At 35.8% G+C, this 72,089-nt stretch overlaps 1 protein-coding gene and 1 pseudogene across 1 annotated transcript; both read left to right on the top strand.

Moving 5' to 3' along the window:
* Positions 1-19,947: 19,947 nt before the first annotated feature.
* LOC114316561 (callose synthase 3-like) lies at positions 19,948-29,222 on the top strand (annotated as a pseudogene).
* Positions 29,223-50,991: 21,769 nt separating this feature from the next.
* LOC114306345 (tyrosine decarboxylase) lies at positions 50,992-59,739 on the top strand. The gene is made up of 3 exons (XM_082887310.1): positions 50,992-51,750; position 53,824; positions 58,536-59,739. The coding sequence occupies exons 1-3, from the start codon at positions 51,101-51,103 to the stop codon at positions 59,460-59,462; spliced, it is 1,578 nt and encodes a 525-aa protein (XP_082743436.1). The 5' UTR covers positions 50,992-51,100; the 3' UTR covers positions 59,463-59,739.
* The last annotated feature ends 12,350 nt before the right edge of the window (positions 59,740-72,089 follow it).

The raw sequence follows: 72,089 nt of genomic DNA, 5'->3' as shown, positions 1-72,089 counted from the left end.
AAGTAGAACCTGTTCATGTTGAATTTTAATCAGCTAACAAACCTGTTCGGTAGGAAGAAAATCTGGATAGGTGTGATCGACCCCATTGCCAACGTTTCAATATGTTGAGGTCAATTCGGAATAAAATTTGAATTTCAAATCAAAATTCAAATTCCAAATGGTAAAAATTTAATTTTAGAAAAAATAAAATTCAAATATTTTTGGCCCAAAAAGATAGGCATTAGGCTGGACAAGTCCAATCCAACCTCACACCACGCACCCACGCCCAGCCTACTCGACTGACAGGACGGATAGCAACGGTGGCGTGCACGCGCGTGTGTTTGTTTTGGATCCAATGAGTCTAGGCACTTTGCCCATAGCCTCACCCTTCCACAAAACTTGGGTACCCCTTGGAGCCCTCCCTAAGTTGTAAACCCGAGGCTTATAAACCCATATCAAGTTTGCCCATCAACGCAATTTGGGACAAACCTTAACTTCAACCTTTATGGAATTTCCACCAAAAAGCACCACTTTTATGGAGCTAATTATGGCATCGATTTCCCATTCACCCGGTAATGGTTTTGATCAACCAAACATACGACGTGAATCGTTACACGGCAAAGAACGTGTTGCCACATAGACCCGCCAACTTTGGCGCATGGTTCCCACCTAAAAAAATTAGACCAAAGTTTTAAAAAAACTGTTTTTTTTTTTTTTTTTTTTTCAAACCATTTCTTACACAAGCCATAGACAATATTGGATCCTTACCCTGAACCTATTTTGGCCAAAATGAGTTTTTAGACCCTTTAAAACTATTTTCAAATTGATTTCAGAGATGTTGATTCCAAACTTTCCACAATGTTCAAGCTCCTAGCTTTATCAAAATCTTGTATGTTTTAGACAATGAGCAAGAACAACGTAGAAATGAGTGGAAATGAACAGAATTTTCTGGAAACATATTGAGTTGGATCTTTTTGTTGAGCCACACCTTTTCTTTGCCACGGCCGTAGCTTTTTGCCGTTGTCATAGCTTAATGCTACGGTTGTAGGAAAGTTGGCTGGCAGCGGGAAAGTTGTCTGGTCGTACAATTTGTGTGACACACAAAGTAGTTTCTAGAGCATGGTTCTCCAAGCATGTTGGAAGATGCCTTCTCTGCAATTCTCAGTGAATTCCTTGCTAAGGCACCTTCTTCAACCCTTCGGGCTATAAATACCCCCCTTGGTTCAAGGAAGTGAGCTATTGATTGAAAATCTCTCAAGAGCTCTCTCTCTCCCTTATAGATAAATTTGTGTCTGTATACCTCAGAAGTGAAATATATGCACTGATGTTGTTATTGTATTTATTCTTATCCCAATTATCTCTCAAATATTCAATTTTTTTAGCATATCCTTTTTAATTTTTTCTATCTTAATTTTTTCTATTTTTCCATAACTTTGTACTTGAACTATCTTCATGAGAATGAAACAAAAATATTGAGGATAATTTTTGAATTTTTTGGGTATATTTACTACAAACGCTTATGAGACTATACTCATCCATATGCTAAATGCAATTGAGAGTTCCACAAAAGTGAATTATATATATATATATATATATATATATATATTCTTTACTTGGACTAGACACGTTTTACGACACATAAGGTTATGACAATAAGGACCAAACACATTCTACAACACATAAGGTTGCGACAATAAGGACTAGACACGTTCTATGAAACATAAATCATGCATGGGCAAAATATGAGAACTATCGATTTAATTTACCCTAAAATATTTAGCAACTAAGATCAAAATTATATAAATCCAATCGCTAAGAGTTGAGTTGCATATTGTGTATGATATGCCTTTAAGGGGGTGCATTGTTGTTGGACTTGAGACCTATAAATACACATTGACTTCTATTATGTAAAGTATAAACAAGGAAAATTTGTGATTTGCACTTTTAAAAAGGCACATAATATGAAAATTATGATTTTTATAGTAAATTTTTTGAATATTTGTGTTGTGTTATGAATATTTGTGGTGATTCAAGACCACGCACATGCCATACTTGCTACTTACTTAAATTCCCCACCTAGTTTTCTTCCTTAATGCTTCCGAAAAATGTTATGGCGCCAGACTAAACCATCCAGATTTTTTCTAGGTAGTGCTTATGTGTTGTAGATTGAATTGATAAAATGTGGGTTTGAGTGTGAAATAAATTTGAATCACAGATTAATATTTATGGGTAAAATTCAGGGTAATATTTCTAAGATAGTTGTATTACTATGTTACCCTACTTCTAAGATGTTTAGCCAATAACAACTGTTTGTTTGAGTGATTGAATTATTAGTATAGCGTGATTGAATGAGAATATTGTAAGTGTGATGTTATTAAATTAAAATTTTAATATAAATTATATTTGTTTGTGCACAGTATAATGATATTAGTTGACTGTGATTAAATCTATAAAATTATGCAAAAGTCCTTGTTATATAGAAGATGATTTTGCTGTTTTTGTAAAACGAGAGGCAACATAATATTTTTACCTCCAATTTCAAGCGATTAGATCTCAATACATCCTCTTCCATCTGATTGCTAGTCTCCTCCCTTGATGGATTTTAGAGTCCCACGAGACTCTTAATCGTATGACAAATTTTTTTTTTTAAATAAACATAATTTTGATGGGCTCACCTCACTATTAATTGAATCCCCTCTACCATCTATGGAAAAAAAAACATTGCCTAAAAACACAAAAAACAAGCTACCATGTTTTATTTCGAGGTCATGCTATGATATACACTCCCGTATGGAAATTATGAGATTTGTGGTGTGGCTTATCACAAATATCATAAGAAAATTCCCTTTAGTATAGCTAAAATAAAAAATAAAAATGAACCATAACCAAACATATCATGAGGTATAACCAAAGACTTTTTTGAATCATAACTAAAAAAATATCATAACCAACATGACAATCAAGTATAACTAACACTACAATGTATATAATCAAGCTATAACTAACATTATGATAGATCATAACAAAAAATCATAAAAGTAGTAACTATGTCATGTGATATACATAGAATTTCCCTTTATTTCTTGGTTGTTTATATTTTACTAGTGTAATACCTATGTTATGCACGGTTTTAAATAAATAATTAATAATTAATTTTAAAATTGAAATTAATAAAATTTTAATTATTTTTATGACAACTTCGCTTGTGGTTTTTTTTCCCCCTAACATTAATGCTATGTTTTAATTTCCAAATAACAATAGCATGAATCATAATGTCACTAGTAATAATTAAACAAAAATTATGATAAATTATAAAATCGCAAATTTTAATTTTAATTTTAATTTTAATTTTTAAGAACAATAACTACACCTATGATAATATATAAATATATTATTGTTTTTTAAGGATTTCATAATTTTCATTTGTCATATATTAAATGATATCGTAAACTATGTGAAACTCATTAATTATTATTATTTTTTATACTAATTACACTTTTTTATAGCCTTCCATATAATACTAATAATAATAATAATTTTTTTTTTCTTCTTTTTCTTTATTGGAACTCACTCTTGCAAAATTTGTTTAAATCAAAAAATTAAATAATAAGATGAAAATGACAAACAATGAATTACCAGTGACCTTTATCCTCTTATCTTTCCAGAAATCATCATTTACCTACCAAATACAATTTTTAGATCTTCTCACAATCGTTAGTTTTGGCATCTCACATTGGACCATTTTCTTATTATTCTCTCTCGCTCACATTTTCTTAATGGATCTTTATAGCGCGTGTAATTTTTTAAAATTATTTTATAAACCATAATATTCGTGCTATGCACGGGTTTAAAAAAACAATTAAAAATTAATTCTGAAATTAAATAATAATATAAAATTTATTTATAAGAAATAAATAAACTATGGTAGAATGTATTTTTAAAAAAAGTGCAATAAAATTACAAAAACTATTTTTACAGTGAAATATAAATGTATTTTGTCTTATATGTTTTGCAATTTAGTTTATTTTATGTCAGATATAGCCCAATCATATAATGAATTATAAGGTAAATTATAAATGCACCCCTGAGATTTATTTAAATTACGAATTGCCCTTGTGGTTTTGGAAATTATATTCCACTCCCTGATATTTTTAATTTCATAACAAATTGTCCCTTTTGTTAATAAATCATCAAGTCAATTAACAATTTTTAATGATGTTAGAAATATGTTTCATTTCATAATTTAGGTATTTCTATTATTGCATAGGAGAACAATTATGAATTTGATTTTTTTAGTTAATTCTAAATAAAAAATTCTAATAAGAGGTATATATAATTTTTCAAACCACTATACTTTAAGCAAATCTCAGGGGTATATTTGTAATTTATCCTAAATTATATTTGTCAATTTATTAACTACCCATTGCCTCTTTTATAAAAGTTCAAAAATATGTCTACTGAGGAATGATATTATAGTTTCGTTTAGGGCACTAAATGTACCAAACTGTTCATAAACAAACTCGGCTCGGTACGTTTAGTAAACAAGCCGAGTTCGAGCTCAAATAGTAGGCTCATTTAGTAAACGAGCTGAGTTCAAGCTTGCATAAACTCGACTAGTTTATCTTTATTTAAATTAGTTAATAAATATATTATTTATATATTAAATAACATATAAATAAATAAAAATAATAGTATAAATACATTATTTATATATTATCTAATATTTTTTATTTAAATATTTTTATTTAAAAAATATTAATAATATTGAAAAAATTTATTGAACCGAGCCGAGCTCGAGTTTCATTAATATTAATTAGCCGAGCCGAGCTGAGATCGAGCCCAATTCCTTATCACGTCAAGCTCAAGCTCAATAAATGTGCTCGTTAAGTTAACGAGCCAAGTTCGAGCTCAGCAAAGCTCGGCTTGGCTCGTTTCGTTTGTAACCCTAGGTTCATCTATGCCATAATTTACAAATATAAAATAATAAGAGTTAGCTTGAGGATTTATAATTGCGCTAAACACTAAAAGTGACAAAATCTAATTCACTCAACATTTATCTCAACATGGTCTAGCCTAATCGTTAGAGTATTGTCTTAATCTATACTTAAACATGACCCACTTAACTCATTTATTTATTAAATTGGTGAATAAATATATGTTAGTATTTTTTATAACAAAAATAATAAATATGTACATGTTTATGCATAGTTATTAAAAAAACTTAGAACTTTGATAAAAATTTATATTTATATTTAAAATTATTAAGGATTTATTATTGTGTTAGACACTAAAAATGACATAATCTAATTGACTCAACGTTTATCTCAACTTGGCCATGACCTAATTATTGGAGAATTGTCTTACTTTAGGTCTAAGTATGAATCAGTTAACTCATTTGTTTATTAAATTGGTTAACAAATATATGTTAGTATTTTTTATAATAAAATATATAAGAGTTGGCTTGAGTATTTGCAGTTGTACTAGACACTAAAAATGACATAATCTAATTGATTCAACATTTATGTTTTAACTTAGCCATAACCTAATCATGAGTGGTTCATCACTAATTTGGATTGTTGTTGCCTTTGGGTTAAGGACCCAAATGCACTAATCAAAGCTCTGTCGACAAATGCTGAGTGTTTAAGGAACAAGGCTACTGAATCAGAGCAAGCGGTGGACTATAAAGACTGTCAAATAGCTCTAAGCCGACGATTTCGAGCGATGACACTGTGGCGTGTGCAGTGAAGTTTTGTGTAGCTAACCTTAGGGACTTGATAAGAGGCTATGAAGCTCAGGTACGGATATGAGTACTGTTATTAATGCGATACGGGTATGTTAATATAATAAAATTTATATAAAAAAATAAGGCACGGATACGGCTTGATACGCTTGTAAAAAAATACTTATCTTTAATTTAGAGTAATGTAAAAATTAATTAAACGGTTTAATTTGTGAAGGTCCAACCTACAATTAACATTTAATGCCAAAAGTTTAAAAAAATAAAAATCAAAATTAAATGTCAATATACTAAATTAATGAAATTATTAGTATAGCGTGATTGAATGAGAATATTACTAGTGTGATGGTATTAAATTAAAATTTTAATAGAAATTATATTTATTCGAGCACTATATAATGATATTAGTTGACTGTGATTAAATTTATAAAATTATGCAAAAGTCCTTATCATATCGAAGGTGATTTTGTTGTTTTTGTAAAACAAGACACAAAATAATCTTTTTACCTCCAATCTCATGGGATTAGATTTCAATACAGCATCTTCGATCAGATCGCTAGTTCCCTCGTTTGAGAGATTTCATAGTCCCATAGGATTCTTAATCCTAGATCAATTTTTTAAATAAACGTAACTTTGATGGATCCACCTCACTACTAATCAAATCCCCTCGACCATCTCTGAAAAACAAACATTGCCCAAAAACACAAAAAATAAGTTACCGTGTTTTATTTCGAGGTCATGTTATGATACACATTCTCATATGGAAATTATGAGATTTGTGGTGTTGCTTATCACAAATATCATAAGTAAATCAAAAGTTTTTTGAATCATAACTAAAAAATGTCATAACCAACATGACAATAAATTATAACTAACACTACAATGTCTAACCAAGTCATAACTAACACTATAATAGATCATAACAAAAAAAATCATAAAAGTCGTAATTGTGACATGTGATATACATAGAATTTCCCTTTATTTCTTGGCCATATTTTGTTTACATTTACTTGCGTAATACCTGTGCTATGCATGGTTTTAAATAAATAATTAATAATGAATTTTAAAATTAAAATTAAAATGAAGCCGTAAAAAAATTAATAAAATAAATTCTAACTATTTTTATCACAATTTTGCTTATAGTTTGTTTTTTTTTCCCCTGCTATTAATGCTATGTTTTAAGTTCTAGATAACAATAATATGAATCATAATGTCATTAGTAAAAATTAAACAAAAATTACGGTAAATTATAAAATTGCACATTTTTATTTTTATTTTTAAGAACAAAAACTACACCTATGATAAAATATAAATATATTGTTATTTTCTAAGGATTTTATAAATTTAATTTGTCGTATATTAGAAGATATCGTAAACTATGTGAAACTCAATAATTATTATTATTACTTTTGCTAATTACATATTTTTAAGTATGCCATATAATAATAATAATAATAATAATAATAATAATAATAATAATAATAATAATAATAATAATAATAATATTTTTTTTTTTTTGTGAAACTCTGTAACACCCCCCAAATAATTACAATAATCCAACTCCAAACACTAGTACGAAGTGATATAGATAAAATAAGAAGTTTTCATTAATTAGAGTTAATATACAAAAGATGACACATGCAATATACATTCATAAATCGTTCATCCGGAATCTACAGTATGTATTACAAGACGGAATAAAAAATGAAAGCTAAACAGATATTTATATGTCCTAAAGGCTTACATCTTTCCAAGACTGTGCTTGGTTACAACAAAATGAGTTATAAGCTCAGTAGAAATAAAGCCTTAAGTTTATACAAAGGTAAATACAAAATAAACAAATGTGAGCCTTCGGCTCCACAATCCTCCCAAGCTAAGTCCTTGGCGGAGACTACAAGAAATCGCACTTTTGGCGACTACTTTTGGCGATGACATCAATTTTTCATCGCCAAAAGTATATTTTTGGTGACACAATGATCAATTTCGTTGGTAAAAGTATACCTTTACCGACGCAATTTGCTACCGCCGCTAAAAATGCATAACATTCATTTGGCGCCAAAATTTTTGGTTGGTGCCAAAATTTCAAAACTTTTAGCTACGAGGCTTATGTTTTAGCAACACAATGAGCGTTGCTATTAGTGTGCTTACTTTTGGCAACAACAAGTTGGCATGGGCAAAGAGTTAATCATTTAGCGACGATAACACTATTTGTCGGTAAAAGTTTTGCTAGTGAAATGATGTGATTTAGTGATTTGTGTTTTTATTATAACTTTTTAAAAAGTTTTAAATATTCTAGTTAATGAATTGTAAAATTAAAATGATCATTGAATTATATCACAAAATGAACCCATTAAGCCCAAACACACTCTTAAGTTGAGATGACTAATTTGAGATAATTTAAACTTTTTCAAAAAATGTGGTTAGATTATCAATTTCAATATGTTCGGTTTTATTTTCAAAAATTAGTTGCAAAATTTTTTTCCAAAAAAATAAAGAAAATTGGGTTAAAAAAAATACTTATTATTTTTGTATAATTTTATCTTTTAGGTCATAAATACTTTTTTTAAAATTTTAAAAATATAATTTTGATTTTTATTGCTCTCAAATTATTTTTAATTTTAAAAAAAAAAACCTAAAAATTTATTGAATTTTTTTTTTTGGTGATCTGCCTCTACAAACATATGAGGCGGTGAAAATTTCCCTCCCAAAATTCCCTCTTTTTTTTCCAAGATAGGTAAATCCCTCATCAATCTCCCCTCATCAATCTGTACGATTTTCACTCTTGCACAGGTTTGTCTCACAATTCGTAGTTCTCTCCCCCAACCAAATCGCACACACGCATATAGGTTTGTTGATCGTTGGGTTTGTGCCGTTTGCTACTGTGTGCGAGACTATCGGTGCTTCAGTCTGCCCCTATAGGTTTGTTCCCTTTTTTCTTTGTATCTCACTTCCCCTGCTTCTCTCTCTCAATTTCTGTTTCGAAAAATTGATACTTGCCTTCTTCCCCAAATTCTTCGACTTTTGGTTTGCTTTTCAATTATTCTTTTGATTTGGATTTCTTTCACAGATAAGAATGTTCCATGATGGTGAAATTGGATTTTTGAGGCAATAAAAATAACATCCAATAATGCATGCTACAGAGGGAGCATTATTTTTTTTTTTCCCAGAAAGTTACATCAATTATTTCTTTGGGTTTTTTTTTTTTTTAATATACCAATGATTTGGAACAGTTGATATTTGTAATATATTAAGGGATGAATAAGGGCAGTTTCCTATTTTTTATCATTAAAAAAAAAGAACAAGAAAAGAAACCAACAACTATAGTTAATTGATTTTGTTGGAAAAAAACAGGTTGATAATTAGCTGACTTCTATTGTTATAAATTTCAGTGTTTTCTTGGGAGTGATGACAAGATGATCTTCTGCATGTTTTCTTACATTTTACCTGTAAAGATATAAAATGGAATCCACAATTTCCAATATGGTCTGTCATTCTTTGGACCTTCTAAAATCATAAACCTAGACTTTGCTTTTTATTTTTTATTTTTAGGATTTTTCACTATTCCTTGAGTCTAATAGTCTTCTTCATTGCTATATCCAATCTTGGTTTTGAACTTTATAAATTATGTAAATATTCATGAAGTGCTTATGAATTTTAAGTTTCAAGGTGAAAATCCAAAAACTTGGCCAAGTGAGATTACAAGTCCCTCTAGTTAGTAACCTATAAAGCCAGAATTTTACTCAAATTGTGCTGAAGTAAGGTCCAAGGAAGACACAAATCCTGGTTGTGTGAAAGTTATTGTGTTGGGTGGTTTTGATGATGAAACTTGATTTGGGATATAAATTTCAAGGAATGGTGTAGGGCGTTACAAATTGGGAATAAGATTTGGAAACGCGAGAGGTTTGTTTAATCCTTGTCTACTTAGTTAAACAAGGTTTTTAATTAAATAAATCATCCAGAAACTTCCCCCCTTTCTCTTTCTCTATCTTCCCATGTTTAAGTAGGCAAAGCATATAGAGTAATAAAATTGAAACAAAGGTATGGGAATATTGTAACTGTCTTGGAATCTGATTATCAAAAATATTATTTCTGCTATCTCTGCATATGATTTAACTTTGTCCGACATCATCACTTGTTGGGTTAAGGGTTGTTAATGTCTCTAGTTCTCAACCTTTTCTTTTCACTTATATCTACTAGTTATTATTATTTTTTCCTTTGTTACCTATAGTCTTCTACTTTTGCATTTATTAGGGGGAAAAAAAAGAAGGTATTCTTCATTTTTTTTTTCAGCAGCTTGGTTGCAATATATCCCATCCTGGCGAATTATCAGCATTGCTTTTTATTTTTTGACTACTCATATACCTTAAAATTGTTCTGTTTCAACTGGTGTTAAATGAAAGCTATTCGTGGTTCCACCCCAACTTGAGCATCTGCTTGAGTAACTCATTATGGTAAGTACATAAATGACAAATCTTTGCAACTAGGCCTATGAGTCTATGACTAAGAGTGTAAATCTTATGATCAACTTGCATGACTAGAAGTAAATGCCTAGGTTCATTAGTAGAAAACTTAGATACAGTGGCTGGATGTAATTTGTGCTAGGGTTTTTTAGGAGAGCTGAAAACCCCTTTTAGATAAACACAGAAGTTTGATCAAAGAGGGGGTATTGATTGGTGTAGTGGTAAGTGCTTGAGTTCCTGTGTAAGAAAATATGGGTTTGAATTGAAAAATGTAGTCCCTTCCCACAAATAGTATAGAGGTTAGGCCTGCAGCCACTCTTAGTCCTTCCCTATGCCCTTAATTTGTAGGAGCCCATTAGGTAATGTCCTTTAAGGATGATATTGGAATGAATTGGAATAGTACATTGCCGTGCCATCTGCCTTTTACCATTTAACAGACATTAAAAAGATTTTCAATTGTTGGTTTTGTTTAGAGTTTCATTGCCATGGCCAACTGCGCCTTGGTCTCTCTTTTAGTGAGAGAGGATTGCCCTTTCTGCTTGTTTTATTCAATTTTGGGGGGAGTTATATTATAGTTTACAAATTGCAAGAGGTCAATTTGAGTGGCTTACAAAACCAAACTGTTCCTTCCACAGTTGAGGGTAGAGGTTGGAACATAAAAGTACGGTTTTTACTTTGTCATATTGATTTAGGGAGTGGGGGCTAAACGGGGTTTGGTTTGGTTGGGGTTCATAACAAAATTTGGGTTCTACTGAATCTTTTTTTATTTTGTATATAATAGGGCATCAAAACAAACCATTCAAAGCATATAACCCTACCAAACCGTTGTGTTTTGAGATGGTTTGATTGAGGCAGTTGAGTCGTTTGGTCTAAGAACGACAAATACAATTATGTAGATTCATACACAAATTGTAGAGAAATAGGATAACCCAACACCAGCCGACTATAGCCATAGCCACCGAAAATTGATTTTGTTACTAGTTTGAGCTCATCACACCCATCAACTACACACTCCCAACGCACAATTAATTTGGGCAGAACTAGTTATAGAAGATGCTCATGTTGTATCCCATTGTTGTGGTTGTGAGTCCAATGGGCGAAATCCATCTGCAAGAGACTGTAGAAAGTTTACTAAAAGGGAGGTTAATATAATTATGCCAAACTTTTGAGGCTAACTGTATTTTTCTCAAATCTCATGGGAGGTGAGTGTAATTTACCCTAAATTATTAGACCTTTGAACTTTTTCTTTTATACTCATTCTCAAAAGTATGAAAGTAAACTGCTCATATCCCATCAAAATAACACAATAATTTTGGATTGCATGGCTATCATGTATATGACCTTTTGACTTTTTAGATTTGTGTCTATTTTTTTTTTAATTTTTTATTTGTTTGTTCACAGAGAAGAGATAGAGAAACAAAAAGCTCATGAAAGATACATGAGGCTACAAGAACAAGGGAAAACAGAACAGGCAAGAAAAGATTTTGGTATGGCATTATTAATAATTCAATCTGATGTTACCCCTAGTTGCATATTGGATTTTCTACTTAGCTTACGTTTTGGTTTTGCATGTTATCTATTTCATGCAAAGTTTGTACACTGGCAGGAGTATCTTGTTAACCTTTATTTATTTATTTTTAAATTAACTGATTAGTACACTTGTTTGAGATTTTAACATTGATGATTAATTGCTTTTATACATTTTACTTTTAGTATGCAATTAACCCTACATTTTGAGGTAAATTTTGTACATTTGGAGCTGTAGATATCTCATTGAAGTTTTGGTTGTACTTGAACAATTAGTCAGCCATTTTTTAACTGGTAAGTTGATTGACAGCTATCCAGAAATGGGGATAAGACTGCTTATATCTTGCTCTCTCCACACCTTACTTTAGCTGAGGACCTAATATTCTCCAGGACATAAGGATTTGGCAACTACGAGATACTAGTATTTGTGTTAGATTTTAAGAAGTCTAAAATTTCTTTTGGATGCTTGTGAGGTCAAGTTCCAAAAGAGATTGACCACATCTTGTTTAGCATGGCATCTTGTGAGATTGTGAAGCCTAAGATTTATAAGCCTAAGATTTTGTGTTTGTGATGCTGGTGCTGATTGAAAAGGGTAAAAGTTTAAAGGCTGGCTCTACCACTTGTTATATAGGAAAAAGTTCTGTCAATACCGTGGTTAGGAGACAAGGTATTGTGGGCTTGATATTGTGTTAAATGTTAGATGCCTCTCTTGATTGGTAGTTTGGGTGTTGGAAACCTGTTGACAAGTCACCTGCTTCTCTTGATTGGAGACTTGCTAAAAAGTTTTATGTTAGTTGCCCAGGAAATATATGAAAGAATAGGAGCTTGCACATTTGTCCTTGAGATATTTGTAGTACAATTTTATCAAGTTATTTATATTATTGTAGGAAAAATGCATAAGCTATTTGTAGTACAGTTTTATGTAGATATTATTGGAATCATGGAGTTTCATATATCAATAGAGAAACAGCACATATGCCTACTATATACCTTTCTTTTTCTATCCTTCTTGAACTTTTTCTATCCTTCTTTTAGTTGTTTCTTAAACTTTGTTAAGGTTTCATTTTTTTGTCCACAACATAGGCTTAGGCTTGCTATTGCTATTTCACTTCCTTCTGGCACTTATCCAATTCATGACTAAGTTTAGGAATGTAACATGAAAAATAATATTTTTTTTTTGTTTTTTTGTTGATAAATGTAAAAAACACTTAACTTAATACATAATATATGCAGATATAATAGAATTTTAACTAGCGGTCGAGGCATACGCAATGCGTGTGCAAATTTAGAAAAAAATTTATGTAATTGAGTTGATAATAGAAAAAAGATTATGCAACTGGGTTGATAAAAATTGAACTAAGGAAAACTACTTTTCAATTGTTAAAAATTTTAATCCATTCTCATTCAATTTGTTCTTTTTAATTTATATATTCATTTTTTTTAATGCATCCACATTGTTTTTTTGTGTGTGCAATTTTTTTTTTTAAAGTGTAAAATACTATCGAATTTGGAAACAATTTGGAAATTGAAAATCAGTTTGCCTATGTTTTAAAGAAAGATAGAAAGAAAAAAAAATTGAAAACACAATGAATAAAAAAATTGAGAACACAATTAATAAAAATAAACAAAATTTATACCCAAAAACAAAAAGGAAATAAACAAAATCTTAGTCATTACGAATATAAAAATTGAAAACTCTTAGATCACTTACCGTTGAAGAGAAATAAAATATAGTCATCTATTGGTTTGTACTTCCTTTGCCATAATTGAATTTGTTTTAGAGAACCATTGTAGAAAGGGAGGAAGGGAGCAAAAAGTAAATAATAATAATAATAATAATAATAATAATAAATAAATAAATAAATAAATAAAGGTTGTGTCCTATTGGTATTAACTACTATCTTATGATCAGATATGGACATGAGTTGGATGTTAATTTCTGACAGATTTAGTCAGCCATATGTAGATGGGGTGAACTCATTTATTGAATTTGCAAAGGTTCATTTGGGTGAGGCTAGGGAGATTAAGTGCCCATGCATCAATTGTTGTAACTTTTATAAGCAGGAGTATGATATTGTGAAGGCTCATTGGCTTATAAGTATGATAGCATCATACACCACTTGGTTAGAACACGGTGAACTTCCAGAACATAATAACCTCGACGAAAGCAATGGTGAAAATGATGAGGATCAAGATGAATATGATGACCTGATAAAGGACTATCAGAGGGGGAATTTTATGGAGGGTGATACTCTAGAAAGTGAGGATGTACGACATTTTGATAAATTGTTAGTTGCTTCCCAATGTCGCTAGTACCCAGGTTGCAAAGACTCAAATACTCTGTTATCATTCGTTATTCAGATGCTACATGTGAAGATAGAAAATAGGTGGAGCAATAAGTCTTTTGACAAGGTTTTGGAGACACAAAGATGATTCCTACCAGAGGGCCATGTGGTGTCATGGTCAATTTATGAGTGCAAGAAGTTACTACGTGACTTGGGCTTGGGATACGAGCTCATCGATGCATGTAAACATGATTGTGTACTATTCTGGAAGGAGAATGCTCGCTTGGAAAAATCTCCCACATGTCAAGCATCTAGGTACAAAGTAAATGATAGCAAGGATAAGAAGATCCCTCACAAGATATTGTGTTACTTCCCATTGACACCTAGGTTGAGAATATTGTACATGTCTAGGAAGACGGCTAAAGATATGAGATGGCATAGTGATAAGCGTGTTGACGATGGTGTAGGGGGCATCCGGCTGATTGTAAAGAGTGGAAGGAATTTGATTTGCATTATCCAGAGTTTCCCTGGAGACTTGCAATGTTAGGTTGGGCCTAGCCACTGATGGGTTTAACCCTTTTGGGAACATGAGCACTTCCTATAGCATGTGGCCTGTCATACTCATGCCTTATAACCTCCCACCTTGGAGATGTATGAAGGCCCCATTTTTCATGATGTCCTTACTTATTCCTGGACATAATCAACCAGGGACTGATATTGATGTCTACCTAAGGCCATTGATTGATGAGTTGGAGGAGTTGTGGGAGAATGGCATGATGACTTACGATGCCTCCACTAAACAGACCTTCCGGATGCATGCAGCTGTAATGTGGGCCATAAATGACTTCCCTGCATATGGTGACTTATCCGGATGGAGAACTAAAGGTTATTTGTCTTGCCCTCCTTGTAATGATAATCCATTGTCACGCGGGTTGATCAGTAAGATTGGGTGGGTGGGTCATCGAGCTTACTTGCCTGATAACCACCTTTGGAGGAAAGATAAGAAGTTTGATGGTTTAACTAAGCTTAGAAAGAAATCCTTGGATTTACCGGTGGAAAAAGTAATGGCTCAATTGGATCAATTGTGGGAAGTCAAGTTTGGAAAGGATCCTACCAACAAGAAAAGACCACGAGAGTCTGAAGAATTGAATTGGACAAAGAAAAGCATAATGTGGGAGCTACCGTATTGGAAGAAATTAAACCTCCGACACAATCTTGATGTCATGCACATTGAGAAGAATATTTGTGAAAACTTTTACGGGACGATGTTGGCCATAGATGGGAAAAACAAGGACACGCACAAAGCACGTGATGATTTGCAAGAAATGGGCATAAGGCAAGAATTGCATCTACAGAGGAAAGATAACGGATCCGTTGTAAAGCCTTGGGCAGCCTACACATTGGATTCTCGACAAATAGATGGTTTTTGTGAATTCTTGAAGTCTATTAGTTATCCAGATAGCTATGCAGCAAACATCTCAAGATGTGTGACTTCTAAAAATGGAAGATTATCGGGCATGAAAAGCCATGATTGTCATGTCCTGCTTCAGCGACTTCTACCAATTGGCATGCGTGGTTTTGTGAACAAGGAGATCTGTACAACACTATTTGAGTTGGGCAACTTCTTCCAAGAACTGTGCTAAAAAACATTAAGGCAGACTGATTTGGAAAAAATGGAGGAACTGTCACGCCCCACTTTTTATTACTTGGAGTCATTACCAAATTCTTTAACTTAATTCAATTTCAGAGATAACATGCGGAAATAAACTCATACATTCAATCCGTAGAAGTGATTAACAATACTCTCATTCGTATGCAAAGTAAATATTACATGAACCAACTTAATAAATTGCCCTTGGGCTTACATCATTAAAAGTACAAGAAGAAGGGTGTAACCCTTTACAACAATGGCATTCCGCCAACATAACTGAGGCCCCGTGGCCAACAAATAAGAAGATCCAAAACTTGTAGCACACCCTGCTAAACACCTGAAAAAGATTCAACAGCGTGGGATGAACATATAGTCCAGTAGGGAACTCAACATGCTCCTTAACAATAACAACATTACAGATAGCTATGATCATGAACACCCATTCTCATACTAGAATAATAATGTGACAGTTTATACAAAATATATATATGAATATATATATGAACTTTTCTTGAAAACAATTATTTAATTCACCGCTATAAGCGATTTCCCCTTCCTTTTTCCTTTCATTAACCTCTGTTCCCAATCTTTTATAACATTAACAACTAGTTATAAACATAGATTCACTAAGCCCATTACTCTTCCATTTGCCACACATACAATAGATGTGCCTTTTCAAAACATATTTGGCATTTCAATGCAATTTCAATTATATCATAATTATCCATGCACACCTCTATAAAAAGAGAACAACTCAACTACATACATAAAATCAATCAATGAGTCAACTCATCCCTCCAACACTGTAACAAATACAATCCACAATGTTTCCAGATACACTGAAACAATAACAAAACAACACTGTACTACTAGCTATACGCGTAGTAAGCCAAAGATACACTTCTCACCACAATCTACCAGTTTACCAGGTGCTAGCTGGAAGGGTATGGTACCTTAGATTATCAGCGCGTCAGTTCTCCAGGCGCTAGCTGGAAGGGTATGATACCTTTGATTATAAGCGCGTAACACAAAAGTGTGTGGAGTACATCACCTATCTTCTCACACACACTAGAGTACAACCCCTCTCTTCTCCCAAACCAGTATACAAATATAATGTAATTCAGCATTTCATTACATATAATGTTCAATCAACAATGGTGTAATACATACACAACAATTCAACGCAACCGTATCATCCTCCACCAATGACCAAGACAAAACTCTAGATGCATGCATATTGTATATCTATTAACAGACCCAACTAACATGAGATTATAAAACTCAGCAACAACATGATCATGGTAGTTAAAGTTTTACTCCACGCAAGTGTGTTCAACACTCATGATACAACATTCCAATTTTCTTATACTTGTTTCAAAATACCTTTATATTTTCCCAAAGATCAAAACCCCTCAATTAATTTATTAAATCAAATAAAAGAAATTAGGGTTTCCTCTCCTTTCAACAACTACATGCTAATTAACACTCCAATTAGCCCAAACCACAACTAATGATAATAAACCCAAATTCAACAACCAACCCAAGGTTCAGTCCCATGATTTTCACAAATCCAACATGATACAATTTTTATGCAATACAAAAACTATCACATGTCTATCTATAGACGAAGTATTGAAAAGAAACAAGGAGAATCCCTACCTCAAAAGAGAACTCAAAAAGAGATGATGACCCGAAATCCAAGTGCTCCAAATCCACTATTTTTCATATTAGAATGAAGCCCAAGCCGCCCTCTATCTTTCTTACAAAGAACTTAAGATGGATCCACACTAGAAGTAGATGAAAACCTAGAAAGAAGATGAGTTTAGAGAGAGAGAAGTTGGACCTAGGGTTTGGAAACTAGAAGAGGATGAAAAGACTGATCAAAACCCGCTGCTGCCTATTTAAACTGGACAGTCTCGCTCGAGCGAAGACTTGGTCGCTCGAGCGACCAGACACAGGAAAGCCTCGCTCGAGCGAAGAAAAACTCGCTCGAGCCAAAAACTCGATGCTTCAGGTCTGCAACCCAGAAGCTCGCTCGATCGAAGAAACTCTCGCTCGAGCGAAGGAACACTGCTCTCAGGTCTATACTAGACGCAAACACTCGCTCGAGCGAAGAAACCCTGGCTCGAGCCACTAGACACAAAACTCCACGCTCGCTCGAGCGACAGACATCTCGCTCGAGCGAAGGACTAAAAACCTGGGCAGCAACCACCTGCTCCCATACACACCCAACCTGGAATGGACAAGTCCAAAACATTCAATAACTCAAATTTAAAGAATTAAAGGACAGAAACAAGTTCAAAACGACAACCAGAATCCACGGAACTAAGTCCGAATACTACAACCAAAGGAGAAAGAACCGGGATCGCTATAGGAACAAATTGTGCTCATACTTTGCAAGTTGAAAAAAAAAATTCCTCCAGCTTTCTTTGATGTGATGGTCCATTTGGCTGTTTACTTGCCCTGTGAGGCCATGTTTGCTGGACCGGTGCAATATCGATGGATGTACCTGATCGAAAGGTAATCATTATGAACATATGGTTATTTATTAATTTGTTATAACTAAACTATTGTGCAAAAATCCACCCATAAAAGACTATTGGTTAAGAAGTAATTTTCTTGCATCAAGAAGCATAATTTTCATTGTCAATTTTTGTTGAAGGTTTCTCGGGACTTTGAAAGGGTATGTCAGTAATAGAGCACTTCTAGAAGATTCTATCGCTGAGGCTTACATTGTCAAAGAGTGTCTTACTTTTTGTTCAATGTACTTAAAAGGGATTGATAAACCTGAACAAAATGATGATGGTGGTGAACGTGGTCCCGGGATGGAGGTCTTCACCCAAAATGCTCGTCTATTTTCACCTATCACAAGGGCTCTTGACCCTTCGCAAAAATGAATGAGAAATGGCTCACTGGTTTGTGTTGTACAATAGCTCTGAGTGGAGCCATATATTGAGTATGTATTTAAGTTTAATTACGTTTATGCATAATCGTTCCATTTTGTTTCGAACTCTCTAAGTTAATTACGTATATCACATTTCCTTGGGTAGGGAGCAGAAGAATATTTTACATAATCTACAAGGACGTGACATAACTCGGGTATAACGAGAAGAATTTCCAAAATGGTTCAAAAATCGTGTAAGATATACTAAAGAAAATAACTGAATACAATTGTTGAAACTTTCAATTCACATTAACTTAGTACACTTGTTATATGGTGTTTTATGTAGATGAATGATTTGCGAATGAAAGGGTCACCTGAAGCAATTGACTAATTGTGGTCATTAGCAAATGGTTCTGGATCTGTAATTGACTTTTATTCTGTGTGCATCTACAATGGAATTCGATTCCATACTAGAAACCGTGAAAATCGTCGTACTTGCCAAAATAGTGGGTTGGTCGTAAAAGGGGACCATAATAGGAACCAAATTAATTTTTACGGCTACTTGTGCAAAATATGGGAATTGAAATACTTGCATGGGGGTATAGTGGTTTTGTTCCAATGCGAATGGTATGACACCGGTCACAAGAATAGAATATACTCCGATGAACATGTCACAAGTATTGATGTTACAAGGCTTTGGTATAAAGATGACCAATTTGTTCTACCTAGTTAGGTAAGACAAGTATTCTACGTCAATGATACCAACAAAGGCAAAAATTGGAGAGTCGTTGAACGTGTTAAGCACCGGGGAGTGTGGGATATACCAAAGCGGGATGATGTCTCTAATGATGCTTTTCAACAGGATGAAACCACTAATGGTGTTGGGGTGATCCAAGATAATGATGTTCAATACAGCAGGGATGATATGGATCCTGAGATCATGTTCAATGATCAACTAATAGCAGAGAATTTAGTTCACAATGATGACGAGGATGACACAATCATAGAGTATAATGATGATGAAGACGATGAACTGCATAAACAACCTGATGTTGATGCAGATCCTGATATAGATCTTGATATAGATTATGATATGTAGTGTTTGATATAGATCTTGATGTAGATTATGATATGTAGTGTTTGATTTTTAATTATATGGACAAGTGTTATAATTTAATAATAAATTGCTTGGCTTACATTGCATGGCATTGTTTTTCAAATTTCATAGCATTGTTTGTTATTTCATTTCATTTAATTATATGCCATATGTACAGTTACAAAGATGTCCAGAAACGGTAAATCATTTCTAAAGCCCGGCGGCATAGTCTAGAAGATGATGAAATATGAGAAGGATAGGAAACAAAACAATCCAGAAAAATAAAATCAGATTTCATGCTCTAGGGATAAAGTCCCTCAAGAATTCAATGCTTGGTTCTATTGAAAAGGACAATAGTGAAAGTTGTAGGGTGGGAAAGAGAAAGGTGGATGAAACTGATAATGACGAGGACTATCAACCACTTGATGATGATGAAGGACTGAGTTCTTCAAGTGATAATGGCGAGCCTTTTGATTCTCAAGTGATTGAGGTAATAAATGTGTGTTTAAAAGTAATTTCTCTATTTTTTTCACTTGTTATATTACTTGTGGTATGTTTAGTTATTTCAAATTTATTTTTTATTAAGCAACTTTAAATTATTGAAAATGTACTAACAATTCTTTTTTATATTATGTCAGGATATTCATATGGGTCCTAGTAAGAAAACAAATAGGTGTGTAGCTCGCCTAATAGCTTCACAAACACTTAGGGAAAAGAGAAGTACTGTTGATGAAGATACACTTACTTTTCCGAGACGACCTGTAGCTGCACAAGCTAATCATTCAGAGAGGACACCTGAGGTCTCGACCCAACCTATCCATCTTCCTGCCTTACATACTAGGCCCGATCAGCTCCCTACATCCGCCACTCAACCTGACCACCTTTCAAGTCCATGTACTGTGACTAACAGTGGAGGTGAGAAATAAATGACCACTTAAATGAAATGATAATTTCTTATCTCAATATTTATTTAGTGCATTCATGTTTTCTGTCGACTAAATTGAATAAAATTTTGGTCATAATAGCATCAATTCCAGTTTTGGGCAAGAAACGTGTACGAGGATCAACCCGAGGAAAGAATGTGGAGAAGATTAGAAAGGAACGTGGTGATCGAATACCCGTTACACTTAACCGTTTGACCAAAGCAATAGAAGGGGATTACGCCACACCGCTAGCAGCTGCTCTTGGTCAACAAATTTGAGTTCATGCCCCAGTCTGAAATGATGGATGGCTAGAAATTGCCTTTGGGTTAAGAGAGTCCATTGTTACAAGAGTTGGGGTAATTTGAAATATATGTGTTATATATTTAACATGTTATTTATGTTAATCGCAATGATATATAAAATATATTGAATTTTATTATTTCCAATTGCAGCAAACTTTTGACTTTGGGAACTACAATAATGATGTGGATGTGAGATGTATTATTCATCATCAGTGCCAAACTTTGTACAGTGAATGGAAAAGTAGATTACACACACTACAAATCCCTAAAAGAAGACAATGTATCTGACCTCAAAAGTCAAATACTATATCCTTGTACAAAGGATGATTGGGAATGGATGATTGACAATCTGTGGGAAACTGATGATTGGAAGGTATTTATAAAAATATTTACTAAAGTAACATCCTCCTGTATATTAATACCTTTTTTTTTTATTTGTAGGAAAAGTCAGAGAATGCGATGAAAGCGAGAGGTTGTGTGAAGTACAACCATACGAGCGGCTCGAGATCATTTGCATCGCGAGCATCTATCATTGTAAGTGTAGATTTACAAATTTGAACATACTAAATTATAAATACGGAATTATTGATTGACTAGAAAATCTAATGAAATGAAAGGTACAAGGAAGCAAACCGACTATTACGAAACTATTCGAGGACACCCACAAGCATCACCAACATGGGGTAGTGTGGATAAATAACACAACTGAGGAACATCATGTAACCATAACTATTTCAATTTCAATAATAAATGTTTGCATTTTGATATTATGTTTTAAGCTTATTTATGTTTCATTCATAGGCCACTATGGTTTCAAAGATCGCTGAGCAATCTCAACCTAGTGTCACACATCCATTGTCTGATGAGCAAATTTCCAAGGAAGTACTTGGGAAGAGATCGGTCTACTTGAAGGGATACGAGATCCGCAAGGACAGTACTTCATCTTCTATACATTTTGAGGCTCCTAACTCCGAGGTGATTGTTCTTCAACAGCAGTTAGTTGACCAGCGACAACAATTAGCTAACCAAGGAAAGCAGTTACTTGACCAGGTTCAAAACATGAGTACATGCAAACTATCATTCAAATGTTGGCAGCAAAAAATGGGATAGATCTAGCAAACATTCCGAGGTTAGTTCCAAGCAACAATGTCGGGGAGGATGCATCGGGTGTAAGGGAGGATGAAACTTCTCTCGGTTGAAATAGAGGTAAATTTGACACCTCATTAAATTGATTTACTTTATTTAACCAATCCTTACATGTGTCAACAATATAAAATTATATAAACTTTGTATTACAATCCCAGCATTACAACCTTTGTATACAATAACTTGATAAAACAACAGCTTCACAACAGTTTTCTGATTAATTTTAACTATATTTGTATATTATTGTTGAAGTTAATGCATTAATAAAATACTCATGTTTTTATCATTTTGTTCACAGGTTGGTGCTGGATGTTCGTGGTTCAGTAGTGATATATATCGTTTTGCACATTGGCATTCATTTAATTTTTTTTTGTTTCGTTTTATAGGTTTTTCTGTTGAATGTTTATATACTTTTTGGAATTATTATGTTTGGCATTGTTGGATATAGTTAGATGCATTTTAGGATTCTTATGTTTAGTATTGTTGGATATTTGAATAAAATTTGGGATATTGAAATGCATTTGATATTAATTTGGTTACATTACTAATTGTTATGATGTGTGTAGTTTAGTTTTTACTCAAAACGTTTTTTTTTTGTATGTTTTACAGAGAAATACAGGTTACTTAGAAATACACGTTCAGGAAGTGGATCAATTAGGGTTTAGGTGTAGTATGAATTGCTAAGTAATAATAGGTCATGGGAAGCTAAGATTGAATTTGTTTTAGATGGTTAGGCTGACAATATTTTAATCATCAGGAAAAAAGTATACGGTGTCAATGTGTCTTATTTTATCTTGCATTTTTTATATTCATTTGTAGTAACTTGTTTTCAAATTCATTTTTTGTTCCCAAAAGAAAGAAAAAATGGCTTCATCTTTAATAGTATATATGTGGCTCCTTTTGGTTACATAATAGTATATATGTTGAGCAACAATGGACTTGCTTCTTGTGAGTTAGAATATCTGCAAGGAGACATCAGATGGACTAGAATCTCGATTGAAGGGATGTTCATCCATCATTCATTTTGTGCTGGATTCCATTACCTTCAGGAAGGCTTCTAATATGCTTTACTGTGACATTCCTCCTTTCAGCCAATGGAAATTTATGTTGATGACGAGGCGAAATTGACCCTTCATGGTCTTGTACAGGCATTGCTTTGGAAGTTTGGTTTTTGGTCTTTACCTTATTTTTAACCATTGTCTTACCTCTCAATTTTATCCGTTATCATTTGGTCATGAAGAAGTTGACAATGTTATATGGTTCTTTATCCCTTTTCTACTGGAGAGGATACAATATTTAGCTTATGATTTCTACATTTTTTTAAGGTTGGCCTAATGTGCTGTGATATGTATGGCATTGTTGTTTTTACTGGTTGTTCTTATTCATGTTAGGTATTTAGATGTTTGGGACATTTGCTTTGGTCCCAATTTTTTGCAGTTTGTTATTAGCTTGAGTGATATCTCCTATTATGAAAAATAAGTGGAGAAAGGGAAAACAAATAAACAAAGAAACGAAGGGGAAAAAGGGTTTCAGATTACATAATTGTGTCTTTTTTACATCCTGGAGTTCATTCCACTGAAATCCAATGTTGGTCATGTGATTCCTCTACGCGTGAGAAGAATACATGATTCAGTTTAGTTGAACACTTGAATATGGGCACTTTTAGTTACACACCTGAGTAAGGGTACTTAAATTGGTTCCAATCTGTGGGAGAGTCCAATGAGTTATGTTACTTCTGTTAGTGATTTAAAATGAGAATTAACAATATGTCCCCCAATATATATTATAGAAGTATATATATCCAAAATTGCTTCTTTTTTTTTTTTGGTTCCAAATGTGTTAGCTACACTTTAAGAATGAAGGTACAGAGTATAATAGTTTCTCCACTTGCAGGAAGTGTAAAGATGTTTATAGAAGGATGCCCATATTGGTGATGGGCTGGTGTTGTTTTGGGTTATTATGGACAACCTTTGCAATATTTGAATGTGTAAGGATGAAGATAATTGTGCTTTATGCTGAGAAGAACAAGATAATTGGCTATAGCTAATGGCATCAAGAGGCTTTGATGTGTAAATACAATGAGAGATGCATGTTTTTAAAATTAACATGATTTTATTTTCCAAAATCTAAAATTGTAATACAACTGTATATATGCAGGTTTGTGAGTGAAACTGTACATGCCAAACCAAAAAAGAACTAATAAGGATATACACGTGTTTTTATGAATGTGATTTATCACAAGCTCATATCTGCATGTCCACGTGAGGACATTTGGGGCAAAAACATTGTTGAATTTCTTTTAATCATTAGTATGCATAATATTAAACAGCAGTCTATGGATTTGCTTAAGCATGATTTATGGTTTTGTAGTTTGAGTCTCTTTATTGTTCTTTACTTATTTGAAGCTTTATGATGTATGGGGTTTCTTCAATTTTATTTACCATTACTTCAACGCATCTTCATTTTCGTAACCTCTATTGCTTGCAGATTCGAACTTTAGGAATGCTAAGGTCCAGATTTCAATCATTGCCTACTGCTTTTAATGTCTGTTTAATTCCAGAGGAAAAGAGTGAGCCAACAAAAAAGAAAGGGCTACCGAAGTCCACTTTTTCTCGGAACTTTGCTCAGGTTATTTCATTTGCTACTCTGTAGAAAATATGGAAATTTCTTTCCTTCAATTTTATTTATCTAATAAATTTTTTCAGATCCCATCAAGCAATGAAAAAGCAGCAACAAGATTTGCTCAGTTATGGAACACAATAATCAGCAGTTTTAGAGAGGAGGATCTTATAAGTGATAGGTAATCATGGGCGTGAAACTTTGCACAATAATACACACCTATTTTTTTTTATGTTGTTTGACTCCTACGATCTAACCTTTTTTTGTGTCCTAACATGTGTTGAGATATTTTTTTTTCTTTCTGAATCTTATTGTATTCTGCTGTAGTATGTATAACTTTGTATCATTTCCAAGGAAATGGACCTGTTGCTTGTTCCATATTGGGCTGACCGTGAGTTGTACCTCATACAATGGCCTTCATTTTTGCTTGCTAGCAAGGTTTGTCACATGGTTCAAATTTGTTTAAAATGGAAGTGTTGCGAAATTCCCAATTGGAAGTGTTGCAAAAATGGAAGTATTGTAATAGTATATAACATAATATCCAATTTTATTTATTTATTTTTTTTCAATAAATTTGACCTAAGAGCAAATAGATATAAGTTAATATTCAAAGAATCAATTGAGAAAATAATGAAAGCTTGTCAATAAAAAAAATTATTGAAAGTTTGAAAAAAGAAAAAGACAGAGAGAAGCAAGGTCATTTTAACCTTGAGAGCAGCTCAAGTCTTGTAGAACTTCAAAATTGGACATTCAAAACATGTCAATCTAAGACTTTTGCTAAAGTTTTATTTATTTATTTATTTTTGGGGTGCGAATTTAACAGCTAGAAAAAGAAAATAGACAAAAATAGCCTAATACAAAATTTATAATATAAAAAAAAGCGCAACGGTCGTAATGGTGTTGTAACAAGGACTACGGCCTTTACATAACAGTGGTGGTTGTTATGGCTGTGAATTTCTATCACACCGCTATAGCGGCCATAACAGATGGTGGTAACCATTGAAACCATTATGTATGGTTGTAGTTGCGTTTTAAAAACATGTTTGAGAATAATTTTGAACATTCGAAGTAGAGAAATTCTACAGGGACAGGCAAGTGTATCATTGGATTGGCTTCCAAAGATAGGGAATTTTTTTGCAAAAGGTCTCGAGTAGCTGCTTTCTGATTCACTTAATAAACTTATTCTCTAATGATCAGTGGGTGGAAGCAACGTGCAAGTCTCTGGTCATATTAGTAGTTGTGATGGAATCTTTGAGAACTTACTAAACTTTGTCTCAAGGGTAACATGATTTTACATAATTTTTTGATGACTATATATGTCTTTTGGCTAGATCCCAATTGCGTTGGACATGGCTAAGGACAGCAATGGAAAGGATAGAGAGCTGAAAAAGAGGATTAAAGCTGACGACTATATGTCTTGTGCTGTTCGTGAGTGCTATGCTTCATTTCAAAACATTATTAAGATTTTGGTTCAGGGTGGTCGCGAAAAAGAGTAAGCTTTGTTACATTCTTATAATTTTGATTGAGAAATGGATATACATATTACATATTGATGCCTTGTTATATCATAATGCTTTATTTGTGCAAATGGCCTTTCCAGGGTTATATAATATATATTAACTGAGGTTGACAAATATATAGAAGAAGGCAAGCTATTAACTAAATACAATATGGGTGGTCTTCCTAGCCTCTATGACCACTTCGTCAAGCTTATCAAGTACTTGGTATGTATTCGCAATATCATGGCAGTTGTTTTATGTGACTCGTTAATGGGATTTATGAAGAATTCACACTGATTTAGTTTCATTTCTGCAGTTAGAGAATAAGCAGACAGACAGGGAACAGGTTGTGATTCTTTTCCAAGACATGCTGGAGGTTGTGACAAGAGACATAATGATGGAAGATCACATAAACAGGTGAAGCATTTTGATGTGATTGCTCTAGATTTTATACTAGTGACTTGATGCCATCTGATGTTGGATACATTTTTTCTTTAACAGCTTGGTAGATTCTATCCATTGTGGATCAGGACATGAGGGGATGGTCCCCCTTGAATATCAATTATTTGCATCTGCTGAAACAATAAATTTTCTGGTTAAAAAAATAGAAGCTTGGAAAGAGAAGGTGATTGGTGGAGATATCATAATGACAAATTTTAATTTCAAACTATTTACCTATTGATTCGTCCTCCTATCTCCCCCCTTCCCCTCTCAAAAAAATAAAATAAAATAAAAGTAGTCCCTGTTAACTTTGATGCATTTCTGCATATCAAACGGCTCGATCTATTGCTTACAGTGAAGGAGTCTGCAATGGACGTACCATCAAACCTAGAAGCTCGAAGGCGCATTTCATTTTTCTCAAATTCATTGTTTATGGGCATGCCTTCAGCACCTAAAGTCTGCAATATGCTTTCCTTCTCATAAGCTTTTCGAGTTCTTTTGCATGTGACCTTAGTTTTCCTTGTACGTGTGTGTTGTATATGCTTGATTTGTTGGTCTTGTACTTGTTTGTATTTTGTACTCTTATTGTAATTTTCAAAACTAAACACTGAGGGGTCATTTGGGAAGTGACTTTTTGTCTAAAATATGTTTGGGAATGACTTTTTGACTTCTTACCAAAAGATATGCAAGAAGTGGAGTGAATTGAAAGAAATCTTTGACCTTTTTGTATGAGTTGAGATTTTTTTAGCTTTTGGGATTTTCTAGTGGCTTTTTTACTTTTAAGCTAAAATATTAACTACCCAAACGAGGCCTAAATATTTTCTACAATGTGTGGCCTAGCAGTGAAACCTCTGAAGCCCCTGTAAGAATGCATGTTTCTTCCGTACAAAGACTAGGTGCTATATGCTATTATCAGCTATTATGAATCTTTTTCTCGTATGTTATTGATAATCGATTCTTTTGTATGTGTTGCGGTGATATTTCTCCTAGTGTTTTGACGCCTTACTACTAGGAAGAGGTGCTATTCTCTCTGAGTGAATTGGAAGTGCAAAATGAAGATGGGGTTTCCATCCTTTTTTACGTGCAAAAAATTTTTCCTGGTTAGATTTTCACTATGGGCAACATTGGTGGATTGTGTTTTTTTAATAGGCATTTCAAGCATTTTTTGTTTTTTTGGTGGTATCAAATTGGTCATGCAGATGAATGGAACAACTTTCTTAAACGAGTAAAGCACGACAATGAAGAAGAATTTAAAGGATCGGATGAACTTGAAGAAGACAAACTAGAAAAACTACGCCTTTGGGCATCATATAGAGGCCAAACATTGACTAGGACTGGTAAGCTGTTTGTTTTTTTAGTGTGTGGACGTGCTCAGATGCATGTCTGCACGTGTTTTTTCATTGGTTGTCTATGTATGTGGCGAGAGTGTGTTCTGTAGCACCAAGACCTTACTATTAGCACATCCTTTCATTTTTCATTGTACTGACACGTTATTACAAATGCCAGTAAGAGGCATGATGTATTACTGGAAAGCTTTGGAACTTCATGCCTTCCTTGATATGGCCAAGGATGAAGGTACTTACTCGTCCATTTGGAGAATTTTGGATCATTGATGTTATGTAGCTCTTCGCTTTGGTGTTAATAAAAATGCTAGTACTCTTTTTATTTGAATGAAAAAATTGTTATACATCAAGATACTCTGAATGCACTTTTGTTACTTGATGACTACCCATGATCAGATTTAATGGAAGGCTACAAGGCTATTGACTTAAATATGGAGGATCAGATTAAAGGAGAAAGGTCATTGTGGGCACAATGTCAAGCAGTGGCCGATATGAAGTTTACATACGTGGTCTCATGTCAGCAATATGGGATTGACAAACGATCTGGAAATCCTCATGCACAAGACATTCTAAGGCTTATGACAACGTATGTGTTTCGGTATAGTCTTTTGTGGATTTGGTGATTGTCACAATTTACCATTGTCATATTTCCTTGTCACAGGTATCCATCTCTTCGGGTAGCTTACATTGATGAGGTTGAAGAACCCAGCAAAAATGCATCTAAAAAAATTTAACCAGAAGGTTTACCATTCTGAGCTAGTGAAGGCTGCTTTGCCTAAGTCTGCTAATTCTTCAGAGGCAGTACAGAATTTGGATCAGGTAAAAACTAAGGCTCTCTTTTAAAACAGACTTTGGATCAGTAGTTTTAAATTTAATAGTAGATAAGATAGTCTCAACCAAATACTACTTTACTTGATAGTGCTTAGATTGCTTACTGAGGTCATAAGATTTGCTAGAATTGATCGGAGGCATTGTCACTCTTGTAACTGATATTTGCCACATCATTCTTCAACCACACTCTCTGATATGGTGAAAATGAATTACAAAGTAAATGAACCATGAATTTGTGACAAGTTATTTACTTGAAAGTGTTGCTACCCAAAATCTCTTGGAAGAATCTACTGTTGCACATAAATAACTACTATGCTCTCATAAGGCACACTTGAAAATTATATAGATTTTCACATTTAATTAATTTGAGCCTCTTCCCAAAGAATAATGCTTCTTCAACTTTAATTCTGCTGGTCTGCTGCTGCTGCTGGTCTGTTGGTCTACTACTGTTGCTGTCGGTGTGCTGCTGTAGAATTTTGCTGGGCTGCTGCTACTGTAATGTTGCTGTGAAACGGGCTGCTACTAGATGCTGGTCTGCTACAAATTTGGGTTGTTGTTAGTTTCATGTTTTCATTTTTTTATCTGCTGTTTTTACTATGGGTTCACAATTTGGATGTATTTGAGTATTTTAGTGAGTTTACCCTTTTAGGTTTTATACAACGCTTCCAAAAGCATATTTTTCTATAGTGTTTTTTTGCCTACACATCAACTTTAGGTGATTTAATATCAATGTTATCAGTTTGTAATAGTAGTGCCTGAGGGATGCCTCTTGTAAATATGTAAATCTTATAAAAAAAATATATATGATTTTCAATTTTTTTTGCCGCTACAAATTTTTCGTTGCCAAAAAGTAAAGCTTTCTCGACAAACAACTTGTTGGTAAATGTGTAGCTAAAAGTTTATTTTTGCCCAGTCATATTGTGTTGCTAAAAGTGTATTTTTTTTCAATGCCAATTTGTCGTTGCCAAAACTAAAGCTTTATCGACAACCAAATCGTTGGCAAATGGCAACATTTACCGACGTAAATGTGTCACTAAAAATTACTTTTGCCCACTCATATTGTGTTGGTAGAAGTGTATTTTTTGCCAATGCCAATTTGTCGTTGCCAAAAGTAAAGCTTTAGCGACAAACAAATCGTCGGCAAATGGCAACATTTACCGACGTAAATGTGTCGCCAAAAGTTTACTTTTGCCGACGAATATGTTGTTGCTAAAAGTATATTTTTTGCCCATGCAAATTTGTGTCGCGAAAAGTGCCACACAATCATCATATTTAAATTACTTTTACCGACGCAAGGTAAATGACCGACGATGGATGAAGGCTTTTATCGATGACTATGTTCGTCACTAAAAGCATTACTTTTACCAATGCAATGATAATTTCGTCGGCAAAAACTTTTGCCAACTCACTTTTGCCTACGGGTTGCCAACGTAGCTTTGTGTGTCAACAAAACTCTTTGCCGACGAATTTTTCCTTTTAGCAGCATATTTTGTTGCATTGCGAAAAATGCAATTTCTTGTAGCATGATATGTATATACAATGCTCATGGTAAAATCATTTGTATTTTCACAAGATCATAATATGCCAAGTGTCATATCTCAATCTGTTTTATCTTTGTTCATTTCATGACAATTCATATCACCTCAATTCATGAGTCAAATCCATTGTTATCCAGACAACCCAATTGAGGTTACAACTCAGTAGTTCTCCAATCAATACAACCATTACACAAACAATTCAATTTGTCGTTTTACGAAAATTTCATCCGCGGGAATCGACACCCATGTATATGCACGGCTTTAGGGACTTTCACCCTGGACACACAAACCAACTTAATTCATTGGAGTCCATCCCCATTTCTTCTTCCAAACATGGAGTACATTCCCTTTCTCCTCCCAAATATCATACATAGACAATGTATTAAGACACAGTCATATTCAATGACAATAGTTAAGAGATTAGTTTCACATCACCTAATCCTGATGAAAATTCTACAACAATCATAGCTATCCTCCACCGATAGCCCAAAATAGATATTTCTAAACCGATATACAATCTCCAAAATAAATAAATTATCCAAATTTCTATAGGCGAGAGATAATACCCAACTCTACCATTTCTATAAATATTCATCTAATTTCATATTCCCACTACCAATTTCATTATTTATACAAAATAATTGTTTGAAGCATTTTAGGGAAAAACCCCATTTTCTTCTAAATCTAACCCGTGTGTCAAAATCAACCAATTTAACGCAACACATCCTCATGTCTATACCCATAACCACTTTTAATACCTTCATTTGAAAACCTCTCTTTTGATTTTAAACCAAAACCCTAGGTTTGTCTAAAATCCTCCAAATCCCATTATTTTTTTTTTACACAATCAACAAATAACTATGTTAAAAATTAAAGGGAAGTGTAGAAAATCCCTACCTCAAAGTTAGAAGTCGAGCAAAGCAAGAAGAAAACTTCAAAGATGCTCAAACACAACTCTATTCGGATTGAAATATAGCCCTTGAGACACTCTACCTTTTTATCAAAGAGAGCAGGGTAGAGAAACCACTAGATCTAGGTGAAAATATAGAAAGAATGTAGATTTTAGAGAGAAAGGGTCTCGATCTAGCGTTTTAAGGGAAAAGATATGAAAAAGTGATGTAAAAAGGTGCTGCTGCGAACTGATATACGCACAGTTCGCTTGAGCGTAAGAAGTGATGCTCGAGCGTCAAACACAATAAGTTGTTCTGCTCGTGTGTAAGAAGTGATGCTCGAGCATAGAATGCACACTTCCAGTAGTTTTCCAGACAACAAACCAACGCTTGAGTTCAGAAGAGGCCGCTCGAGCGCAGAAAGAACCGCTTGAGCATATAATACACTCTCTCAATAGTTTTGCAAACCTACAAAAGTATTGAGAGTTAACAAAGCCCGCTCGAGCCAAAAAGTGCCGCTGAAGCGGAGGAGAAAAATCCTGGGCAACAAAAGGTTTGAAAATCAAGTAACCAACCTGTTCTAAACATGCTTGATACAACCCAATAGCCAAACTCAAGTAAGAATAGGGGGGAAAAGACATGAACAACATTCAGAAACCATACAGCCCGAATCCGGAATACAAAATAGGTCGGGTCTAAACTAGAATCGCTATAAACTCACTCTAGCAAAATTTATTTCAATCAAAAAATTGAATAATAAAATGAAAATGATAAACAATGAATTACTAATGACCCTTATCCTCTTATCTTTCCTGAAATCAGCATTTACCTACCAAGTACAATTTTTAGATTTTCTAACAATCGCTAGTTTTGGCGGTTTACATTGGGCCATTTTCTTATTCCTATCTCTCACTCACCTTTACTTGATGGATCTTCATATAGCATGGGCCTAATTTTTTAAAATTATTTTATAAACCATAATACTCGTGCTACGCATGGGTTTAAATAAATAATTAAAATTTAATTTTTAAATTAAATAATAACATAAATTTTATTTATAAAAAATAAATAAACTGTGGTGGAATGTATTTTTAAAAAAGTGCAATAAAATTACAAAAACTATGTTAGACATATTTAATTTTGATGATTGTTTTCTACTTTGTTTTAATTATGTTTTGATTTATTTGAAAGAGGAAAATGATTGAATTCTCAAGATTTATTCCATGATATTTTTCTTCCATATTTTTATACTAATCACGTTATTTGGAGTTGAAAATGAAGCTTAAACAGATGTTATATCAAGCCGAGAACAATAGCAAAACACATCAGCAAAGCTGGATAGCAAAGCAACCGAGCCCCAAAGGGGCTGGACGTCGGCGCAGACAACTGACCAAACGTCCGGCCGGACGACCGGTAGTGGTATTTTTGCCCAACTTCGCTTCTGTTTCAACTCTGTTCGCTCCAGACGTCAGACCGGCAATATTGTAACGCCCTCAAAATAATAACACTAATCCCATCAATTTAGACATGCATTGGTATAAGAGATAAACATCATTCTATTCATCAGAGTAATTCTTTACAAAAGCATTACATGTTAACAACAAAAGCAAATGCCCTACGGGCTTACAGTTTTCCAAGTTAACACTTGGTTACAAAAAGGAGAGTACTAACTCAAATACACATTAAGCCCTTGGCTTGAAATTTCATGTAATAAAACAAAAGATAACACAACCACAAACGCCTGCCTGCCTCTAGCCTCTCAAGCTATGTCCTTGGAGGTGGCATGCTTCATGTACCTGAAAATGGTGTCCCATATAGGGTGAGCCATAGCCCAGTAGAAATACACTAAACCAACTATAAGCAATGACTAAAAGATTAGCAGTTGGTAGATGGTCAACACTTGTACACTCATTTACCTCACATTACTGTTCCATGACATTTGTGTCCGTGTTACAATTCACTTTCCATTTCTTATTCAACTTAGAGTTTGAAAACAAGGCTCAGTGCCCTGGCCAAATCATTTGATGAGATCATAATTCCTCACTAGAACACTTTCAAAATTCATGATGGATATACATGTTGGTGTCATATCTAAGTCAAACAAAACATTTCCATATTTCTCAACGATATACATTTTAGTGCTATATCAAATCAAACAAACAATTCCATATTTCACGAATGATAATGATATACATTTTGGTGCTATATCAAATCAAAACAAACAATTCCATATTTCGCGAATGATAATGATATACAATTTAGTGCTATATCAAATCAAAACAAACACTTCCATATTTCACGAATGATAATGATATACAATTTAGTGCTATATCAAATCAAAATAAACACTTCCATAAGTCTCAAATAATACACATTGTAGTGTTGTATTAATGAAACAAAAACACTTCTAATTCGCAGCCTAATACACATTGTAGTGCTGCATCACTATCACAAGATTCGGTTTAGAGGTTCAGCCCCATTCTTCCAATAAACCGTGGAGTACAGCCCCTTTCTCCTCCCACACAATACAATGTATATAAACAATTATAATATACAAATTCAACCTATCAATACAACATTTTGATGTATTAAACCAATTGCCATGTTCATTAGCATACTCAATAGATTAGCTTTAGTTTGCCTAATCATCATACATTGCCTACAACAATCAAGGCTATCCTCCACCGATAGTCCAATACAGTTATTTCTAAATAGGAAATAAATGCACCAATTTGATATATTATCAACAGTTTAACTAGGTGAGCGATAAGTGAGTCCAACTACACCCTTTAACCCCATATCTTTCTAATTTGAATATTTCCTATTCAATTTCTCAATTCCCTAAATTTCTTGTACAAATTAATTTAACAATGTAATTAGGGCTTTACCCATAATCCACATAACAACACTAAGGTTCCATTTTCTTCAATAGTTCAACATTAGCCTCATTTCTCTTTATCAGACATGCATATAGGTTTACATATAACAAACCCCCATCTTTTGTAAAATTACACAAAGACCCAAACTTTCTCAAAAATACCCAACAACTCCCAACATATCAAAATGCTAAAATTCAAAGACAAAACTCATAAGGAGGAGTAGGATATCCCTACCTCAAATTCGGAGCTCAAAGGGAGAAGATGACGACACCCAAAGTGCTCCAAAACTCAATATGCTCGGATCAAAACGTAGCCCTCGACGATCAAGACAACTTTTGTAAAGGCCAAAGGTGAGGAAATCACTCCTACTAGATCAATACTTAGAGAGAAGTTGAGTTTTAGTGAGGGAAGCTCTCAAATGGCTTTTTTAGAAAAGTAAGGGAGAGAAAGGATGTTGAAATGTGATTAAAAAATGCACAGCTGCCAACTGATATACGCATGACCCGCTCGAGCGGAGAATAGAATGCTCGAGCGTCAAGCACAAAAACTGGACCCGCTCGAGCGCAAGAAGGCCCGCTCGAGCGCCAGGACACAAGAACAAAATACATCCGCTCAAGCGCGAAAATCAGTTCGCTCGAGTGTAGATTACCCCCTCTCAGAACTTTTGCAGACAATGAACACCCCGCTCAAGCGCCAACAGACCCGCTCAAGCGTGACCCGCTCGAGCGTAAGGAAACCCGCTCGAGCGTGAAAAACACATCTGCAGAAGTTTTGCAGAGGCACAGATACTGGAAGTGTGAAAACTCCGCTCGAGCGTGATATGGTCCGCTCGAGCGCAAGGGTACCCGCTCGAGCAAACCACTAAAACTCTGGGCAACAAGGAAAGGGACTAAGGCTCAACCAGCCTGTTTGAAACACGCCCAACACATCCTAAAACTCAGACATACGGAATCTAAAGGATGACAACAAGACATACAACCACCAACTCTACGGAACCTACGACTGGAACACTGTACATAAAGGGGACGAACCCGGGATCGCTATAAATATGCTTCATGACCGCGGATGACAACCTTGATGACCAGGACTTTATGGGACATCCAGGAAGACGTTCTCCTTGTGAATAAAATAGTTATATCAGTATTTGTTGCTAAGAAGAAAAAGAAAGTGTTTTTCATCAAATGACCAATCATTCAACGGGCAAAACACACATGGATGTCAAGGACTAACTGAGCATTGAATTGTTTATCATCCTCAGCCATCACTAACCCATCTCTTTGGCAGGAAGAAGAGAATGGACTCTGTCAGAACAAATAGAGCACTGAACTCTGTTATATACAGAGCATCTGTACAAGTAGCATAGAAGCAAGACACAACAACAAACAACGTGCTATACAACATTTCCAATCTTTAATCACTCTCATCTTTCTATGAGAAGTGCCCTTCATCTGGTTTACATCTTTCCCTTAGAAATTAAAGTAAGCTTTAGCTTTAAGCTTATTTTACTGTGAGAGGGTTTATAGAAAAACTCTGAGTTTCACCATTGTATATCTATTTTTGAGAGATTATTTTGTAGATTTCTTTGAAAGCAAAACATCTTCATTTTAATCTTGTAAGAGTGTAATACATTCAGTGTTCTCGACGCTTTGAGTGTGATTGAGAATCAACTAAAGAGGGCAAGGTTTTGGATTCGGAAAGTCTGTGTAAAATCTGTGGAGGATTGCTCCATATGTGAAGAGGTTGCTAGGACCCCGTGAATCTAGAGGATAGTGGAAAATCTCAAGTGAAGCTTAAAGAGTGGATGTAGGCTTGGTTGAAGCCGAACCACTATAAATCTATTTGCCTCCTCTTCCCTCATCTCTTTTAATTCCTAATTGCTATAGCTATCTGATTTACTTGCTCTGTTGGTTTTGTCACTGCTATATCTATTAGAGTAATTGTGATGCATGTGCAAATCATCTAATCTCTTCAGCAGTATAGCTATGTGATATCTTGTGATATCTACTTCACTTGGCAAACATCTCTATATTAACCACTTCAGTAATATAGCTTCTAGAGTATTTGTTATTTTTGTGCTAATCTTCAAAACTCTTCACTCATCTTATATAGCTATCTAATATTCTTCTTTCATTGAGTGTTAGAGTCATGCTTGCTTATTTATCTAAATCACAATCTGTTAAGGGAAAAATCAATCACTGCATTCTGGCCTAGCTACTTCTATAACAACCCCAACCTGTGATTAACTTACATTCATTGATTAAGAAGGCTTAATAAGTAATTAAGAGGAAATTGTAAATTAATTGCATGTGTATTGCGTTGTTTGTGCAAATATATGTCTTGCTTTTTGATTCAATATGCGAATTGAAGGCCATAGTGCCATCTGAACATGAAATTGATTATATATATGTGTTATTTGGAATTTTTTGATTGTTATGGTAGATTTACGTAGAATTCGATTCGGAACCAAATAATTAGAATAGAATAATTAGTACTAACTTCAATTAATTAGCCTAAGTTAAACCAAGCCTATATAAGGCTAATGTGAGTGCTAGGACACATATACACACACTTCCTTCATCTTTTTAACCTCAAAAACGTAGAGAGAGAGAGAAGTTGAGATCAAATAGGACGGAATTGAGGTAAACTTGGTGAGATTAGAAGAAATTTGGAAGAATTGTCGTGGAAACTCAAGGGAGTTGCTATATAGAGCCTAATTGAAAACCTAAGGTAGGTAATTCAACTCTTAAATTATGAATGTGAGTCACTTAGTCCAAGAAATCAAGAGGATTACAAGAATCAAGCTAGGATTGAAGAATTTAAGCTCTATCTATGCATGCATGTACATATCATGGCATTTTGAAGTTGTTTTTAATGAATTCTCACATACATGTGTTCATCTTGCCTTTGTTTTAGGAATTCAATATGCTTTTGTGCTAAACATCTCAATTGATCATGTTTTGGAAGAAAAGATTCATATCATAACATGCGTGTTGTATATATACAAGTTTCAATATTTTTTTTAAATAATTTACTTGGTTTTGGGCTTTGATTTTGCGAAATGACTTTCAATTCATAATGTTATACAAGTTTAGACATGTTTTCTCAGTTTTGGGCCCAAAGGATGTGTTTTAATTCTTTGAATTTGAGTTTTGCATCTTGAACAACAATCTGGAAATTCAAGAATTCTACATCATTGCCCGAGTGACCACCCTTTGTTTTGCACCTTGCCTCGAGCGACCAAGAGTTGGCTCAAGCATAAAATTCGTGTTACCAGTACTTTTGCAGGCCTAAGCACATCGCTTGAGCAACGAAACCTGTACTCGAGCAGCTACTCTTATTTTCGAACCTTGGCTCGAGCGAAAGAAGTTGTGATCAAGCATAAAATAAGAGCTCCCGAAAGTTTTGCAGACCAAGGGGTCCACTAAAGTGACCAAAGTTGCACTCGAGTAAATTGCCCTATTTCTGAAAATTTTACATAGTGTTTTCAAGTGTATTTTGACATTCTCATTGCATCTTAGGCATTCCTAAGCCTTAATTAAGACATAATAATGAAGATAAGGATTAGAGTCACACCAAGATAGAAAAGAAATGAGTTAAGTGTTTTTCGAACGTGTGTTTCAATGTATATCCACTATGTGTTTGTGTAGGTCACGCGCCATAGACTTCTGATCTGTCTATTCTGATTGTTCTGCTACTGGAGCTATTTGTGAGTAGTAACTCAATAAAGTTAGGTTCAACTTCAAGTATTTTCTGAATGATATGATATGATTTGTTTTCTGCAATGCTATTCTATAATTCAATGAATGATTGTCTAACTTTCTGAAATGTACTCATGGCATCCTAAGCATCATGTGATACCTATTATCTGTTACCTGGTAGCAAAGGTTCCATTATAGAACTGGTTAAGCATAACCATTATTTGCTTTGTATACATCCCTTCATGGGTCATCTATTCTGTTAGCGCTAATGGATGTACCACATATGACTATCTATAAATTCTGATTATGAATAAGAATCAGTTTCTGATTTGAATTCTAATTTCTAAATCTATAATGGACATCATTCATTAAAACCTTTACTTTGTTATTATTTATTAGGCTGCAACTCACTGTATTATTTATGCATGTAGGGGATCAAGCGCGCCACCAAGCTCAATGATAATTGCCTGGAGATCTATTTTGTTAGCCAACCACAGCACCTCCTGAGGAGGTTCACGAGTTAAAGTGTGGTCATGTTTCTATTTTAAGTTTTTGTTTTCTTCTGTTTGTCTAAACGATCTCTTTTTGTATACTCTGTATTTAGGGCTAAGTCCCTTTTGATTGTATCTAGATTTATGATGAATACCAATGTAAATATGATGTCACATATATGTATATGAGTTTTAAATTTTCTATCTCATGTAAGTCTGCACAGCTCTATGAACATTGTATTTGATATTTGCTCCTGCTAGCCTCTTTAATTTTGCTTAATCTGTTCATAGTCCTTCGATGATCCTAGGATTATTGGCCAGTTACGATGCCAAACCTATAGGGGCGGATTTGGGTCGTAATAGAGTGGTATTAGAGCACGTGTTATACCACACACACAAGTCCATATGAGCTATAGGATGTCCTAGAAAAGGATTAAGGACATTACATCTGCATCTATGAGTGTGTGTGAACTATATGAACATATCCAAACTAAACTGAAATGATATGAACATATCTGAATTGAATATGACCAATGTGAAACTGTGAAGATTATTTGCCTATGTTTATTATTGTCCTGTTTACTTATAGCAATGGAGAGAACAAGAAGTGACGATGCGACTGAGTCCTCAGACACCATAACAGAGAGATTGATGTCATTTTCCCCATCAGAAATGTCATCAACTTCTGTCACATTGGCTTGATTGGTGGTCTTTTTGCTTGTACTTTTGCGATCTTTCTTAGGGCGGCAGCAATCAGAGGCATGATGTCTGGTCTTGCCACAGTTACAGCATTTTCTTTTGAACGTTTTATTGCCATTGTTGTCACCTTGTTTAGGACCATCTACGGCAAACTTCCTTTTCTTGTTATGTGGTTTGGGCACTTGTTCCACTACATTAGCCTTGGACTCAATGGAATTTTAACCATTCCTCTTTTTAGCCTTATGGTTATCTTCCTCAATTCTCAGTCTTACATTCAGTTCGTCCATGGTCATCTCTTTGTATTTATATTTTAAATAATTTTTGAAATCTTTTTCAAGCCGATGATAATTTTTCCACTAATGCAGCGACTTGGAAAAGACTCACGAAGAAATATACCATCAGCATGAATATCATGCAAAATTAATTGAAAACTTTGAACTTGAGAAATTACCGTTTAGGAGTCTACCATAACAAAATCTAGAAATTTACCAACAACAAATTTCTTCATCCTCTGTTTTGTATTTTTTTCTCCAAAGAATCCCACAATTCTTTTGTTGTTTTCAGGGGACTATAAACATTATACAGCATGTTGTCTGGGCCATTGAGGATGTAATTTCTGCAAGGAAAATCAGAATGTTTTCAGGTGTCTACAGCGGCAACAACTTGCCGATCACTTTCACCCTCTTTCAATATTGGAGACTCTTTATGGAGAAACTAGGCAAGATTAAGAGTTGTAAGATAAAACAACATTTTCTGATGCCATCTCTTAAACCCCGTACCATCAAATTGTTTTAGTTTTTCTCCATGACTCATTGGAACTTACACATGGTTTTGCGTAAGGACCGGAGTCATTGTAACAATCGAATTTGGAGTACTACATTCAAAAGCAATAATATCTGATTAAAAATAATAAAAAAACCAAAACCAAAACCAAATACAAATTAATTTTCTAGTTATGAAAACTAGAAAATAAGCTATAACACAAAACAATTTTACTTTTCTAATTACTAAAACCAAAAAAAAAAAAAAAAAAAACCACAATATAATTTTCTTGTTACAAAAACCAAAAAATTATTTTCTTGGATTAAATAATGAAATTATTAATACAATGAAGACTTAATAAAGGAAACAAAATCTATCTTAAGACTGTTAGGCAATCTTCACTGTATTTGAAGAAAATGATTAAAGAAATAGAGAGTTTGTTTGATTACAAAAATCAAAACAGTATATATATATAATTAAAGAAAAACATATTCTTATTTTGTTACAAAAACAAAACTAGAATTTGGAAAAGAAAATTAATAAAACTGGAAAGTAAACTAATCACTTACCTTGTTATTTTCTCGAACAAAATTTGATCAAGTCCAGTGTTTTACATTGTCTGCTTAAGACAGATTCGTCCTCTCTTGGGTGCTAATCGATTATGGATGTCTATCTCCCAGGTTGAAGTGATCTACAATGAATACTAGCAGCACTACAAACTGTTCGCAAAATGCAGGAAATCAAAGCAGAGAAGAAGAACGAAATTTATTGAGTGCAAAACCCAAATGAGGGACTGTCTATTTATAAATGAAATGTGGCTTTTCAGAACAGGTTTCAACAAGTAAAAACATGTTCGAAATAGTGTTTGAAAAGATAGAAACATGTTCGCATAGATAGAACTTGTTCAGGTTGAATTTTGAGCAGATAACAGACCTGTTCGGTTGGAAGAAAATCGGGATAGGTGTGATCGACCAAACTACCAATGTGTCAATACGTTGGGGTCAATTCAGAATTAAATTTGAATTTCAAACCGAAATTCAAGTTCCAAATAGTAAGAATTTAATTTTAGAGAAAATAAAATTCAAATAATTTTGGCCCAAAAAGATAAGCATTAGGCCGGATAAGCCTAATCCAACCTCACACCATGCATTCACGCCCAAGCCCAGCCTGCTCGACTGACCAGACGGACGGACGACGGTGGCACGCACGTACGTGTGTTTGTTTTGGGTCTAGTAGGCCTAGGCACTTTGCCTATAACCTCACCCTTCCACAAAATTTGGGTACCCTTTGAAGCCCTCCCCAAGTTATAAACCCAAGGCTTATAAACCCACATCAAGTTTGCCCACCAAAGTAATATGGGACAAACCTTAACTTCAACCATTATGGAATTTCCACCAAAAACACCATTTTTATGGTCATTATGGTATTGATTTCCCATTCACCCGATAATAGTTTTGAGTAACCAAATATACAATGTGAAGCGTTACACGGCAAAGAATGCGTTGCCACATAGACCCGCCAACTTTGGCGCATGGTTCTCACCTAAAAATTAGACCAAAGTTTAAGAAAAGTCTGTTTTTTATTTTATTTTATTTTATTTTCAAACCATTTCTTACACAAGCCATAGACAAGATTGGATCCCTAGCCTGCACCTATTTTGGCCAAAATGAGCTTTTAGACCCTTTAAAACTATTTTCAAATTGATTTCAGAGATGTTGATTCCAAACTTTTCACAATGTTCAAGCTTCAAGCTTTATCAAGATCTTGTATCTTTCAGACAATGAGCAAGACCAAAGTGGAAATGAGGAGAATTTTCTAGAACCACATTGGGTTGCATCTTTTTGTTGAACCGCACCTTTTCTTTGCCATGGCCATAGCTTTTTGCTGTGGTCGTAGCTTAATGCTACGGTTGTGGGAAAGTTGGCAGGCAACGGGAAAGTTGTCTGGCCATACAATTTGTGTGACATACAAAGTAGTTTCTAGAAGTTGGTTTTCTAAGCATGTTGGAAGATGCCTTCTCTGCAATTCTAAGTGAATTCCCTGCTAACGCACCTTCTTCAGCCGTTTGCGCTTTAAATACCCCCATTGGTTCAAGAAATTGAGCTATTGATTGAAAATCTCTCAAGAGCTCTCTCTCCCTTATAGATAAATTTCTATCTGTATATCTCTATACCTTAGACGTTAAATATATGCACTGATGTCATTATTGTATTTTTTCTTATCCCAATTATCTCTCAAATATTCGATTTTGTTATTATACCCTTTTTAATTTTTTCTATCTTAGCTTGACCTTTACATTACAACTGAATAGAAGTCCTATTTGATTTGTAGAGTGGTGGTTTTGTGGACATCATTTTAAAAAGTAATAATGTGGTGATTTCAAATTCTTAGGTGCCGTTTGGTAACACTTATGTTTTCAGTTTTCTGTTTATATTTACAAAAATTTTAAAAACTGAAATAAAAACTTGTTTGGTAAAATTTTTGATTTATAAATCAGTGGTCTCAGTTTATAAATTTGGCCAAAAAATAAAAACACAAAAAATGTGTTTCCGTTTTGAGTTTTGATTTTTTTTTTTACCACCCAACACTAGCCACCACCCACCTGCCACCCACTCGCCGCCGCCACCACCACCCACCACTCACATGCCATCCACCCACCACCCGCCACTACCATCCACTGCCCGCCACCTACTTGCCACCACCACTCACCACCCACCTGCCACCACCAGCCACCCACCACCACCAGCCACCTGCCACCATCACCTACCACCCACCACCACCACCACCACCCACCCACCACCCAGTCACCTACCACCCATCACCACCACCATCACCCACCCACCCACCACCCAGTTGCTACTACCTACCACCCGCCACCGTTACCCACCCACCCACTACCACCACCACCTACCCGCCATCCGCCACCCACCTACCACCACCACCCACCACCCCATCACCACCACCACCACCTACTCGCTACCACCCACCACCCGCCACCGTCACCCACCCACCCACATACCATCACCACCTACCACCCACCCACCACCACCTGCCATCCGCCACCCACTTGCCACCGTCACCCACCCACCCACCACTACTACCCGCCACCACCAGCCACCACCCGCCATCCGCCACCCACTTGCCACTACCACCCACCACCCGCCACCACCCACTCGCTACCACCTGCCACTGTCACCCACCCACCCACCCACCGTCACCACTTTCCATCGCTGTCTTTCGCCACCACTTGCCACCACTTGCCATTTCTCACTCTATTTATATTTTTTAAAACATTTTGTCAATTACCAAATGCGTTTGTAGTTTATGTTTTTCTAAAAATAAACAAAAACCAGTTTATAAAATTTTGTAAATATAAACTGAAAATGTAAACGTTACCAAACACATCCTTAGTATTTAACATTCTTTTTATGAGACAATATGTATTCTTTCTTATTAGCATTTTTTCAAATAAGTAGTATACGAGATATTTGGATTTTCACTTATATTCTACTCGCATATATTGAGATTAATTTTGCACCCATTTTGGAGTGATTTATTTGTTGAGAGCAATATTTGGAGAGATTTGACTCAAAGCGCATGTCTAAAAGAGATTTCAATTGTGTTTGACTTTGAGATTATGATTGTATTTGTGTTGGCTAAACTTGTTTACACACTCTAGATTTTGAATATTATGAGATATCTTAACTTGTAGCTAATACTCTTAACTTCGATTGATTTTTCTATTAAGATGATGAGATTCATAACTTTGTACTTGAACTATCTTCATGAGAATGAAACAAAAATATTGAGGATAAGTTTTGAATTTTTTGGGTATATTTACTATAAACCCTCATGAGACTATACTCATCCATATGCTAAATGCAATTGAGAGTTCTACAAAAGTGGATTATATATTTGTTTTCTTTACTTGGACTAGACACGTTTTACGATGCATAAGGTTATGACAATAAGGACCAGACACGTTCTACAACACATAAGGTTGCAACAATAAAGACTAAACACATTCTACGAAACATAAATCATGCATGGTGAAAAATATGAGAATTATCGATTTAATTTGCCCCAAAATATTTAACAACTAAGATCAAAATTATATAAATCCAATCGCTAGGAGTTGAGCTGCATATTGTGTATGATATGCCTTTAAGGGGGTGTATTGTAGTTGGACTTGAGACCTATAAATACACATTGACTTTTATTATATAAAGTATAAATAAGGAAAATTTGTGATTTGCACTTTTAAAAAGGCATATAATATGAAAATTATGATTTTTATAGTGAAAATTATGAATATTTGTGGTGTGTTATGTTAATTTGTGGCAAAAGTTATGAATGATAAATTTATGCTGTGCATCCTAAAAAGTTTTGTGGTGAGCAAAATGTTATACTTTTTGTGATAAATTTTTTTTTGTGATTTTGTTATGTAATGCGCACCACAAAATCACTTTTAAGGATGTATAGTAGCACCTCTTATGAATAATAATTTTATGGACATATTTATGCATCGTTATCGTAATACAGTAATAGTGATCCTTTAAATTAACACAATAATGATCATATGAATGTGATTCACTATGGTAGCACATTAATCAGTAATACTACAAATTCAGAATTTATTTTAAAATAAAAATTAATGGTTCAAATTTATTTCACTCTGTTAACACCATATTTTATTTTCTATTTAGTTGTGGTCTGTCAATTATGGCCATATTCAATTTTATTGATTGTGGCTTGTTGGTCATGGTCAAATCTAAACTCATTGATTGTAGTTTGTCGATTTTTATCTATCGATTCAAACTATGTACCATATTTTAAGACTAACTATGGCCATATTTTATTATTGTTATTATTATTGCTATTTTTGTGCATGATGCATCGGGTGGGTCAACATGGGACATAAAAGTGGTGAGAAACTTGTAAATCCATGATGTGCAAAGAACTCATGATAAACAAATAACGTGGCTGTGAGTAAAAGTATCTAGCAGTTGCAAATTAAAGGAAGAAACTGCCTTGAGCAGTTGTTAAGAAAAACATGGGATAGTGCCATGATGTTGAGTGAGTGGCAACGTGGGTAGTTGCTTGAAGGCGAACGAAAATTGGATGGACAAACACCTATAAATAGCTTGGACAATAGAGAAAAAAGGGACCGTTCAACCCAATTCACAACATTTGTGAAATTTAAGAATGTTGGACCATTTTAATATCTTTTATTTATTTATTTATTTTGTTTACGAATCTTCTTTTGTCTTGTTCATGAATCTCATTTTGTTTGGTGAATGGAGATTTATTGTTTTTGGTGACCTTTTATCTTGTTCATGAATGGAAATTAATTGGAAGTTCATGGACTTGGTGGTGAGTTAATATTTGGAGACTCTACCTTTTCTCTAGTTTAATGGTCATTATTATTTTTTGGTGTAAATTGTAAGGTCCTAAGTGGCCTATAAATAGTTTCTCTCATCTACTCTTTTCTACACCAATTATTTTTTTTTTTACATTTGAGAGATTACTAGCCAAAGAAGTGTTTTTTTTTTTTTTTTGGTGGAGCTTTGGGTTCTCCATCTTGTGCAAAGTTGGCTGAACCACACGACAAGTGGTCGGGCTGTTGTATTCTAGAGGGGACAAGTCATAGTTTCATGACTGCTGTATCGGTATTTGGGTTCTTCCTACGGCAGTAGGCTTGATCTCCTTAAAGAAAACAAGATATCCATAGCTCAGCCTAATCTATTTGTATCTCATTTTCTTTGCATTATTTATCAATAAAATATAATTTTTCTAGTATTTTCACTAATAATTTTAAGGAGATCAACTATGGAACAAGTACCAAAAAAAACCAATGATGGAATTGGAGATCTCAACAAGCCTTTCAAGTTCAAGGGAGTTTATTTTAAGAGCTGGAAATGAAAAATTCTTTTTTACCTTAGCCTTGTGAAAGTTGCTTATGTTCTTACCGAGAAGAGCGCAAACAAAATCCCAACCGAGGATATGAATGATGAAGACTACGGGGGACATGAAGTAAAAGTGGCTTCTTACAATACAGATAAGTATAAATGCCATTTTTATCTCTGAAATTTCCTTGTTGATTAATTTTATGATTACTATGACACCGCTTACACTTTGTCTTCTATTAATTTTTGGCATACTCGCTTGTGTCATATTAACAGTAAATATATGGAAATCATGAGTAGCTTAGGATTAATTCCTAAAGTGATAAAAAAATTTGAGAAATGTGAAGTTTGTAGTAAAGCAAAAATTACCAAGTGGCCTCATAAAAGTGTTAAAAAAAAAAACCAATTTGCTAGAATTATTTCATAATGATTTGTGTGAGTTTGAAGGAATTTTAACTCAGGGTGGTAATCGATATTTTATCACTTTATTGATGATTTTTCAAAATAAACAAACGTATATTTATTAAAAAATAAAAGTGATGCTTTTGAGAAATTTAAAGAATTCCTTCTTGAAGTGAAAAATCAATTTAGTAAAAAGATTAAGAGAATTAGAAGTGATAGAGGCCGGGAGTATAAATCTCTTAGATTCAACTCTTTTGTTCAGTCATTGGGAATTATTCATGAGACCACTCCACCATATTCACCTTCATCTAATGGTGTAGCTGAAAGAAAAAATAGAATGTTAATTAACTTGACGAATGCTATGCTTATTGATTCAGGTGCTTCCTCAAATCTTTGGGGCAAGGCTATTTTGACAACTTGCCATGTGATAAATACAGTGCCACACAAAAAGACTAAAATTGTACCTTATGAGTTGTAGCGGAGGCATAAACCAAATCTAGGTTATTTGAGGGTTTGGGATTGTTTAACTTTTGTGAGGCTTGCAGATCCTAAACGACCTAAATTGGGTGAACGAGCTACCACCTGTGCTTTTCTTGGATATGTGTTGCATAGTACAGTCTATAGATTTTTTGACATGGAAAATAATATTATTTTTGAATCAGGTAATGCTATTTTTCATGAAAATAATTTTCCTTTCAAATATAGAAATAGTGGGGGTCAAATAATTTCTGAAAATATTTTATCCATGCCTAGCTCTTCTCCTCTATCTCAAATTTTTCTAGAACAAGAAAATTCTCAGATCTAACCAAGAAGGAGTAAATGAGCTAGAGTTGAAAAAGATTTTGGCTCTGGCTATTATCTTAACAATGTAGAAGAAATTCCTCTTACGGTGCAAGAAGTTTTATTATCACCTAATGCTATATTCTAGAGAGAGGCTGTAAATGATGAGATAGATTCACTACTTTTAAATAAAACATGGAAGCTAGTAGATTTACCTCCAGGTTGTAAAACTATTGGATGTAAATGGGTCCTTCGTAAAAAACTTAAACCGGATGGAACTATAGATAAATATAAAGCGAGGCTTGTCGCTAAAGGTTTTAAGCAACAAGTTGATCTTGATTTCTTTGATACTTTTTCTCCGATTACTAGAGTTACATCCATTAGACTGTTGATAGCGGTGGCTGCAATTCATGATTTAAAAATTCATCAAATGGATGTAAAAACAACATTTTTAAATGGAGATCTTGATGAGGAGATTTACATGGACCAACCCGAAGCCTTTGTGCCTGGCCAAGAAAGTAAGACCAAGAAAGTAAGGTGTGTAAGCTAACTAAATCCCTTTATGGTTTAAAACAAACTCCTAAACAGTGGCATGAGAAATTTGATTCCAGCATGCTTGAGAATGGCTAAAAGACTAATGAATGTGATAAGTGCATATATTATAAAACTTGTGAAAATGCACATGTGATTATTAGCATATGGATGATCTACTTATCTTTAGCTATAATTTGCATATTATAAATGAGACCAAAAATATGCTTAATAGTCACTTTTATATGAAAGATCTTGGTGAAGTCAATTTTATTTTGGGAATTAAAATTACCAAGACTAATGATGCATTTTTCTTGATCAATCGCATTATATTGAGAAAATTTTAAAGAAATATAATTTCTAGACTGCAAACATGTTGCTACTCCTTTTGATACAAGCGTATTTATCTGTTGTAACAAATGAAAAAGAAGTGATTAATCAAAAGGAATATGCTAGCATGATTGGTAGTTTGAGATATGCTACTGACTGTACTAGACCTGACATTGCATATACTATTGGAGTACTTAGTAAATTTACTAGCAAGCTGAGTCAAGATCATTGGCTAGCCATGAGAAAAATTATGAGATATTTATTTGGTACCAAAAATTATGATTTGTTTTATAACAAGTATCCTACGGTACTTGAGGGATATAGTGATGCCGATTGGAATATTTTGTCAGATGATTCCCTCTCTACGTCGGGTTTTATTTTTACCTTAGGTGGTAGTGCTATATGTTGGAAGTCTAAAAAACAGACTATAATTGCTAATTCAACTATGGAAGCAGAGCTTATAGCATTAGCTTCAACATGCAAGGAAGCGAATTGGTTGAGAGATTTGATATATGAAATTCTTTATTGGAAAAAACAATTCCTCCTGTGTTAATTTGTTGTGATAGCACTGTTGCTGTTGGTAGAGTGAGCAATCATTTTTATAATGGTAAATCCAGACACATTCGAAGGAAACACAGTAATGTGAGATCCTATTTGAGTAATGGCATCATAACTATGAATTATGTAAAATCTTTCGATAATCTTGGAGATCCGTTAACCAAGGCCTTAGCAAGAGGTAGAGTCTGGAATACATCGAGGGAGATGGGTTTGAAGCCCCTAAAGTCATAAACCATATATGAGAACACCCAACCAAAGGACCAGAGATCCTATAACTAGGTTCAAAGGGAAAAACGAATTATATGGTGGTTGTAAAAAATGCACTTCTTAATATTTTGTTGCCCATCCCTATGATGTAAGTGCATATGTCCTGTAATGTTGGAGGGTTGAGTTTTTATACTCTTAATGAAATTCTGTAGCTCTTGTTGAGTGGGGTATATATATTACAGGAACATCCTTGACAGATTTCAACTATGTGAGCATGGAAGTGGAGCCACTTTCTATGAGAACAAGGCTTATTATCAAATATGCTCATGAAAACTGGGATATGCACAAGGTTGTAATGTGCTAGCTATTAAAAACTCATGTCAACACTTGGATTATTATGTGTCAGCAGTAATACTTTATTTCCCCTAAGCAGTTATAGTTCAAGTCTAAGATCACTACTGACTCTGGAGTAGAGGTTGTTATTTCACCAATGAAAGTTCAATGCAGAGCACGCCTTTATGATGCTTACTAGTCTATCTTTGTTTGGTAATCTCTTTTGCCTTTGTTGATATTAAAATGAGTGGGGGATTGTTGGACCATTTTAATATCTTTTATTTATTTATTTTGTTCATGAATCTTCTTTTGTCTTGTTCATGAATCTCATTTTGTTTGGTGAATAGAGATTCATTTTTTTTTTTTTGGTGACCTTTTGTCTTATTCATGAATAAAAATTAATTGGAAGTTCATGGACTTGGTGGTGAGTTAATATTTGGAGACTCTCCTTTTCTCTAGTTTAATGCTCATTATTATTTTTTGGTGTAAATTGTAAGGTCCTAAGTGGCCTATAAATAGTTCATTTCATCTACTCTTTTCTACACCAACTATTTTTTTTTTATATTTGAGAGATTACTAGCCAAAAAAGGGTGTTTTTCTTGGTGGAGCTTTGGATTCACCATGTTGTGTAGAGTTGGCCGAACCATATGACAAGTGGTCGGGCTGTAGTATCCTAGAGGGAACAAGTTATAGTTTCATGACTGCTGCATTGGTATTTAGGTTCTTCCTTCCGCAATGGGGTTGATCTCCTTAAAGAAAATGAGATATCCGTGGCCCAGCCTGATCTATTTGTATCTCGTTTTCTTTGCATTATTTATCAATAAAATATAAATTTTTTGGTATTTTCACTAACAAAGAATAGTATAACTTATCTAGGAAAATTTAAGAATAGTGTAACTTATCTAGGAGTAGTTCAGTACATGTAACTAGGAGTAGTTTTTAGCAGTTAGTTCCAGTTTGTTCCAGACGTGTTGCTTGTAATGCTTAAGGATTGTACTTTGATTCTTGTGATTAAGTGACAAATTTTAGTGTTATTAATTTTACTTTGTTTCTTCATATTACAATCTCTAAAGAAGTCTTTGAATCTATGAAGGCTAGGACACCAACCACAATTGCTTGATCTGTTTATTGTTTGTGAAATTTTGGTTTTTTGGTCGAATCAACTCTGTTGATTTGGCCCAAACCAGGTTTTTGCTAACACACTCATAAACTCTATACTTTAACAATTTAATTTTCACTACACATCTCTATTTGTGGTCAATTTTGGGTTTGGGTCCCTAGCTTTTTTGCATAATAATTGGTTCGTGAACATAGCCAGGGGCAGAGGCAGCATAGGGCCAGGGGGGTCTCGTGCCCCCCTCAGTTAGAAATTATTATTATTTTTTTATTATCATGTATAAAATGTATTCTCATTTTTTTTTCTTAACATGTTCTTTGGCTAATGATTTATTATATTATTCACAAGAAGTAGTTATTTGATACTTTGAGAACAATATGTGGTGTTGTTTATATAGTACTTTAAATCAATAGTGTAGTGAAAAATATTATAGATTGGATATAATGAGCTCATTATTTTCAAGTAGTTGACATACCACTTAGTGTGATTTGTGATTGCTTTGAGCATTACGTAGGTAACGCCATATGGTACTCTAAGACTTTTTAATAATTTTCATTCAAAACACGCCATTTATAAACAATGTCATCTCATTAATATTTTTTTGTTAAATAAAAATTAAATAGATTTTATAATAATTTATGTTATAAATGATATGTTTTTATTTTTTAAAATTAGGAATTTTGATCCATAAGTTTTGGTTTTAAAATTGTAAACTTACATCATCATTTCACACCGAACTATTCCACACTATTATAGAATTTTGATTTGTTCTTATTAATAATGAATATATAACTTTTTATGTTTAAATTTATCTCATAAAATTATTATTATCTTAATATTGCACATGATTTTTTTTAAATAAAAAATTGTAATTAATAAATATCCCCTTTAAGGATCCTCTAGAGTGATTTTTTCCTAAAGTTTTCTAGAGTGTTTCATTGTGTGGTTGAGATTTATTGGCAAGTCACATCAATTTTTCTGATGTGACTTGCCAGTAAATCTCAACCACACAATGGAACACTCTAGGAAACTTTAGGAAAATTTCACTCTAGAGGATCCTTGGTGAATTTTCTGGCTCCGTTATTAACATAGCACCTCTCTAACTCTTAACTCTCTATATATGTGGGCATGCATCAATAACCACATATGAACCGGCACTTCTCTCTCTTTATCTCGCTTAGAGTAGAGAGCAGGTCTTCGAACCCAACAAACCGCCATCCTTCACCCAGAAACCACCTCAAACAATCTTCATCCAAATGGGTAGTCTCAAGGCTGGCCCTGAATTTGAAAACGGTTCAACCTCTATGTTGAACCCTCTAGATCCTGAGGAATTCAGAAAGCAGGGCCATATGATAGTAGATTTTCTGGCTGATTACTACCAAAATGTTGAGAAATACCCGGTTCGAAGCCAAGTTGAACCGGGTTATCTCCCAAAATGTTTGCCAGAGTCCGCTCCTTACGAGCCCGAACCAATAGAAACAATTCTCCAAGATGTGCAGATGCATATAATGCCAGGCATCACACATTGGCAAAGTCCTAACTACTTTGCTTACTTCCCATCAAGCGGAAGTACTGCTGGATTTCTTGGAGAAATGCTTAGCGCCGGCTTTAATGTTGTTGGTTTCAACTGGATGTCGTCACCTGCTGCAACTGAGCTAGAAAGCATAGTCATGGATTGGCTTGGAAAAATGCTTCAGCTTCCCATGTCTTTCCTTTTCTGCGGCAATGGTGGTGGTGTTTTACAAGGAACCACATGTGAGGCCATTTTGTGCACACTAATCGCTGCGAGAGATCAAATTCTAAACAAAATTGGGAGAGATAGCATTGGGAAGCTAGTGGTTTATGGTTCTGATCAGACCCATTTTGCACTCCAAAAGGCAACCAAAATTGCTGGAATCAACCCTGAGTGTTAGTAATGGGCGCCCATGTGGCATGACCATTCGAACATAATTTGGATCTTATCCAAATAGGTTTTGAATTAAATTCAAACCTATTTAGGATAACCACTCAGGATATAGATATTATCAGTTTTAACTGATATGGATAAATAATAATAATATAATATATATCTGATATATGGTTATGGGTAACCTAGAGAAAAAAAACGTAGGTTTTGTTTTCTACCCATAAACTGACTCTCTCCCAAAAACAACGATCAAGTCTTCTGCACTGTGATTTGTGTGGGTGATATTCAATCTGTGATATCACTCCACTGCTGGGTTGGTTTATCAATTTTCTGGAAGCACGTGATTTATCCACGAGGTTCTATCATTGAAAAGGTATGATATGATTATTTTATCCGCTGCATAATTGTTTGTTTTTATTTACATTGGTATCAGAGCCATTGATGGATATTTTCGTGCTTTCTTTTATCATGTGCATATTTATAAAAGATGTGGAGATCCAAAATATTTCATTTTTATGATCATTAATGTCTTTTTTAAGACCATAAACGGTTTTATTTTGAAAAAAGGAGTCCGGCAGTATAAAAATCGGACCGGAAAACACCCGGGAAGGCGGCGCGTGTGATTCACGCGCTGTATGACGCTGAGCAGCAGCCCCACGCGCCACCACGCGCCTCCACGCGCTGAGCGCGTTAGGCACGCGCCCCCACGCGCGATCTGTCACCTCCCTTCCACACGCGCGCGTTAGCCGCCCCGCTTCCAGCCGCGCCACGTGTGCGACACACGCGCGCCATGCGCCGCGCCGCGTTGACTCGCGCCGAGTTGCGCTGAGCGGCCCCAAGCCGAGCCGAGCCGTTTTCCCGCCTGGCTTGGCTCTAAGGCTCTGTTTGTTTGTTTTTAATTCTGAATTGCGTTAATTGGCCATAATTTATTCGTTATAGCTTTGTTTTAAGCATGGTTGGTACCTTCAGACTCAGAATTAATTTTTATACATTCTGTAAAATTTTGAAAATTTTACGAAAATAAAAAATATTTTTTCTGTGTTAATAATTCATTTTTTATGCTTTAAAATGATTCTGGTATTGGATAATTAATTTTCTGGGGTTGAAATTTTTATTGTGGACTTCTGAAATGTTTTACTATCTACTGGTAATATTGTTTCAGTTTATCAGTTTCTGGATTTTTTATTTCTACTTTTATGTGTGTTTATTAGTTATTTAAAATTCCAGAATATTTTAGAAAAATTCCAGAAAATTTCAAAATGATGTACACTTTAATTATGGCATAATCTGAATATTGAATACAGCATATTTTTTTTGGATTTGTAATATGTTGAAATTAGAAGAGCATGATTATTTATTTATTTATTAGAATTCCATTATTAAATAAATATAGCATGAGTTATTTGTAGATTTGCATTAAAATGCTATTGTATGGATTTTATCATGCTTTGTATATGCCATAGTCAGTGGGAGGTTATTCGGTTGAGAGAAATCTTTGTAGATTAACTCCCGAAAACCAATATTTTGCGCATAAATTAAACTAAATTTTGGATAATTGTCATTTGTGGCGCAAGAGATGATTACGAGCATAGCGGATTTTCGATCTTGCGACTTGTGTAATATTGTCACTATTTAATTTAGATTTTTGCGGCAAAATTATATTATGCTAATCAAATTAATCCCAATACGAATTTCTCTCTAAATTGATTTAGCTTATGGAAGTTAATTTGGTTGACCTAGACTTAGTAGAGATGTTCAAATGTGAACAAACTAATCCCATTCTTTAGATGAGCAAAAGTCTTGGAGACTTTAGGTCAAACCTTAATTGAGCCAAAGTAAGGAAACATGACTCAAAGTCGCCGTGTTTTTGTTGCCTTGTTTGGCACAATAAAAACTAATGTGTGCGCTATAGTTAGCGGCACACTACATAGTTTTGGTTGGCGAGTTTTGGAGTTATGAAATTAGTAAGCCCTCAATAGATCTGTATATGATCTTGACTAATGAGCTGCGCGGATTGACTTTGTAATTTGACTTGTAAATAATGTTACATCATTGGATGAAGTAACATTCAAGAGTCACATCATCCAAGAAATGCGAGCTTAAATAAATTAGTCATTAAGTGTAAGACGAGTAGCCAGTACGAGCAGTGTTTTGCTCTCTACCCAATTATTGGGAGTGGATTGAGCGAAATTTCATGCACTATAATAGTGTGCGTTGAAATATCACGTGAAGTTAAAAGATTAGCGCTTAGAAGCTGCAAAATCTATTAACACTGAGTGAAAAGATTAGCGCTTAGTGGCTGCAAAATCTATTAGCATTGCCAACTTGTCTAAGTGTGGACACTTACTGTTTCCACACTTGAGTGTGAAACATGGATGAGGTGCTTCTTTGTGTGATTCCTTTACTAGGCTAACGTTTTGAATAACATTTACCGCTAAGCGCAAACGTTGCAGCATAGTAATGAAAAGGTTAAGGCTGACAAGGTTGTTATGACTCTAAGAATTTAACGCATCGCTTGTAAGAGCATTGTGTTGAATTAGACTCTTTAGCCTAATTCGCGCTTAAGTTACTTCAGGAGCTATCATAGTTGATAGCTTATTCTCTCCTTCTTGTGGATAGTAGAATTAATTGCAAGTAACTATGAAGCGAGAAATAGAGATGGCAACAGGAGTATCGTCATCTTTCAACTAGATGTATTAAAGTGTATGGAGAATAAAATTGACTTGAAGGTGCAGGGGATTAGCACTTACTAGTTAAATTTGCGACTTAGGCGCAGTTGATATCTCCATGGCATCCTTTTTATGATCTAGTGAATATGACTTAGTCGTGAGTCATTACCTAGTTGGGCCTAAACCTTTAAAACTTGTCTTCGAGAACTCACACATTAAGATGATTGGAATTAGTTTATGACATTGGTCATGAACCAGTGGCTTATTATACTTAATCACATTAATGAGATGATGACACGATGGTTTGAGTAGGCCTTCTCGGGCCCACTCGCTTATGACATCCTGCTCTCATGTGAATGTGTAACTTTGTTCGCAATGGGTGCGCACAAGTAAGTAGGAAAGCCGCAGAAGGTCATTTGTTTTGGCGCATTTAGTCCACTATGATATTTTGTGACTAGATATGTGTGAGGGTATGATAGCTAAGCCTCAATCTCGACACATTTATAGATTACGATACGCATCTGAGTCAAGACTATTTGATCTCCCATAAGTCAAAAGTTTTGAGATGATTTTTGACATTGCACATATGACGTCGAGATCAATTAGATAAGAGTTTTTTGTGCTTTTAGTTTTGACCAAGGTGGCGAGTATCTATTTGAGTTATTTTTTCAGAAAAACTCTGTGAAGAGAGATGGATGCTTAGAAAATTGATTATTCCTAGTACTCAACAACACACTGGTGTAGTAGAGATAAGGAATTAAATATTGTTAATGTTAGGTAGATAATGGCGCAAAATGTTTCCCAATTGGGAATTGCACTAGTTTGTTGCCTATATCCCTAACTAAGTGCCCTCCATTTCAGATTTTACACTCCATTTTTGAGTAATGGGTTAGCAGAGAGCCATCTATGGGCGATCTGTAACCATTAAGCAGCTTATCTTTATTCTACTTCTCATAAGATTGCGAAGTTAAGACCTAGGGTTCTATAGCGCATTATTGTATGCTGTCTTGTAAACACAAAGGGTCGTGTGGCGCATTATTGTATGCGGTCATGCAAACCCTCCGGGTCATGTGCATATAGGTAAGCAGCTTTGTGGTAGTGTAACTAAGTCACATAAAGTTTTATTAGTAAAGGTGACGTGAATAGAGTTTTCGGAACTCTATAAGATGGAGAATTCCAAGCATAGCGCTCTATGTAGCCTAGTTGAGAATGGAAAGAAATTTCCAATATCCTAGGGACAGTGGGAGCGATGTGTCTACTAATGGATTACTCCATTAGAGCAGAATACTCTACATTCTTAGTTGCGTGGTAGCAAATGTGAAAATTTTCCACGTCATCACTGGGTGATTGAGAGGGAAACATTCATGATTGCTCCGCAAGATGATAAAGAGCCTAGGATAATGCCAAAGGCTCTAGTCCCCTGTTTTTAGAAAGTGGATCCATGTTGCGCAGTTTAAGACAAAGTATTTGAGGATTAACCATTTTTATAATTTGGTTGACTTTCCATTATGACGCAAAACTGTTATAAAGTTATGCGTAATTTGGATAGTCATTGTTGAGGCATAAGGCTCGCTAGATACCGAATGGTCGCACCATTGAGGAAAGTGTAGACCATGAGAAGACTTCCTCCTGGGGAGTGAGGTTATTTTGACTTAGGCTATAATTGACATAAGTTCGGAACATTGATTTGTGGACATTGTGACCTGATTTCTCATTAGAGAATTGGATAAGTAGATCCGTAGGGATTTACCTTCTGCTTTTATGGTGAAAAGTTAAGAGCGCAAAAAGGTTGCTGGTTCCAATAAATCTTTTACAACCTAAAGCAGTTATCCATACAGTGGTTCTTAGATTTCGTCAAGCCATGATAGGCCAACGATGATCAATGAAGACCACTGAGGCATGATCAATGGTCCAAAAGAAGTTTTTCCTTACTTAGTCATTATGAGCCAGGAATTTATAAGGTTGTCGCCACCTAGGGTGGGCAGTCCTCTATTTTAGATATGATGGACATGGGTGATGTAATTTATATGCTCGGATGTACGATCCTTAGGGATTGTTTTAGGAAAATTCTCGGTCTGTCTTCGATGACTTACATAGAGAATATCTTAGAATGATTCTAGATGCAAAATTGCAAATCCATTGACTTACCTATCGGTAAAAGCCAGAGCCTTAGCTATTGAGTGAATCCTCAGATTGTCTTTGGGAGAAACAGATGACCTATATTCCTTGATCTTTTCTTTGTTGTGGGAGCCTAAAGTACGCTATGTGGGCGTATTCGGCATGATAAGTGTTATCTTTGATAAATGGTTAACTGAGTTGTTCAGACTTTGACCTTGCTCATTAGACTGTGGATAAAATGCTTTATTAGAAGCATATTAATTTGCTCCTTGTAAAATTCAATGCGCTGGTTGGGCGCATCTGCGCTAGTTGGGCGCATTAAGAATGAACGCAAATTGGTCACCAAAAATATCTTTAGAGAGGTTATTGCGCAAGAGGTAGTGATCTTAAATCATTTCATGTGAGGCGCACATGGTGGATTCCGTTGTATATACTTATCGCAAGAGGTGCTGATAAGGCTTATGTTTGGAATCTATAATTGCGCAAGTTGTGGTCAATTTTTTTTTAAATTCGATCACTTATTTTGAGATGATGGGATGTTGACACTATTACGGTTTGTGTCATAATGATTAGCAAATGATGATGTCAGCAGGCAAGATTGGCTCACTCACACGAGCAATCGCCCTTGGCGCTTGGGAGCGAGCAAGGATGAGACTGGTGGTTTGTTTTTATTCGGAGCCAAGAGAGGCTTAAATCATCCACTATGTATGTCGCCTTGGTTATAACCAAGATGAGGTCGTGTTAAGGACCAAACATGGATGTTAGTACCCACTTTCCATGTTGTGCCTGTTACGATTAGCCAGATTCGAGATCTCATTTGGCGCCTAGAAGGCGAGCAAATAGAGAATTCGGGTTAGGCGCTAGAAAGCGACTAGACTAATATCTGTACGGTGTATCGAGTATGACGTCACTCTTTATGGAAGAGTTACTCCACCGTAACATGTATTCATACTATATGTGCTTAGCGACCGAGTAATGAGGTGAGAGAATGGATCCCTGCTTCCTCACCGTGTGAGTCTTACGAGTCATTATTGATATGACTTTCATTTATGTACCCTTTTTTGACTTTTGACTATGTCATAAGGTAAGGGGTTGATATTCTGCTACTTTGGTATGTTGCCTGCGGTCATGCATGATTCGGCCTTAAGGGACATCACTGGGAAAGCGGTCAATCCTAAACTAAATGGCATGAGTGCAAAGGGAAGATCATCTAGTATTACACCACTGTTGTATATTCACTGCCGGCAACTCACATCGCTCTGTATGAGAGGCGAATTGAGTGTGAATATATTGCAAGAATTGAGAGGGTCAAACATGCTCTTTTTTGAGGGATTAGAGATATTTTTTGGACCGGTGTAATTAGATGGGTCTGGGGTATATGAGACACTATTTTTGTTCTTTTTGGGTTGATGTCTCTATGCTGGCTCATTTTGAGTTTCTAGTATAGAGCTCCCACATGCAGGTGTTCTCAGCAGTCGCACGGTGCAGTGGCTAGTATGAGATTGTTTATTTTTGGGAGATTGAGACAGAGATGTGGCAGTGTCATACCAACCCATGTGCGAGTGGGAGATGTTAGTAATGGGCGCCCATGTGGCAAGACCATTCGAACATAATTTGGATCTTATCCAAATAGGTTTTGAATTAAATTCAAACCTATTTAGGATAACCACTCAGGATATAGATATTATCAGTTTTAACTGATATGGATAAATAATAATAATATAATATATATCTGATATATGGTTATGGGTAACCTAGAGAAAAAAAAACGTAGGTTTTGTTTTCTACCCATAAACTGACTCTCTCCCAAAAACAACGATCAAGTCTTCTGCACTGTGATTTGTGTGGGTGATATTCAATCTGTGATATCACTCCACTGCTGGGTTGGTTTATCAATTTTCTGGAAGCACGTGATTTATCCACGAGGTTCTATCATTGAAAAGGTATGATATGATTATTTTATCCGCTGCATAATTGTTTGTTTTTATTTACACTGAGAATTTTCGAGCCATCTCTACAACAAAATCTACTGCATTTGGGTTATCTCCTGACTCCCTAGAATCAGCAATTCTCTTAGATGTGGAAAGTGGGTTAATGCCACTGTTTTTATGTGCCACTGTTGGGACTACTTCAACAACTGTCATAGATCCATTAGGACCGCTATGTGACGTGGCAAAACGTTATGATATGTGGGTCCACGTGGACGCTGCATATACCGGAAGCGCATGCATCTGCCCGGAGTTCCGACACTATATTGATGGAGTTGAGGGTGCAAACTCATTTAGTCTGAATGCACATAAGTGGTTCTTCACTAATTTGGATTGTTGTTGCCTTTGGGTTAAGGACCCAAATGCACTAATCAAAGCTCTGTCGACAAATCCTGAGTACTTAAGGAACAAGGCTACTGAATCAAAGCAAGTGGTGGACTACAAAGACTGGCAAATAGCTCTAAGCAGACGATTTCGAGCGATGACGCTGTGGCTTGTGCTGCGAAGTTACGGTGTAGCTAACCTTAGGAACTTGATAAGAGGTCACGTCAATATGGCCAAGCATTTTGAAGGGCTTGTAGCAATGGACAGTAGGTTTGAGGTTGTTGCCCCTAGAAACTTTGGATTGGTTTGTTTTAGAATTTCCCCGTCGGCTCTTACTCTTGGTGATCACAATCACAACAACAAGGCTTCTGAATCTGGATCCGATGAAAACCATGCAAATGAAATCAACAGCAAATTGCTGGAGTCCATCAATGCATCAGGACGGATGTACATGAGTCATGGTGTTATTGGAGGAGTTTACGCCATTCGTTTCGCAGTGGGTGCAACTCTTTCGAACTATCAACATGTGGACCTGGCTTGGCAAGTGATTCAGGACCACGCACATGCCATACTTGCTGCTTCCTTAAATTCCCCACCTAGTTTTTTCCCTTAAGGCTTCCGAAAAATGTTATGGCGCAAGACTAAAGCATCCAGATTTTTTCCGGATAGTGATTATGTGTTATCGATTGAATTGATAAAGTGTGAATTTAAGTGTGAAATAAATTTAAATTATAGATTAATATTTATGGGTAAAATTCAGGGTAATATTTCTAAGAAAGTTGTATTACTATATGTTGCCCCACTTCTAAGATGTTTAGCCAATAACAACTGTTTGTTTGTTTGAGTGATGAAATTATTAGTATAGTGTGATTGAATGCGAATATTGCAAGTGTGATGGTATTAAATTAAAATTTTAATATAAATTATATTTGTTTGCACATTGTATAATGATATTAGTTGACTATGATTAAATCTATAAAATTATGCAAAAGTCCTTGTTATATAGAAGGTGATTTTGTTGTTTTTGTAAAACGAGAGGCAATATAATCTTTTTACCTCCAATTTCAAGGGACTAGATTTCAATACAATGGTACAAACTCTTCCATCGGATCGCTAGTCTCCTCCTTTGATGGATTTTAGAGTCTCACGGGACTCTTAATCCTATGACAATTTTTTTAAATAAACATAATTTTGATGGACTCACCTCACTATTAATCGAATCTCCTCTACCATCTCTGAAAAACAAACATTAGCTAAAAACACAAAAAACATGCTACCATGGCTCATTTCGAGGTCATGCTATGATATACACTCTCATATGGAAATTATGAGATTTGTGGCGTTGCTTATCACAAATATCATAAGTAAATCCTCTTCTATATAACTAAATAATAATAATAATAATGAACCATAACCAAACATATCATGAGGCATGAGCAAAGACTTTTTGAATCATAACTAAAAAATATCATAACCAACATGACAATCAATTATAACTAACACTACAATGTATATAATCAAGTCATAACTAATAGTATGATAGATCATAACAAAAAATCATAAAAGTCGTAACTGTGACATATGATATACATAGAATTTCCCTTTATTTCTTGGCCATATTTTGTTTATATTTACTAGCGTAATACATGTGTTATGCACGGTTTTAAATAAACAATTCGTAATTAATTTTAAAATTAAAATTAATAAAATTTTAATTATTTTTATCACAATTTCACTTATCGTTTGTTTTTTTCCCCTACCACTAATGTTATGTTTTAAGTTCTAAATAACAATAACATGAATCATAATGTCATTAGTAATAATTAAACAAAAATTATGATAAATTATAAAATTGAAAATTTTAATTTTAATTTTTAAAAACAATAACTACACCTATGATAAAATATAAATATATTATTATTTTTTGAGGATTTCATAATTTTAATTTTTCATATATTAAATGATATCGTAAACTATGTGAAACTCAATAATTTATTTATTTATTTTTTTTTTTTTTTACTAATTACACTTTTTTGTAGTATGCCATATAATACTAAGAATAATATATATATATATTTTTTGCAAACTCACTCTAGCAAAATTTCCTTAAATCAAAAAATTAAATAATAAAATGAAAATGACAAACAAGGAATTAGCAGTGACCCTTATCATCTTATCTTTATAGAAATCATCATTTACCTACCAAGTACAATTTTTAGATTTTCACACAATCGCTAGTTTTGGCATCTCACATTAGGCCATTTGCTTATTCTTCTCTCTCGCTCACCTTTTCTTAATGGATCTTTATAGCACGGGTGTAATTTTTTTAAATTATTTTATAAACTATAATACTCGTGCTATGCACGGGTTTAAAAAAATAATTAAAAATTAATTCTTAAATTAAATAATAATATCAAATTTATTTATAAGAAATAAATAAAGTATGGTAGAATGTATTTTTAAAAAAGTGTAATAAAATTACAAAAACTATTTTTACAATGAAATATAAATGCATTTTGTCTTATATGTTTTGCAATTTAGTTTATTTTATGTCAGATATAGCCCAATCATATAATAAATTATAAGGAAAATTATAAATGCACCCCTTGAGGTTTATTTAAAATATGAATTGTCCTTGTGATTTTAGAAATTACATTCAACTACTTGAGATTTTTAATTTCATAACAAATTGCCCCTTTTGTTAATAAATCATCAAGTCAATTAATTTTTTTTTAATGATGTTAGAAGTATGTTTCAATCAATAATTTAGGCATTTCTATCATTGTATAGAAGAGCAGTTATGAATTTCAATCAAACGTCTCTACAACAATATCAATTTACTACGTTATTCATTTCTTCTCCTCAATATTATTTCACAAATGACCATGCCATCAATTTATAGCAATAACTATCTCACATTATGCCCAATTCACAACAAGTTAGCCCCTTCAAGGCTACATGTGATGCCTTTTGAACATCAACTCCAATGTTTACAATTTTCACTATCTAAGGTGCACAACCATTTGTTATTTCACAACAATATACTTTCAAATGTTTAACAATAACATTAAAATAATATCTCATTTCTCATATACTAAGTAAATTGTCATTTTTGCTAAACATATGATAAAAGTTCACTCTCTTAATACAAAACAACAAGATGCCCCTAAACATGTTTACATCTTTCAAAAATTTTCAAAATTTCTAGGGTTTTATGTCAAAACCAAAACAAACATCGTCCCCTCTTTTGAAAGGGGTTTTCTCTTAAGATATCACACCTCCTATTATGTGAGTTAAAATCCTCAAGAAGATAGTTTAGGAAGAGAGAGAGAGAGAGAGAGATCAAACCCACTTTTGAACCCTAGCATTTATGAGACAAGACTAAACCTTCAATATCATTAATGAAACCTTTAAATCAACCAAATCTAACATAAATATATATATATATATATATAACTCAAGGAAATTTTCTTACCTCAAGGTTTGATGAAGAAGTAGAGATGAACCCTAGTTTTGAATCCTTCAATTTTCACTACACCAAGAAAAGCCCAAGTTTGATCTCCAAGAGTAGAGGATGATGACAATCTTAAGCCCAAGAAATCATAAGAAATCAAGGGTTTGGGATGCTAGATGAGGGTTTTTAGAGAGAATGAGGAGGAAATATGAGGTTTAGAGTGACAAGGAGAGGCCCCAAATGTGTCACAAATCGGCCAAAAGACATAAAAAAAGTAGTGGTTCGGACTGCTAGAGTGCCGCATGTAACGCCCTCAAAATTTACCCATTATATATCATTGACATGCATTATTTAAAGAAGACAATTTATTAATTCATTCATCAGAGTATTACTAAATAAAGCATTACATGTAACATCGAATAAAATGCCCTACAGGCTTACATCTTTCCAAGCCAACACTTGGATTCAAAAATATGAGTTCTAATCTCAATACAAGAAAAGCCCTAGGCTTGAATGTTTACATGTACTAATAAATAAAAACTATTAACTAAAGGTAGTCTTCTTCAATCCAGAAGCCAAACCCTCCCAAGCTAAGTCCTTGGAGGTAGTTTATCACCTGAACCTGAAAATGATGTTCCCATAAAGGGTGAGCCACAGCCCAGTAGAAATATACTAAACCACATATAAGCAATGAATAAAGCAATAACATTCAACAGATGGTTAATCAAAATAATCAATTACTTCATTTTACAGTCTCATGACACTATTGCCAAAGATACGTTTTACTTTCCAATTTTATCTACATGGCTCAGAACCTGGCCAAACTTACAACAGTGAATCACATATATCATATTCACATCCTTCCAATATCAACAAACAAATGAGACTCAAGCTCAAATCAAACACTTCATACTTCCAGATTGATACACATTTTAGTGCTGTATCAATAAAACACTTCTATATAAATAAGCACACATAAAAGTGATGCTAATGGAGTCCATCCCCTATCTCCTCCCAAACAAAATCCGGTTTAGAGGTCCATCCCCTATCTTCCCCTAAACCGTGGAGTACATCCCCTATCTCCTCCCACACACAAAACAATGTATGCAAATGCAATGCTCAATCAATATACGTATTTTCTGTATCAATGCCATAGTCAAAATTAATGACTTAACCAATGTGATTAGTTTCAGTTATTCCTAATCCACATGCAATGTCTACAACAATCACGACTATCCTCCACCGATAGCCCAAAACAGTTATTTCTAAACTGAAAATAACTATGTCAACAATTCAATAGACAAATGATTCCAATTACCCAAATACGCTATTTAATCAATGAATTCCCCAACATATCAAATTACCAAAGCTTAGAACAAAACCTATAAAATGGAGTAGGAAATCCCTACCTCGAAGAAAACAACACAAATGGTGAAGACAAAGATGAGTGCCCAAATACCAAAGTGCTCCAAATCGCCAAATGTTCAGATTAAATGAAAGCCCTCGACTCCCTCTATCTTTTTAATGAAGGATCTAGGGTAGAAACACACCCTAAGTGGATCAAATCTAAGAAAGAAGGTGAGTAGGGAGAGAGAGAAGTCGGACCTAGGGTTTGGAATCAAAAGAAAATGAAAAAGACTGATCAAAACCCGCTGCTGTGTATATAAACTGGACAGGCTTGCTCGAGCGAAGACATGGTCGCTCGAGCGACCAGACACAGAAAAGCAACGCTCGAGCCAAGGAAGCCTTCCTCGAGCCAACAACCCAAAAGCTCGCTCGAGCGAAAGAAAACTCGATCGAGCGAAGAACTCAAACCTACAGGTCTGTAACCAGACACACGCTCGAGCGAAGGAACTATTGCTCGAGCGAAGAACAAACTAACTCGCTCGAGCGAAGAAAAGCTCGCTCGAGCCAAGAATGCACAGCTACAGGTCCAAATCAGACGCAACCTCTCGCTCGAGCGAACAACTCCTCGCTCGAGCGAGGAACCAAGAACCTGGACAGCAACACTTGGTTTCTAAACCCAACCAACCTGAAACAAACCTGCCCAACACATCCTATAATTCCAAATGAGAAAATAAGGGACAACAACCACAATTATACAATGACAGAATCTACGGAACCTAAGTCCGGATACAATAATCAAATGGGAAAAGACCGGGGTCGCTATAACCTCCCCCCCTTCAAAGAATTTCGTCCTCGAAATTAAGCATAAGTTTTTGAAAACAGATTTTTTTTTTTTAACAATTCATTAGTAAACATCTTGACCCAAAACTGGTCATTTCATCTCTTTATCAAGAGGCATCTCATATTAAATATATAACACAACATATATCTCAACCTGTATCATTATTATGCATTATTCCTTTCAATGTTAACAATCCCCATATCATATTCAATTGCATGATATATATAACACACTCAGCAATGTAATCAACATATGCAATGCTATACTAAACTTCTATAATGAAGCAAGTTTCAAGATACACCCATTTACCAAATCATACTCAACGTTTTACAACTTAAGACATATGTAAAGCTCTTAAGTTCAACAATATTACAAAATCTAAATACAAGATTACAAATGAATAAACATGTCCGGGTATTTTTCGCGGACTTCCAATTCACGCTCCCAAGTGGCTTCCTCCACTCCATGATGTTTCCACAAAACTTTTACCAAAGGGATGGTCTTGCCTCGCAAAACTTGATCCCGCCTATCCAATACCCGAACCGGTCTCTCCTCATACGAGACATCCTCATCAACCACTAAATCGGTCCAATCCAACACATGTGATGGATCCGGCTCATACTTCCGAAGCATACTCACATGAAACACGTCATGTACTCCGGACAACTGCGGCGGCAAAGCTAAACGATAAGCAGCCTCGCCAATCCTCTCAAGGATCTCAAACGGACCAATGAACCGAGGGGACAACTTCCCACTCTTCCCAAACCTCATCAAACCCCGTCTAGGTGATATCTTCAGAAAGACATGATCACCCACCGTAAACACCAAGGGTCTCCTCCTACGGTCGGCATAAGATTTCTGACGACTCTGTGCTGTAACAAGCCTCTTACGGATAAGCTCAACTTTCTCCGTCGTTTCCCTCACCAACTTCGGACCCAACAGAGGTGCATCACCCACCTCAGCCCAACAAACAGGAGATCTACACGGTCGGCCATACAAGGCCTCAAATGGTGCCATACTGATACTAGACTGGAAACTGTTGTTGTAGGCAAACTCTACCAACGGCAAGTGCCTCTCCCACGACCCACTATAGTCTAGAACACAACCCCGAAGCATATCCTCAAGTATCTGAATAGTACGCTCGGACTGTCCGTCAGTCTGAGGATGATAGGCCGTGCTAAAGGTCAACTTAGTGCCTAAGGCACTCTGCAAACTCTGCCACAACCTGGCAGTAAAACGAGGATCTCTATCCGAGACAATCGTCACTGGAACCCCGTGTAACCTCACTATGTCCCGAATGTACAAGTCGGCAAGATGATCTACCGAATCTCTCACGCGCATAGGAATGAAGTGCGCCGACTTAGTCAACCGGTCTACAACCACCCAAATAGCATCACTACCCCGCTGAGTCCTCGGAAGACCCACAACGAAGTCCATAGTGACGTGTTCCCACTTCCACTCAGCAATAGGCAAGGGTTGCAACAAACCCGCTGGCCTCTGATGTTCAGCCTTCACTTGCTGACAAGTAAGACACTTAGATACGAAAGCTGCCACATCTCTCTTCATACCCCGCCACCAGAATTGGCGACCCAAATCCCGATACATCTTAGTGCCCCCCGGATGCACCGCAAGACGTGAATGATGAAACTCTCGGAGTACCTCCTCTCGGCAAGACTCCGGCACAAACAGACGGTCTCGGTATCTCACACTCAGGTCGGAATATACCATCAAACCCTTCTCAACCTTCCCACCGGAAATCTTCTCACGGAGAGATTCTACCTCAAAGTCACCTCTTTGAGCCTCTAACACTCGAGTCACAAGTGTAGGCCGTGCAATAACAGAAAACAAGGCCGCAGCCTCAACGGATTCGCCCAGAAGTAAATCAAACTCCCCAAGTGCACCCAACATCTCCCATTCTCGGATGGCTATACTAGCTATGACACCAACAGGTTTTCTGCTAAGGGCATCGGCCACCACATTGGCCTTTCCCGGATGATAATGCAACTCAAAGTCATAATCTTCTATGAACTCCATCCACCTCCTCTGCCTCAAGTTCAAATCTTTCTGTGTAAACAAATATTTCAGACTCTTATGATCCGAGAATACCTCAAATTTCTCACCATAAAGATAATGCCTCCAAATCTTCAAGGCAAATATCACAGCTGCTAACTCTAGATCATGCGTAGGGTAATTCTGCTCGTGAATTTTCAACTGACGTGAGCCATAGGTAACTACTTTCCCCTCTTGCATTAACACACAACCCAGACCCTCTCGTGAGGCGTCACAATAGACTGTATAACCCAACCCTCTCTCTGGAATAATCAGTACTGGAGCGGTGGTCAGTCTAACTTTCAACTCCTGAAATGACTTTTCACAAGTCTCACTCCATACAAATTTGACTCCCTTCCGAGTCAATCTAGTCAAAGGCGAAGCTAATCTGGAGAAATCTTGCACAAACCGACGGTAATACCCAGCTAATCCCAGAAAACTGCGGATCTCAAATACACTCTTAGGCTGTGCCCAATCCTGCACTGCCTCTACCTTAGATGTATCAACAGACACTCCTTCTCCGGATACCACGTGGCCTAAGAATTTGACTTCCCTCAGCCAGAACTCACACTTCCCAAACTTGGCATACAGCCTATGGGCTCTAAGTAACTCAAGCACCACCCTCAAGTGTGACTCATGCTGCTCCTCAGAAGGCGAATAGATAAGGATGTCGTCCACAAAAACGACTACAAACCGATCCAAGAATTCCCGGAAGATCCGGTTCATCAAGTCTATAAAGACTGCCGGTGCATTGGTGAGTCCAAATGGCATCACCAGAAACTCATAATGGCCATACCGCGTACGGAATGCCGTCTTCGGAATATCCTCCTCTCTGACCCTCAACTGGTGGTAACCTGATCTTAAGTCTATCTTAGAGAAACAACGGGAACCCTTCAACTGGTCAAACAGATCATCTATACGAGGCATAGGGTACTTATTCTTAACCGTAGCCCGATTCAATTTTCGGTAATCTATACACAGTCTCAAAGCACCACCTTTCTTTTTAACAAAGAGGGCTGGTGCTCCCCACGGCGAAACACTAGGACGTATAAAACCCTTGTCTAGCAACTCCTGAAGCTGAATCTTCAACTCAACTAACTCGGCTGGGGCAAAACGATAAGGTGCCATAGAAATCGGCGCCGTGCCGGGCACCAGGTCAATAGAGAACTCAATCTCTCGATGCGGTGGCAAACCAACAAGATCCTCGGGAAAGACGTCCGAGTACTCACAAACCACCCTTGCCAACACAATCTGAGTCTCAACATCCTCACTAATCGAAAGGTTAGCAAGTAGACCACTAAGCTCACTCCGTCCTCGCGGAACATACCCCGGTGGCAACACATCACCAACCCGGTCCCCCAGAAAATGAAAATACTCTCCGCTCACGGTACAACAAGTGACCCTCTGGCGGTAGCAATCAATAACTGCCCGGTATGACGATAACCAGTCCATACCCAAAATAACATCGAAACCCCTCATAGGCATAACTACAAAGGAAAATGGGATTCTATGATAATCAACCTCTATATCACAACCCCTAACACCTTGTTTCATGATCAATTCACCCCCAAGAGGTGACACTACACAAATAGGAGATGCTAACTGTGCTAACTCCAACTCCAAAACAGATGCAAATACAGTAGACACAAAGGAATGAGATGCACCCGTATCAATCAAAACATTAGCAACCGAGTTGCAAAACAAAAAGGTACCTCTCACAACTGATGGTGCCGGCACAAGATCCTGCGCGGTAACAGCATACACGCGCCCAGACGACCTCTGATCAACCTGCTCACCCCTAGGAGCATAAGATTGCTGCACTGACTGGGACGATGAAGCCCCCTGATTGGCCCTCGAGGCCTGACCTGACTGAGCTGGCTGCTGACCCTGAATCGGCCTCAAACCCGATGCACCAGGTGTGCCACCCAACTGCGGGCAATACCTCTTCATATGCCCTGGCTGACCACACTGATAACACGAGAGTGGCTGGCCTCTACCCAGACTCTGGCTCTGAGATCGAGCTGAAGATGATGCTGCTCTCTGCACTCCTCCCCTCTGAGGACAAACTGGAGACTTGTGGCCCAGCTGGCCACACTTGAAACAGGTAATGTCTCCCTGACTGCCTTTCCCCGAACTAGCACTCGGCACAGGAAAAGTCGATCTAGAAAAGCTACCCTGAGACTGCTGAGGATTAAAACCCTTCTGTCTCCTACCATCACTCTGACCATCCTGACTCCTCTTGGAGCCCTTCTGTCCTTCCTCCTCCTCCTGCATCATAATTTCCATGTGGGCTGCAGCATCAACCATACGCCCATAATCCCGAATCATAGTTCCCCAAACTCTCAGCTTGAGGCCACGCCTCAACTTCTTCTCAAACTCAATACAACGGCGTTCCTCAGACGCCACCAACTCAGGTGCAAACCTGGACAAACTAGTAAATGCAGCCTCAAACTCGGCCACTGAAGAACTCGACTGCTTAAGCTGACAAAACTGGTCTCGCAGCTTCTCCCTGACAGCTGGAGATAAGAACTTCTCCTGGAAAGCATTCACAAAAGCCTCCCACGTACCTCCTATACGCCCCTTAGTAAACTTCCACCACTGACCCGCATCCCCCTTCAACTGGAAAGATGCCAAGGTCACTTTCAACCCCTCGTCTTCGATGCCAAGCATCTCAAACGTCTTCGTTGTCTGTTCGAGCCATTCATCTGCCTTAAGCGGCTCTTTTGGATCTCCCACAAATTCATCCGGATTAGACCGGAAGAACTCCCTCTTCAGAAAGGAAGGTCCTGCATCCGCAATAACAGCCTGAGCTTGATTCTCAGCTCTGAGAATGCCTACTGACTCCCTGAATGCCCCTGCTATCTCTCGGGCTAGAGCGCACATAGCCTGCTGGCCTACTGGCTCGGCCACATTGGCCTGGCCAATTCCCTCTTGAACTGTCGGAATCTCTTCTGGCACAGGCACCTCCTGCCTACCCGGCCTACCACGCCTACCGCGTCCTCGTCCTCGTCCTGACATCCTAATAAAGGAAACAAAGACATTAGCACATTAATAAATGTGCCGAAGCTAAACACTCGTGTCCTAATGCAATGGACAACAATAATTCATTCCACGTAAGCACATAATCACATAAGCACCTACGAATTTCATTCCCGGATAATGATAGTCCCAATGCGTTACTATAGTTCCGGTTGGAAGCAGCAGTGATCAAGTGCCTTTCCAACAAGACTACTAGAAACTCAAGGGTCCAATCAACATCCTAGAAACTACATTCCATACCCACATAATCACATAAACATGTTATCACATAAGCATATAACATTACACTAAGTCTCTATCAAACGAGACGAACCCAATGTGATACTAATCACTTCCCACGTACCCAAAGTATTCAAACCCGGTACGCTCTGATACCAAGTTGTAACGCCCTCAAAATTTACCCATTATATATCATTGACATGCATTATTTAAAGAAGACAATTTATTAATTCATTCATCAGAGTATTACTAAATAAAGCATTACATGTAACATCGAATAAAATGCCCTACAGGCTTACATCTTTCCAAGCCAACACTTGGATTCAAAAATATGAGTTCTAATCTCAATACAAGAAAAGCCCTAGGCTTGAATGTTTACATGTACTAATAAATAAAAACTATTAACTAAAGGTAGTCTTCTTCAATCCAGAAGCCAAACCCTCCCAAGCTAAGTCCTTGGAGGTAGTTTATCACCTGAACCTGAAAATGATGTTCCCATAAAGGGTGAGCCACAGCCCAGTAGAAATATACTAAACCACATATAAGCAATGAATAAAGCAATAGCATTCAACAGATGGTTAATCAAAATAATCAATTACTTCATTTTACAGTCTCATGACACTATTGCCAAAGATACGTTTTACTTTCCAATTTTATCTACATGGCTCAGAACCTGGCCAAACTTACAACAGTGAATCACATATATCATATTCACATCCTTCCAATATCAACAAACAAATGAGACTCAAGCTCAAATCAAACACTTCATACTTCTAGATTGATACACATTTTAGTGCTGTATCAATAAAACACTTCTATATAAATAAGCACACATAAAAGTGATGCTAATGGAGTCCATCCCCTATCTCCTCCCAAACAAAATCCGGTTTAGAGGTCCATCCCCTATCTTCCCCTAAACCGTGGAGTACATCCCCTATCTCCTCCCACACACAAAACAATGTATGCAAATGCAATGCTCAATCAATACACGTATTTTTTGTATCAATGCCATAGTCAAAATTAATGACTTAACCAATGTGATTAGTTTCAGTTATTCCTAATCCACATGCAATGTCTACAACAATCACGACTATCCTCCACCGATAGCCCAAAACAGTTATTTCTAAACTGAAAATAACTATGTCAACAATTCAATAGACAAATGATTCCAATTACCCAAATACGCTATTTAATCAATGAATTCCCCAACATATCAAATTACCAAAGCTTAGAACAAAACCTATAAAATGGAGTAGGAAATCCCTACCTCGAAGAAAACAACACAAATGGTGAAGACAAAGATGAGTGCCCAAATACCAAAGTGCTCCAAATCGCCAAATGTTCAGATTAAATGAAAGCCCTCGACTCCCTCTATCTTTTTAATGAAGGATCTAGGGTAGAAACACACCCTAAGTGGATCAAATCTAAGAAAGAAGGTGAGTAGGGAGAGAGAGAAGTCGGACCTAGGGTTTGGAATCAAAAGAAAATGAAAAAGACTGATCAAAACCCGCTGCTGTGTATATAAACTGGACAGGCTTGCTCGAGCGAAGACATGGTCGCTCGAGCGACCAGACACAGAAAAGCAACGCTCGAGCCAAGGAAGCCTTGCTCGAGCCAACAACCCAAAAGCTCGCTCGAGCGAAAGAAAACTCGATCGAGCGAAGAACTCAAACCTACAGGTCTGTAACCAGACACACGCTCGAGCGAAGGAACTATTGCTCGAGCGAAGAACAAACTAACTCGTTCGAGCGAAGATAAACTCGCTCGAGCCAAGAATGCACAGCTACAGGTCCAAATCAGACGCAACCTCTCGCTCGAGCGAACAACTCCTCGCTCGAGCGAAGAACCAAAAACCTGGACAGCAACACTTGGTTTCTAAACCCAACCAACCTGAAACAAACCTGCCCAACACATCCTATAATTCCAAATGAGAAAATAAGGGACAACAACCACAATTATACAATGACAGAATCTACGGAACCTAAGTCCAGATACAATAATCAAATGGGAAAAGACCGGGGTCGCTATACCGCACGTGCGGAGCGCCCCTCCCGCACGTGCGGCCCTCACCCCCGCACGTGTGGTGAGCTATGCTGCACCTCAGCCCGCACCTGCCTTTTAGGTAGTGTGCAACTCTCACAAGTTAAACCCTCCCGTACGTGCGGCCCCACTCCCTCCACGTGCGACTCCCCACCTCGTACGTGCGGCCCTGTTCTAACAACCCAGAATTTTCTAGCTCGGTCCCCGAGCACTCCAAACTTAACCACACACCCTCCATAATAAGTGAGATT

Source organism: Camellia sinensis, chromosome 9 (genome assembly GCF_055761805.1).
Source record: "Camellia sinensis isolate YWXY chromosome 9, ASM5576180v1, whole genome shotgun sequence".
NCBI classification, from domain to species: Eukaryota; Viridiplantae; Streptophyta; class Magnoliopsida; order Ericales; family Theaceae; genus Camellia; species Camellia sinensis.
The sequence above is the reverse complement of the archived record's forward strand: the minus strand, read 5'-3'. Positions and strand labels throughout refer to the sequence as shown.

Coding starts and splice junctions, on each gene's coding strand:
- LOC114306345 (XM_082887310.1), top strand. CDS start 51,101: ATGGGTAGTCTCAAGGCTGGCCCTGAATTTGAAAACGGTTCAACCTCT.